Here is a 72,089-nt window from a genome sequence, read left to right on the forward strand (position 1 = left end):
GGCTGTATGAGCATTTCAACGGTAATGAATGATTTCTGTGTTCAGTACAGCAATTGGAGTACTACAAGGCTAGTTCTTCACTGTAGAGATTTCAAAAACGGTATCATCCAAGATGCAGTTTCAGGTACTAGCAATTTGATTTTTATTTTTATTTTTATTTTTATTTTTATTTTTATTTTTTCTATTGTAACACTTCTTTCTTCCTTCCAGGAGCTGATTATTCCTGATAGAATATATCTATAAATCTTTGTGAATAGAATTCTTATTTGGACAAGGTAAGATGACAACCGTTAAGTTTGATGGCGACAAAAAATGAGAAGGGTGCGGAATGTGAGATAATTGAATGACTCAAACAGAATTCCTAAATACTTACTAGTAAAAACAAATGTTAAAGAGTCCGTGGAGAAAAAGTTAAAGTTAGTAAAACTATTCCAATATTATTACAGCATAATCCAAAGTGCATATACAAGATACTAGGGATATGGTCACATAGGGTGACATTACATAATAATATTTAGCACATTTCTTAAAAGAACAAATGTCTGATGCTAATTTTTTTTTTTTTCCTCCAAAAAGAATTATATTGTTTATTATTGATACCAATATTTCAAGAAACACGACAGTGCAGCTCAACACAATCCCTACTGCAACATATTTCCCCAGTCATGTTCATACACTACTGATAGCCTGATGATGGAGAAAAGCCAAAAGAAACCTAACAAATGCCCAATAAAAAAAAATAGTTTACAAAATATTTTGGGATTCAATTGTTAGTATGATATGCCTTAGAGACCAATCATAGAGATGATTGTGTTTAATTTATGTTTATGCAACTTCTATGAATAATCTGTTATTCATGATTGTGTTTAATTTATGTTTATGCAACTTCTATGAATAATCTGTTATTCAGTCCCTTGAATAAATCACTTATTATGGATCATTAAGTATGTGACTTGAACGTGAAACTCTGTAATTAGATTATGATGTTATTCTAAATAGTCCTTGTCTTTTGTCATTGGTTGGGACACTAATGATTTTATAGGCAGTATGTGGATTGATTGATGATCATGTTTCACGGATCATGGATATGAGATATCAAGTCAATCACATGGGTATATGTTGGTGAACATGATACTGGACTGACCCGCTATGAAACACTGCATGGATTATATGTGTCATCAGTAGGTTTCATACAATGGTTATGTTCGGTCTTTTGACCTGAGATTATCACGGTTTCCTACATGAGAATTATATACTTTGATATTACCAAACGTTTTCCCTAAACGGATAATAATAAAGGTATCAATCGGGTATGCTATAAATCATGCAGAGGGATGTGAATGGTCAAGATGGAATTTGTCCCTCTCATATAAATGAGAGTATGATATCTATGGGCCCCTCAAAGAAGATAGACTAAGAAAGTGCATGGCCATGCCTAATTAGTTGAGAATCAACTATTGAGAAGTCAATCTAACTTCAGGTGCGAGAAATTAAAGGTTGAACTGTATAAGGTTGACACGCTTCCTATCTTGAGTTCAATCAAGATATCTAGTGATGAAGAGATCGACATATGTCCATTGTGGACTAGGTTTCGTCTGAGATGACATTTACATGATTTGGGTAGTCATAATGTCCTGCTAGGGTCCGCTTATGACTTGTGGGCCGAAAAAGTATTTTGGCTCACTGCCAACATCGTGTAAACCTATTGGGTCGCACACAAGAACATGTTGGAACATTATTAAGAAAAGCCCGCATAAATTTAGTCATATAGAGATATGATTAGTTGTGAGGCTATTGAGTAATTAGATAAGGATTGATTTGATTAATCACGTTTAAAAGAAATACTGACCAAGTTCAATGAACCTATCTCCTAGCAATCAAATTGATATGATCAATCACGGTTTAAAGATATGATTTGATTTGAACAAATTATATTTTGAGAAACCGTCTGATTGGAATCCCGATCTCTTTATGATTTGAGAAACTACCTCACAGCCCTATAAAAAGGGGCATGAGATGGACCTTTTTTTTTATCATCCAACCGTGCTTCTGAAATAGTGAGGGAGAGAGAAAAACTCCAATGGTCGTTGTCTTCAAAGTGTTAGTATACTGACGCGCGGAGTTCCAACAAGTTTGTGTGGATACTAGTAGAGGCGTCGCTTCAATTGCCGCGCAACATCTCAACGAGTACGCAAGTTTTTGTTGTTTATCTGCACGCTTCAGGTAATTTTTTATCTTGGATCTTCTTCTACGTATGGATCTTAGGATGTAGGTGGTTAAAAAAAAATTTGTTTTTTCTGCATATTAGTCTGCCTACTTTCCAACATCAATAATTACTTGATCGTTGCTTGTCTGATGGTTAAACTTTTAATAAAGTTGGTTCAGTTTTCATTTATAAACGTTTAATGCTATGTAAAAATTCAAAATATATTCTAGAATTTATAATCTCACACGTACTCCTCAGAATTGCCTCCTGATCTTTAATGTATGATACAATCTCCAATAAAAGACTGGTAAAGTATCGGCTCAGTGTTTGATCCAATTTCATCACACTGTATTTTGAATATTATATATGCCTGCATTACTTATCAGAGTGTAGCCACTAAAGGTAATGGAGAATGACTGAAAAGGGCACAATTCTGATATTATCAATAACTGTCGAGGGTCGTTATAAGCTTAAATGCAATTAAAAGTTACTATAACTTTGCTAAAGCTGCAAAGGTGATCTTGTATTGTCAACCAAGAAGTTAATATTTAGATCAGAAAATCAAGATGAATCCTAAATGCGGTTTGCGGCTGCCAACTTGGTAGAATATGAACGAGTAAAAGACAGTGGGATTCAATAAACCAGCACAGGTGATATTTCTACCCTCTGTTCTCGCTAAGAAATCTCAGCTCCCCATCTATGAAGGCGGCAAGTATGATCAGAATGTTGTACCATACCCTGGCGAACAGTCGAGGACTTTGTTGCTTGTGCCTGCCATCACGCTGGATATTGAGTCGATGTTTATGAGGCTGCGGGGGATGAATTTTCCTTATGGAATCTGTTGTGCGCCGCGGAAGCCCCAATTAGCCAAATCAAAAGCACACACAAGAACAATAGTAGACCACAAGTGAACACAAGCTAACCAATCACAGCAAGTACACAAGATATACGTGGTTCGGCAATGTGCCTACGTCCACGGGGCAAGGAGGGGGAAGCTTTACTAATGAAATCAAAGGGGAATACAAATTAGGGTTACAAATCTTACCCAAAACCCTCAAACAAGACCACTTGATCTCTCCAATAGACTCCAACAATAGAAGCCCTCAAAATCCCCTTTCAGCAGCTCAAAATCGCCCAAGCTTAACCCTAAAAACGAGTTTAGGGTTTAAATACAACTCACAAACGAAACGGGTCTGGAAACAGAACCCAACTGAAACCCGCAGCTGCGGTCGACCGGCCCGGTCGACCGTCCTCCATCCAGAACTCAGATCCAAAGTCCAGAGAGTTCGACGGTCGACCGACCCGGTCAACCGACCACCGAGCAACTTCTGCGGTCGACCGCCACCAAAACTGACGCCCAGTAAGCCTCGTGCACGAACGCGGTCGACCGCCCCGGTCGACCGCCACCCAGTCTGCCTGAATCTGTCAACCTGCTGCCAATTCTACAAATCTCCACCTCGGCGAACGTTTGTCAAAACTGAGCCAACACCAAAACCGGCTGCATCTGCAAAACTGCCTACGTATCCTTTTGCCCAAGGAATCAAGCCGAACGTAGTTCATCCAAATGGCCGCCAACGGCCTCAACAATGAAGAATATTCAACAATTTCAAACAATGACCAAACTTCACACCTGATACAACTTTGGTCAACATATCAGCAGGGTTATCCTTAGTGTGGACCTTCACCAATGTGACATCACCATCATCCAATACGTCACGTACAAAGTGAAATCTGACATCAATGTGCTTCATGCGTGCATGGTAGACTTGGTTCTTCGCCAAATAGATAGCTGACATACTATCACAATGTACCTGAATGGTTTCCTATGCAATCCCCAAATCATCCAACAAGCCATGTAGCCACAAAGCCTCCTTCACTGCTTCAGTCACCGCCATATATTCCGCCTCCGTAGTAGAAAGCGTCACTATAGACTGAAGAGTACATCTCCAACACACCGGTGCACTAGCCAATGTAAAAACATAACCTGTAGTGGACTGACGCTTGTTAAGATCTCCGGCGTAGTCTGAATCCACGTAGCCAATACAATCCTGCCATGTCTCATCATTCTTCGCAAATATCAACCCAACATCCACAGTACCCTTAATATACCGTAGAATCCACTTCACGGCCTCCCAATGCCCCTTCCCGTGGTTGTGCATGTACCTAGATACCATGCTCATGGCCTGTGACAAATCTGACCTAGTACACACCATAGCATACATCAAGCTACCCACTGCGCTGGCATATGGAACCTTGGACATGTAGTCCCTATCCTCCACTGAAACTGGTGACATCAAAGCTGAAAGCTTAAAGTGGGGAGCTAATGGAGTACTCACCACCTTGGTATTACCCTCAAAACTGAATTTCTTCAGCATCTTCTGCAAGTAACTCTTCTGTGTAAGCTTCAATCTCCCCTTCACCCTGTCTCGCTCAATCTCCATACCCAATATCTTCTTAGCCTCTCCCAGATCCTTCATCTCAAATTCAGATGACAGCACCTTTTTCAATTTCCCAATAGCTGAATTATTCCTGGAAGCTATGAGCATATCATCAACATACAATAACAAATAAATGTGCTCACCATCCTGTAGCTGAAGCTATGAGCATATCATCAACATACAATAACAAATAAATGTGCTCACCATCCTGTAGCTTGCGCATAGAAACACACGGGTCATAAGGGCTCCTCGTGTACCCTCGGCCAATCATAAAGTTATCAAATCTCTTGTACCACTGTCGCGGTGATTGCTTCAGTCCATAAAGGGATTTCTTCAATTTGCACACCAAATCTTCTCTTCCTGCAGCTTTAAACCCCATAGGTTGTGTCATATAGATCTCCTCATCTAAGTCTCCATGTAGAAAGGTCGTCTTCACGTCCATTTGGACCAAATCTAAGTCCAGCTGTGCCACCAATGCCAATAGTATCCAAATCGACGAATGCTTCACAACGGGTGAAAACACCTCATTGTAGTCAACGCCCTCAAGCTGTGTGTAGGCTGTCTAAAAATCACAATAGATAGCTGAGTCTCCATCGAACACTGATGATGGAAGTTACAATCTGACGACTTCCAGAAGGCTACAATTCGAAGATTTTCACATGTCAAAGAGTTAAAGCAAAGATTACAAAATGACAGTCTTTAGCAATACTCTGACAGAAAGGGATTAAAATCGACGATCTCTTCAAACCAAGACGTGGAAGTCCTCCCCGCGTACCATCATCAAGACACTACACCGATTCAATCACCTACGCCGCTTCAACAGCTATAAACACGAATGCAGCTTCTTATGTGAGATGATTGATCTTGATGGCTGCGACAACAACATGACTAATATTATATTAGCAACCATTAGAGGTGCTGATGAGCAGTGTAATGATATTCGACACACTCAGTGGAGATCATGACCTGCAGTTGATAGAGCGTTATTGAGATGCCTCAATTGTCACAAATGGCCTGAATAAGACCTTCTTTACTGGTCTTTGGTGTCATCCATATATAAAGACAGAGAAATCTAAATACTACAACAATCAACAGCTCGAACGCAGCTCCAATCGCTGCCAAGCACAGCTCGAACGCAGCTCCATCGCTGCCCAACGCAGCTCCATCGCTGCCCAACGCAGCTTATCAATCGCTGCCCAACGCAACTCATCCATCATTGCCCAACGCAGCCCGTCAGTCGCTGCCAAACGCAGCTCAATCACCGCCAGAACGCAGGTCAAGGTTCTGACTCATTCAAACGCGATCGTAACAACTTCGAAGCTGTTCTTCACCCACGATTTGAGGAGTGGCTTTAGTGGGTTGTTACACCCGACTAATGGGGTAACTAAACCCCCATTTAGGCGCGGATTATGGGGGCAGTTACACCCCTAATCCCCCTATAAATAGCAACAAACTCAACAGAGTAAAAGATCTCTTTTTGGATTGGGGGAGATCGGATTTTTGATAATCAGATCAAGAGAGATTTCTTTTCATTAATCGGAGGGGGATCTTTCGATCAAATCTTCCAGAATCAGAAAAAGGAGGATTGACTCCTTACACAGTCTGGGAAATCAACAAACGGAGGATCTCTAAACCATCGATATTTGGCTTATCAACCGAATTATTTTCGGTTCCAACAACTCTATCATTAGAGTTTGTTACTTGTTCTGAATCACAAAACTCGACAAGAGTTATCAACCGGCCAAGACAGTTGTTCCAGTGAGTATAGATATTCGGATCGTCAACGAGAAGCAAACTCGACGCAAGCATTCGAGGGAGGCATCTCATCGCTACCGTGAAGAACCCAGAATTAAACAAAGGGGAGAATCCAGATCATTCTCTTCTCTTTTGTAACCAGGAATCCAAATTGTAATCGAGAGTTGAGAGAGTTGTAATCATTCTTTTTCTAAGCAGTTAGAGAGAATAAAATCAAACGCAATTCTTTCCTTATATTCTTTTTATTACAAAATTTCCCACAAACAAAAGATGGCGACTCTGCTGGGGACGAGCTTCTCTGACGAAGAAGTGGTGGCGCAATCCGACGTTCACCTCACTGGAACAACCGTAGAAACCTTGGTTGTGGAGTTTGACCAAGCCAAATACGAGGAGGCCCTCTCTTCCGGATCGCTTAGCCCTAAAGCTAGGCGAGGTGCTTGCAAGAGCTCTATAGAGGTCTTAACTATTGTTGAGACGTCAAAGAAAGCCCTCTCCTTTGGCCAAAGCCTCAAGCTAGCTCTGCAAGCCGAAGATCCCACGCCTATGTCGACACAGCGTGTACTTGGTTGTAAAAGGCCTATGACAGAGAAAAGCACAATCAACGCCGATGACGTTGCTGCTAAGGCTTTGAAACAAGCCAAGAAAAACGCCGCTCGACGACGAAGAAGGTCCATCCGACGAGCACACCTCCGAGAAAATCAATCCCAAGTCCAACGCAAGGATTGCGTTTCCAAAGATCTGCACGAGCATTGCGTTTGTAAAAGGCCTATGACAGAGAAAAGCACAATCAACGCCGATGACGCTGCTGCTAAGGCTTTGAAACAAGCCAAGAAAAACGCTGCTCGACGACGAAGAAGGTCCATCCGACGAGCACACCTCCGAGAAAATCAATCCCAAGTCCAACGCAAGGATTGCGTTTCCGAAGATCTGCACAAGCATTGCGTTCATACTCCAGAACGCACACTTCGAGGTAATGAATCCAATTACAAACCTCGGGTGATTCAACTTAAACGCGACCCTCAGTGGTGCGTTGTCCAATCAAAGCACAGCCCTGTTAAGGGAAAACAAGCACCTCACGAGTGCGTCCAAACAAAACAAGACCCTAAGGGGTCTGTTCCGTCAACTAAACGCAGGCCAAGGCCTAGTGTTTATAAATCAAAACGCGACCCTCACGCTTCGACGCCCGAATGCAATAGGGTCCGTCAAGTTCAACAAGAACCAATTTTGCCCATCCAAGGACAGGGGGTTTCATCCTCGATGAAGAATTGTCCTCGGGTCTCTGATTTGCGAGAGTTACTCTCCAGAGAAAAACCAATGCAATGAGCAGCTCATTCATGTCATTGTGAGCGGCTCATTTCAACAGTCCTCTCCGAATGTCATTGTTGTATGCCTGAGCCTCGCAGGTCTGTATTCGATAGACTGTCTGACATCGCAAGACCTACTAAACGACGACGTCAAAAGAAGAAAGTTTCTGAAGCTGAATACCCTCAGGTTACCATCAACATGACCAGCAGAGGAAAAGCCCCGTGTCCCAGTTCAGATGAATCAGAAAGAAGCCATTCCCCGACCGTTCGAGAAATTTGCGATGAGTTCGAAGGGGTATATCGACATACTCGGTCACGGACTGGAGCTATCCGCCCAGTTAATTACCAAAAGTTAGCCCAAGGGATTACGACAAGTGATGAACATTCGGCAATTGCTGAATCTCAATCCTCAAGCTCTGTCGGAGCACAGAAGGTTTCGGCTTACATGACGGGAAACCCCGAGGACATAGCCAAAAGAGTGGACGAACATCATGTCATGCTCCAGGCGCAACAGGAGACACTTCTCCAATTGAAAGACATGTTGGCCCAATTGCTGGCAGAAAAAGGCCAAAAACCTGAGAATGGGATACGGCTCCCTACCCGCCAAAGTTTAAGGCTCCGGCGCTACAACCTTTCGACGGTACAGGGTCACCAAATCAACATATCTACTACTTCAAGTCTCAAACAGGAGATGTGGTAGCCAATGATGCCATCCTGACGCGCTTGTTCATCGGTACTCTCAAAGGAGTGGCCTTTGAATGGTTTATGAAACTGCCTGCTGGATCTATCCAGAAATGGGTAGATCTGGAAAGGCTTTTCTTGGCCAGATTCTTCGAAGATGACACAGAAGTCTCGGTCCCTACCCTTCTTGCCACAAAGCAAAAGAAGGGAGAATCTATTAAAGCCTATGTGGAAAGGTTCCGTAGCATGGCATTGCGATGCCCATCAGGTATGACCCAATCAACTCTAGTTGAAACTTGCAGGCACAACCTGCAGACTCAGCTCCTCGCCCAGATGGGAGTAGCAGAATGTCGCTCTTGGAGACAACTAGTTTCACAAGGGGAGCAAGCTGAAGAGATTGTCGCTCGGATAAAAGCTGAAGAAGAGCCACAACCCAAACCGCAGCAACAACGCAATCAGAACAATGCCCAGCGGTCTAAGGGAAAAGAGACTCTAGCAGCTGACTACACGCAAGTACCACCGCCTACTAAGCAAGGCAAGACACCCAATCAGCAAAGAGCGCCCAAGCAGTATTCGTTCAAAGAAGAGCATGTGGACACTCTGTTCCAACTACTTCGGAAGAACAATAAATTGCAGCTCCCTGAAATCAGAAAACCAGATGAAGCAGGGAAGGTAGATGACCCCAATTACTGTCGCTATCATAGGTTCTTGGGACATCCTACCAAAAAATGCTATGTGTTCAAGGACATCTTGCAAAATTTGGTGAATGCTAATATACTTACTCTGAAGCCGGAGCAGAAGACTGTATCCACTAACCTGATTGCGGTCCAGTTCGGTGACTTTCCCCCTGTAGCTGATGCAGATGGGGTCATTCCCGTCCATAAAGGGGAGATGTACCTGAAAACACCGATTTACACAATCAGAAGGATAGGGGGTTGGTACCCCTCACAACCTCCAAAGGGGAAATCATGTGGGTCCACCCTGATCTAGTGGAGGACCAACAGTGGACGAATACCTCGTCCAAGAAGAAAGGAGGCAAGGCTAAGTCTCCCAACATGATTAGTCCCTCTATTATTGAGAACGATGATCACCTCAAGACCCTCACAGATTCAGAAGAAGAGAGGATTGCCCTGGCAGCATACCCGGGGGACAACCCTGGCACTCGGTCTGGAAAGACTTACTTGAAAGACTACGGCCAGAATGTTCAAGAAATTAAGGAACAACCCCAAGACGCTGGGGGTTCTGTCCCGAAGAAACCAGCTGATAAGGGGAAGCAAAAAGAACTCCGTTTCAACAGAAATCTCCACCCAGAATATGGGGAGTCCAGCACTCCCTTCCAATTCAATGTTATGGCACAGTTGGCCAACATACCGGCCAGAATCACTCTATACGAGCTCCTGAGGTTGTCCAAAACTACCAAAGAAGCCCTGATCGAAGCCTTAAAGAACACCGAGAGCTTCATCACCCAAGTCACTCCAATTCCTGAAACTTCTGAAGATCAGACTTGTCGGCAATGTCTACAAACTGCAAGAAGTTTACCCTGTATATCGTTTACTCAAGAAGACATGCAGGTTAAACATGAACACGACAGGCCTTTGTACTATACGGGGTATATCGGATCTTCCGAAATCAGTCGTGTCCAGGTTGACCCGGGCTCCGCACTCAGCATCATGCCCTATAGAGTCATGCAAGTCTTAGGAATTCCTATGCACAGATTGCACACTACCCAGACCACCATCTTCGGGTTCAATGCAAACAGCACTCGACCCCTAGGGAAGATCAAACTCAGATGCCAAATTGGAGACCTCAAGTCCGAGGTGACATGCTACATCATAGACGCGGACACTTCCTACAATCTATTGCTAGGACGACCATGGATACATGCAAACCGCATTGTCCCGTCTACCCTACATCAGGTCATGAAATATGCCAATGATGAGGGAGAAGTTCGAACCACCTTTATTTAAAGGAAAACAAGGTGACCTAAGATAAGTGTTGTTCCTACCAAAAGAACGATACGAAAACAGGCTCATCAATTCATCAGATCAAATGAAGTTAGCTGAGACTTAATGTCAGAAAGTTTTTCTTCATGGTCGGCCCGAACCAGCATCTCGGCCCGTTTCCGAAGCTCGTCCTCACTAGACAGCATGGCAGATACCTCCTTCTTAGCCTCTTCCAGAGCACCAGCCTTGGCACGGTAATTCACCAGGGAAGCAGCACTTTTGACGTTGAGCTCAGTGACAATAGATTCTTCTCGTTTGAATTGAGCCTTCATCCTAGTCAACTCCACTTCAGCGGCAGCGATCTTCTCTCGCAAATTCTCCAGAGAAGTATTCGAAAGTGTCAGCTCAACTTGTTTTTGAGCATGTAGCTGTTGCAGTTGTTCAACCTCAACCTCTTCCTCAGCTATATGACGTTGAGCGGCTTCATACTTATTGAGTTCTTCGGCTCGAATATCCTCAAAAGTAGATGCAATCTGCGCTTGGATATCAGCGCGACCTAAAGCTTCCAAGAATCTGAGTTGTCCTTCTAGACGTGAGATAGCTTCAGAGCAGCGCTGAACGACGTCGACGTCACCTACAAGCTTGAGGTTGTTCAAACTATTCGTGAGCATGGGTTTGAAGGTATCAAAAGTATCTCGTCCGGCTAGCACAACCTCAATTATTTTCTTGGTAAGCCCTCTCAAGTAGTCAAGGGAAATCTTGACAAAATCTGGTACGTCTGCGGGGCTCGAAACAGCAATAGGAGATGGTACAGAAACTTCCGAAGATGCAAAGCCAAGTAAAAGGCCGGCAGGTGATTTCGGTGTAGTAGCTTGAGAAGGAGTGCCAATATCCAGCTGAGAGGGGCTCGATTGCATAGCCATCAGTTCCCCCATTTGAGATGACCTTGGCACGTCTACAACTTCTGTAGAAGCTAAAGAAATTGTCAACAAAGTTGTCGGCGGGAGAATCGTCATTGAGGTCTCCAAGCGAGGTGGCTCTGACACCTGAGCCGGTAATAGCATAAGCTGTTGCGACGAGGGAGGAGTGACAGTACTCGCTTCATGTACCATGGGATCTGTATGGAAAAATTATGTAAATACAGATTGAAGATCAGTCGAGTCGAAACAAACGACACTTACCAGCAAGAGGTAGAGGAATGTAAGGTGACGCCTTGTCAGAAAAGGAGGGTGGTGGAACACCCCAGTCATAAAGTTCATCAATGTCATCACCCAGGTTGTCATTATCCCCTTCATTCCCGCTTTGGTCACCATCATCATTTGCGGCGTCCGCATCATCACCATGATCCATGAGTTCCTCTCCGCCCACGGGAGGTAGTGCTGGCGCATCTTCGACGACAATAGGCTTTGCTACGATTCCAGTAGTAGGGCTAGACTGTGAATCTCCTATAATTGGCAATAACACAGAAGTTGAAGGAGACTTGCCCGTTGCTGAGCTTTGTTGGGCAGCCTCTAGAGGTTCTTGGACAGGAGCTACGTCTTCGGCAACATGAGGGGTAGTGGAGGCAGTATCATGAAGTGTATCTTCGGGGACAAACTCTGCACCCCCTGCAAAAGATTCATCTCCACGCTCTTCTTCATGCAATGAATGAGCAGAAGGATCATGGCTTCCTAAAGCAGGACCAACAGTAGGGAGACTAGGCCGAGGCGAGAGTTCCATAGCAGTCGATTCTTGGTCTTCTTCGGCACGCCAGGCTTTCTGAGCATCCGACATAAGTTTGGAAGCCGGGGGTCCGAGCGTTAACTTCCGACGGGCTCTCTTGTCATACTCTGCTTCATCGACTGACCCCAGCTTTCTTTTTCCACTGGCACTCTGACTTCGAGTCAAGACTCTTGAAGGTTCCACTTCGCGAGTATCCGGCATCCTGATCTCTTCCGGAACTCGCTCCGGTGATTGCTGCCGTTCATCCTCTGGAATTAACTTCTCATAGGACAAGTATTCATTAGCTCCTCGGGCGCGAAACTTTTTAGCGCTCCTCTTCGAAGCATACCATTTGCGGATGTCCTTCAAACAAGAAGTATTCATGTTATAGGCTGAAAGCTGAGAAGCGGCTTGGTACCAGGTACAGAAGCTCAGAGAGGTGCGAGCATTGGGCATCTTGTGAGGAAGTCGGAATTTCGCTCCAGTGCAACCAGCCACTGAGTAAAACCAAGCTCTCGCTCCTTCATACACATTACCTATGAATGCAAGAGTAGGGTTTGGGTTCCCAACATAGAGCTGATCATAGCCAAATTGCCGAGAAAAGCGATAAGGCTGATATGGTTCAATAAAGCATTTCCGCCCTTGTCGAAAAATAAGATAGCCCGGACGAATGTTTATGAGCCACCAAAAAGCGCCCTTGCTAAGCATGGTGAAAGAATTCGGCCCCGGAGAGTCTTGATGAAGTTCTCCATACGCGCCACCCTCGAAGGCGGGAAACTTGACAGCAATCTTGTAATTATAATCCCGTCTCAAAATTTCACGGAATTTAACTTGGTACCAACCAGCCCAGTCAGAAGTTTCTAATTGCTGAACAAGAGGGGTTGAGGTGTCATTTGATTCAGGAGTCGTCATTATTGGAGGGCAGTGCAGCACAAACCAAGATACCAAGTAAATATACGGCATCGGCACCCGAGGGGTTGGGGTTTGAATGACGGTCGTCCCGTCAGAATCCACTTTCTTGACGGCAATGAACTCAGAAGATAGTTCCCGCAAGCCACTTTGTAAACAGCACACCATGGCTGAAAGAAGGTTCAAAGGTCGTCCATAAGCCAGTAGAACAGCAGGGTATAAAACTTCTACTGTAATAGCATCCACTGGCCTTGTGGGGACCACACAACGCTTCAACCAAAGAGTTAGAAAACCAGCAAACAAAGCCATGTCGGAGATTGGAACTTCTGCCTGATAGTGGAAACTTTCAAACGTGGTAAACGCCGGGAAGACATCCTCCTCAACCTCGCAAGTATAATGAGAAGTTGCGTCATTGATACGTTCGGTGATTTCCTCAAGGGTACTGGCCGCTAAGCGAGTCACCTCAGCTTCTTTGTCCCACAGATTGTGGAAAAGATATTCCGCCCATTGTCCTTGTTTCACGCCGCTTGCTCTTTTCCCAGTAATTTGCGCACATATCTGGAAATGGCACATCAATTCCCAGTAAGTGTCGTAGATTTCGGGAGCACCATTTTTCAGGATCTCTAATTCCCTGCTTCCGGGAACAAACTCCTCATAAGGCAATTCCCCAAAAGACAGTCCAGAAATCTCAAACATTTCGTGGAGAGCGAAGCCCAGCTCACCAACTGGAGTGAAAAAGGTGCCGGTGTGAGGGTTGTAGAATTCCAGCATAGCGAAGAGTCCGCTGTAATTCGGAGGAATACCGTATCGAGTGGCTGGTATAGGAACTCTCAAATCCGAAATTCTCAAAGGTTCTTCTAGTTCCTCCAAGACGAAATTTATCATCCGGGCCCACCAGTCCGCATCACTGGAGTGAACCCAAGTAGGGGCCCTGAAATCCCGAGCAGGGAACTCTCCTTTGACAGAAATAAATGTTCTGATAAACACCTCCGCTAACTTAGCAGACTCTCCGACAGGGTGCTCTTTTTGGAATAAACCTGGCTTCAAAGCCATGAAATTATTGAAACCAGCGGGATGAGTACCCCGATGAGTGATGTGCCCCGTAGCAACACCGCCTTGGTCTTGAACAAGTTCCCAATTCATCGACCGCGGGATAGAAGCGCACTGATAATAAGAAATCGGCCACATCCGCTCCAAATTGGGAAGGAAAAGACGACGGTTGTTGACTACCTTCAGCCATTTGTAATTCCCCTCGGACATCCGCTTGGGGTCCATTTTTACAGAATCCCCGAATAGGAAGGACGGCTTCTTTAAAATCTCACGCTCTGCGGTTTCGAATTTGGCATTTGTAACCAAAGACCTGAGAGTCTCAGGAAAGGCTTGAGTGATGAGCTTCGACCGTTCTTTGTGGGTGTTCTGAAACACTGGATATTCAAAGGCGAAGCTGAAGATTGTATTCTTCTCCGCACCTCCCGCATGACCGAAGTAGTGGTTGAAAGAAAGAGGCTCTTTGGAGTAGCATACTGCAAATAGAAAAGTTAGTCAGAAGAAGTCCAACTCAAGAATATAAAGCTCAGACTGGCGTCCAGGTCATTAAACGCAGGGTCTCAACCCGTATCTAAAGTTTCGAACGCAAGCTTTAGACCTGCGTTCGGATTATTGAACGCAAGGTCTCTAAAATTTTGAACGCAAGGTTCGGACATGCGTTCGGAAACCCGAACGCAGGGTCTCAACCTGCATCCAAAATTCTAAACACAAGGAACGATGGAGCTAGCCATACGTTTAATTGGTAAACACTGAGAATTATCTCTCGAGTTTAAAGATGGAATACGGATCGCCAATCAAGGGTCGAAAATGGGAGATCTGCTGAACCCACCCCCAATGGCTCAATCTAGGAACGATGGAACTAGCCATACGTTTAATTGGAATACGGATCGCCAATCAAGGGTCGAAAATGAGAGATCTGTCAAATCGACTTCCAATGGGTCAATCTTACCATTGGTTGAAGGAACTAGCGACGAAGGCGTGAGAACTTGATCATCCCCGGAGGCTCTAGCCAAAGGAACATCCGGAGCTTGGGCGGTCTTCGATTTGGAGGCCATTTTCTTCTTGGGTCCCATGGCAACCGTGGAGTGGAAGACGAAGATGGGCGGAATATTCAGGAACGGACCCTTTCTTCCGTTGAAGCGCTGGAGAAGATGAACAGTAGCCCTGTTTAGAAATCAAGTAAGAAAGGGAAAAGTCGAATGACTTTTTGATTTGACCTCAGTGGTCCATTTATAAACAGCTGTAGCTGTCAAATCGAAACAAGATTTTAGGTAAAATCTCACCTGAAACGTGATTCTCGCGTTTTCAAATGAAGGGGGAGGGGGTTTCAACTCCCAAACGCACCCTCATGATCAAACAGTCGAACGCATGATGTAGACGTGCGTTCTGATGATCGAACTCAGCCTACCACATAAATAACTCCTTCAAAGGGGTAAATATCCCAAGTAATAATCAGACGGCCGAGATCATTTTACCTCAGACGAGCTGATCAAGAAGATTCTTCCGAAGCTGTCTCCCTGACTAAGCTGGGGATGAAAGTCTGTTCATACAAGCTGAAGTCTAAGCCACTGTTGACGAATCAAACAAGAAGGAGGATGTCGACAAAATTTGCCTAAAACCCTGAGATGCTCTACTCAGTCTACGATGGAATACATTTAATCAGCAAAGTTTTGGGATCCAAAGTATTCCGAAAATTCGTCCCAGTCAACCGCGAACTTTCGAAAACTTTGGAGGGGGTTCTGTAGGCTGTCTAAAAATCACAATGGATAGCTGAGTCTCCATCGAACACTGATGATGGAAGTTACAATCTGACGACTTCCAGAAGACTACAATTTGAAGACTTTCACATAGATCGCTGAAGGTTATAATCTGACGACCTTCACGACAACTGATGAAAGCCCCAATTCAACAGCCTTCACAATCAACATCGGGAGTTACAATCTGACGACTCTTGCATATCAAAGAGCTAAAGTAAAGATTACAAAATGACGATCTTTGCAAAACTTCGATAGAAAGAGACTACAAATCGACGGTCTCTTCAAATCAAGACGTGGAAGCCAACGCAGCTTATCAACCGCTGCCAACGCAGCTTATCAACCGCTGCCAACGCAGCTCGTCCATCACTGCCCAACGCAGCTTATCAACCGCTCAAACGTAGCTCCATCGCTGCCCAACGCAGCTTATCAATCGCTGCCCAACGCAGCTTATCAACCGCTGCCGATGCAACTCATCCATCACTGCCCAACGCAGCCCGTCAGTCGCTGCCAAACGCAGCTCAATCACCGCCAGAACGCAGGTCAAGGTTCTGACTCATTCAAACGTGATCGTAACAACTTCGAAGCTGTTCTTCACCCACGATTTGAGGAGTGGCTTTAGTGGGTTGTTACACCCGACTAATGGGGTAACTAAACCCCCATTTAGGCGCGGATTATGGGGCAGTTACACCCCTAATCCCCCTATAAATAGCAACAAACTCAACAGAGTTAAGGATCAGATTTTTGATAATCAGATCAAGGGTGGATTTTTGTTGAGAGGATCTTTCAGGCGAGGTTGGATTTTGGAGAAGATCTTTCGATCAGATCTTCCAGAATTAGAAAAGGAGGATTGACTCCTTATACAGTCTGGGAAATCAACAGACGGAGGAACTCTAAACCGTCGATATTTGGCTTATTAACCGAATTATTTTCGGTTCAAACAACTCTATCATTAGGGTTTGTTACTTGTTCTGAATCACTAAACTCGTCAAGAGTTATCAACCAGACAAGACAGTTGTTCCAGTGAGTATAGATATTCGGATCGTCAACGAGAAGCAAACTCGGCGCAAGCATTCGAGGGAGGCATCTCATCGCTACCAAGAAGAACCCAGAATTAAACAAAGGAGAGAATCCCGATCATTCTCTTCTCTTTTGTAATCGGAAATCCAATTGTAATTGAGAGTTGAGAGAGTTGTAAACATTCTTTTTCTAAACAAGTTAGAAAGAATAAAAATCAAATACAGTTCTTTCATTATTTTCTTATTTGCAAATTTCCCACAAACACTGTGCATATCCCTTGACAATCAATCTGGCCTTGAATCGAATGTCCCTAATAGAAGATCCCTCCTTCTTAGCATACACCCACTTACAATCAATAGCTTTCTTACCCTTCGGTAGCTTTGCAAGTTCCCAAGTGTCGTTCTTCTGAAGAGATTGCATCTTCTCCTCCATAGCATTCCTCCTCCTAATGGAATCAGGGCTGGACTCTGCCTCCCTGAATGTGGCAGGAACAAGATCATCAACGACCTCCACCGATAAAGCATATACCACCATGACATCATCATATCTAGCTGGCCGACGAATCTCTCTCCTCAGTCTATCTGCTGCAATGGACCCCTAAGCATGACCCTGCTCCTGAGCCTCACCCTGCTCCTGAGCCTCACCATCCACTGTATCCCTCAAATGCCCGACTGTCATCTCAACTCCTTCCCGTGTCACCTCTGTAGGAGTCTCTATGGGAACAGTGCCAACTGGAGTGGGTGGAGTCACATCATCCTCCACCTGCTGTGATATCCCTCCTGTCTAATCTTCCTCCACCTGCTGAGAAACTCGAGGCTTCATCATGTATGCCTCATCGAATGTGACATCTCTGCTAATGATCATCTTCTTGTCTTGTGGATCCTATAATTTGAAGTCTTTTACACCTTCTCTAAATCCCACAAAGATAGCCTTCCTCGCTCTCGGATTCAACTTCTCATCGCTAACATGGAAATAAGCTGGACACCCAAATATCCGAAGAGTATCATAATCACTAGCCACAGAACTAGACCAGCGCTCCATAGGAGTCTTCCTCTCTATCGCAGTACACGGCAACCTGTTAATGAGATGGCTCGCATAAACTAACGCCTCGGCCCAAAAAGATCTAGCCAATCCACTCTGCGTCATCATACATCGCACCTTCTCCAGCAAGGTACGGTTTAGCCTCTTTGCCACCCCATTTTGTTACGGTGTCTCTCTAACTGTGAAGTGTCTTCTAATGCCGTGATCCCGGCAAAACTGCAGAAATGGATCACTCTTATACTCTCCACCATTGTCTGAACGAAGAGTCTTCACCTTTCTACCTGCCTGTAGCTCCACTTTCTTCTTCCACTCCACAAATATATCCAGGACCTCATGTTTATGCTTCATGGTATATACCCAATTCCTCCTGGAATAATCATCAATGAAAGTGACAAAATAATTTGCCCCACCAAGCGATGTGTGCTTGGAAGGGCCCCAAACATCTGTGTGAATGTAGTCTAATATACCTTGGGTGTTATGAATTGCGGTGCCAAACTTCACCTTAGTCTTCTTCCCAAGAATGCAATGCTCATACAGCTCCATCTTGCAGGTCTTTGCACCTTTCAGTAGCCCCTGTTTTGCTAATGACTGTAGGGACTTTTCACCTGTGTGTCCAAGCCTCATGTGTCATAGTGTGGTAGTGTCCTCCTCTGTAGTAATAGAAGCTGCCAGACCCCCTGTAACTATCTTGCCCTTCAAGTAGTATAGGTTGTTTTCCCTGACACCTCGCATCACCACCATCGAACCCTTCATGACCTTCAAACTAGCATCTTCTAAGATCACTCTATAACCGGATGCCTCCAAAGTCCCAAGAGAAATGAGGTTCTTCGTCAACTGCGGCACGAACCTTACATCTTTCAATTCCCTAGTCACCCCGTCATGCATTCTGATTCTGACTGAGCCAATCCAACTAATAGGACAAACGTGATCGTTCCCCATGAGCACCACGTCTCCTCTCTTCAACTCCTCAAAGTTGGTAAACCAATCCCTCTTAGGGAAAATGTGAAATGTAGCTCCCGAATCAAGCATCCACTCCGTAGAGTCGGCATAACAAACTGACGGCAGTGCGGGACAAGAATAACCGGAAGAATCTGAATCTGAAATGTCGCCAACAACCTTGGCAGCATTCACCTCTGAAGCTTGTACAGCTTTCCCCCTTTGCTTCCCGACTCTATCCTTCAACTTTGGGCACTCATTCTTCCAATGTCCATCTTCTTTGCAAAAGGCACATTGATTTCTACCAACACTTTTATGGCCACCTCTATTCTTTGATTTTGAGCGGTTGAACTTTTGGCGGTTTGGACTACGGCCACGAACTGCAAGTGCATCACCCGATGCCTTCTCGGAGGGCTCACAATCATTCTTCCTCAGCTCATAATTCACCAATGCCGAGGTCACCTCCTTGTAGCTAACTGTAGTTCGTCCATTTATCATAGAGAGAACAAAAGTACTAAATTCATCATCTGGCAACGAACACAATAATAACATCGCCTTGTCTTCATCCTCCACCATGATATCAACATTGGTCATATCCGAAATCAGCTTTGTGAAGTTGTTAACATGCTCTCAAATGGAAACTCCTCTCTTCATCTTGAATCGGTAGAACCTTTTCTTCAAATGAAGCCTATTCTCAATGCTCTTTGTCAAATATTTTTCATTGAGTGTTTCCCACAATCTCTTTGCCGATGTCTCATTCATCACATCATAAATGAGATCCGACGTCAAGCATGACCGAATCACCCCACAAGCCCTACTATGCATTTTCTTCCAAACCCTATCATCAATCTCCTCGGGTTTCTCTTGAAACTCAAGAGTCTCCTCTAAATTTTGTGCATCTAAGGCGTCCATTACTTGACACCTCCATAAACCGAAGTTAATCTTGCCCTCGAACTTTGGGACATCAATTTTAGTGTTATTGATGCTCAAATTTTGGATCGCCTTTGTCAAAGCCGACCCCGATGTACTAGTAGCACTTGAACTAGCCCTACTTGTATCACCCATATTGTAGATCTACTCTTCAAACGAGAACCCAACAGTGAATCCTTCGAAAAAAACTCTCAAATCCAACCTGGATCTCTGATACCACTTGTTGTGCGCCGCGGAAGCCCCAATTAGCCAAATCAAAAGCACACACAAGAATAATAGTAGACCACAAGTGAACACAAGCCAACCAATCACAGCAAGTACACAATATATACGTGGTTCGGCAATATGCCTACGTCCACGGGGCAAGGAGGGGGAAGCTTTACTAATGAAATCAAAGGGGAATACAAATTAGGGTTACAAATCTTACCCAAAACCCTCAAACAAGACCACTTGATCTCTCCAATAGACTCCAACAATAGAAGCCCTCAAAATCCCCTTTCAGCAGCTCAAAATCGCCCAAGCTTAACCCTAGAAACGAGTTTAGGGTTTAAATACAACTCACAAACGAAACGGGTCTGGAAACAGAACCTAACTGAAACCCGCAGCGGCGGTCGACCGGCGCCGGCGGCCTCGACCGCCACCAATGCTGAAGCTCAGTGAACAATGTGCACGAATGCGGTCGACCGGGCCGGTCGACCGCCACCCAGTTTGCCTGAATCTCAACCTGTCAACCTCTGCTGCTAGTTCCACAGAATCTCTCCTGAGTACATTCCACATGAGAATTTACAAGGACAACTGGCCATGATGTACAATGATCTCCCTTACCAGGTCTAACTTCAGGTGAACAGTAATTACATGAAAGATGGTTTTTCTGCTTTATTTGTCACAACTGCAAGTTTCATAATATGACCACCAACGGTCAATTAAATTCATTTCTAAACTATCGACCTTTATCGACAATTACAACGCAACTATTCTTGCCTAAATTCGTAAAATAAATCTGGTGTATTTGTTTTCTATTTTTCACCATCTGAATCCACAATTATTTGATTTTATCAACAAAAAAAATCAACAGTTTTTATGCTAAACTCTATGTGCTTTTTAAAGTTTGATTTTAAAAAACTTAAACAAACATGACCGTTTTGTGAACTCTTATGCGTGTGTGTGTGTATCTTTATTTATTTTTTTAATTTTTTAATTTTTTTTAATTTTTTTTGCTGATAACTGCTAACAGACTTGATGATTTGGATTAGCTTTATATGTTGTGGCCATGACCTAGACCCTAAATTAACAGACATGAGTTTTTAAGGATATAAAGGCTCTAAGATTTTTATAGACTTTGCTGATAAATTTAGATTTTAGCGGTAAATAAATTTGATATCCTTATCATCTTCATCTGCCTTTCCAAATGACTTGTGTTGGAACAATCTGAATCATTTATCTTTTTTGAAGCCAATCATTTACCTCTGAAATGGCTTTAGTTGCAACAATTAGCTCAAGAAGCATGTTACCTAAAGTTAAGAGAACATAAGTGTACCATCAGCAGATTGCGAGTCTCAGTTGCTTAATTCGGTTGGCAAACATTATATACTATTGTGTTTAAGAACAGAATTTTGATGCTGTAATGAGAGATGCGACAATCCTAGCCAATGTATGTTACCCGGATACTTCTATTACCCGGATACTTCTATTAGGAAGCGGTATCCATATATGTGTCTGCACCCAAACCTTCTGGACGCTTCTTGAATATATGCATTTGTTTATTCAGGTGTATACTCAATTATATATAATTTAAAACACTTATCGTACAGTTGATAGATGTATATTATACACTTCACATCTACTTCTTATATATTGATCTTATGTAAATAAAAAAACAATATTGTTTGATAAATAATAAATAATCAATATTGATCTTATGTAAATTATTAATTTTAGTACATATAAATTTATACAATATGCATATATATAGTTGTGTCACAATATCCTACTTTTTACAAATTTGTCATGTCTAGTGCATGTACCTGTGCAACCTAGTAACCAACGAGTACAGTAATGGATGGATTCTGGAAGCCGTTGACTACTGATATACTGCTCGCTAACGTTGTTACATCCTGAGTGAATTTTTAAATTATTGAACTTGTGTAGTATAGACTAACAATTTAATAATTCCTGTAATCCAACCTTCCTTCTATCTCAAACAGATTTGTCTGGATAGACCCCTTGTATTATTGCTCCCTTGTATTATTGCTCAGGTGTGTGGATAGAACGCCTGAGTGAATTCTTCTTGACTCTTGAAAGTAATAAAATAAATAAAAAATAAAAAAATACTCACTCAGATCATCTATCAGCACAAATAAAATTACTTGTAGACTATCCACAATTGAGCTATAGCACAACTACTTGGCGTCTATCCGCAATTGGCCTATAATACAAAGGGTCCATTTGCAATTAACCCCTGAAAAAACAATGAATAGATCTAGGCGAAAAGAATCCAGCAAAAGCATAATGAAAAGCATAATTTTCAGATAGTCTACTGTGCGGTTTTGTATTTTCAGATAATTTTCTGTACGGTTTCGTATTAATTCAAGCCTGTTGCACACTTTTCTTCATTTATGAGCGCAGAAACTTCGATGACTAGGCCACATACTTTTAACTTCTAACAAAGCTGAGACAACGCACAAGATGCTAGAGCCATCACCAATTGAGTCCCATCAATAAACCAACAAGTGTAACAAATCTTTGAACAATTGGTACAGAGAGAAGGAGAAAAAAAAACGTGAGCAACCATTTGAGCAATTTGAAAAGAACTAGCTAATCTTACATGAAAAAAAAAAAAAAGAACGTCGCACAACAGATGACACCAATATCAGATGAGGAAAGGAGAATTTGTTCCAAATAGACTAAACAACCACATATTAATACAATAACTATTTGGAAAAGAATGAAGCTCCATAGAAAACCAGCTGCATAATATATACAATAAATTTTCACCATCCATATAAAATATACAGGAGCATGACCTCAGCCCTCTTAATCAACTTACGTCTAAAAAGAATAATTAAACTTCATAAACTTACTTTTTGCTAGCAAAATACAGTAACATCAAGTGACACAGTAGTTGTGTCTAATTCAGTAGGAGCTCACACGAACCATGAACTTCCTTGCTTAAATATGTAATTCAATCTGATGATGAGTTCACGCAAGAATTACTCTCCGCTTATCATGAGAGATTGATGAGGTACCCTCTTTATATCAATGATAGTTGAGTACTCATTAATTGCCTGTTTCCATGGCTCGCCATCCATTTGCATATAAGCCTTTTTCCACCGCCCACCTCTGATCTCCAACCTAATTGCAGCCGCCTGAGAAAGAGACATCAGAAGCCAAAATATGGAACATGAGTAAAGTTAGATCATGTCAAGGGCTAATGTTAGGCGAAACTTAATAGCCCAAAACAACTTCCAACCGATAAAAACTACTACCATCATAGAACTTATGCCAACATGTACATACTAAACATATTCACATGCATATTAATGTTGTTTATTTGTTAGAAAAGGAAGCTATTAGATTTTTACAACTGACAACTAAAAAGGATTAGTGTTTTTATGTTATAGGACAGTAAATATTAGAACTCTAGTAATCCAGGCTGTTTCCATATCAGGTCTGAGCTCAAATTAAACCCAACTATTTCTTAAATCATAATTTGAATTGACATAGACAAGCTCAGTTATCTCTTGAAAACCTCACCCGCCTAACCAAAATCTTTGTACAATTCATTAGATCCTAAAGTCAATCACACATGCAGCATCCATAATTCAATCTACTTGAGATCACAAACTACTAGGAAGAGTAATATTTTATAAAACAAAAGGGTCATGCACATCATAATTACAGCAAAAAAAATCAACAGAGTATTGAAAAGGATATGGCAGACACTGAGAAACATATCCTGTTAGATAAGACGGTATAAAATAAAACATTTTATTATTGTTAGGGACTGTTCAAACTATCAATAGGAATATGCTGATCCCATCAAACTCCTGAATCCCTGACAACACAGTCTAAAATCCATGAAGGTATTAGGATCCAGACCGACACTAAGATAATTGATGTACCTACATAAAGATAATTGTCTTACCTGAGCAATGTGCTTGGCATCAATGAGTTCAACCATAACAAATGAGGCATGCCACCCATGCTTCAGACCAAAAATTTCAAGCAGACCATCATCGGCATGGGCCTCAACAAAGCCTCTCTGAGAAAAAAGAAAGAAGAAGTGACTATACACAACCCAAAAGAGGTAAAAAGAAAATAATTATATCAAAAACTAAAGCAGATATTGATGAAACTGGTCACACATTAAGATATAATGCGCATTGATGGCCGAAACTCTGCCATCACTAAACGTCATTAATATAAAAAAGAAGGGACAAAGAAAAGAAAACAATACTTCTAATATTAGTCATAGTTTGGCTAGATTTCTTTTTTGTTTATTATCTTCCACCATAAATTCAAATAAACTTTGAAGGTACGTGGGTAAGAAACATTAAGGAAATAATCATATAAACAGGTATCAGTTAAAAAGAGAAGGAACAAAAAGATATGTACACACCTTTTCAAGATATTCAGGCTTGGGATGACCCCATGGATTCCTCCCACTACCATAGTTGTGAAGATTTAATGCTACTATTGACCTAACACTGCAAAGAAAAATAATGAAGAAACATTTTAACAATCATGTTATGAGAGAGAGAGAATAGCTCTAGGAATGATGCATTACTCAGAAGTTAGAACACCTGATATCCCAAAACAAAAAAAACAAAAAAACAAAAAAAAAATGAAGGAGAAGAAGTTAGTAACACCTTACATAGCTAGCAATTTTAAAATGTTAGAATACAAAATTATATCCTTCAAAACCCTCACCACAACTTCGGATTTTTGGTGCAGGGGCAAGGTCTTTAACATGGTAACATAGCAACCTGAGTCCCATTGACAAAGGAATTAATACTGATTTTTAAAAAAAGAAGGTTTATTTACATATATATATATTTACCCATTAAATCATGGGTATTTGCAAAAACACCCTCCAAATCTCATTATTTGCAAAACTACCCTTAATCATCAATTTTGAAAAAAAAATTACCCTCAAAACAATTAATCAACTTTGATAAGCTAATTTGTAATCGCAATGTAAAAATTATCAACAAAATAGTCAATTTTTTAGCACCAATTTGATGCTTTGTTAATTTTAGGAGTATTTTTTCATACAGCTGATGATTTGAGGGTTAGTTTTTGCAAATACTAAGATTTGGAGGGTATTTTTGCAAATACCCATGATTTAAGGGGTATATATACAAATAACTCAATAAATGATGTTACTGCATGAGTCTTTTTTTTTACCATGAAAGAGCCTTCAACACGTAGGGTATTTTAGAATACAAAATTATACCCCTCAACCATCAGCACAACTTTGGAGTTTTGGTGCAGCCGATGGGGTCTTTAAGAATGATGGCGGAAAGATGTAAAATACTAACCCAATTAAAAACATAACTTGTGATCTTCACAAGACCGATCATCAAACCACCATAATCATCAAACTCAATCCCATAACTCCAAATTTGGAGGGTTTTGCAGAAGGATGATTGGCAACTCTTAACCTTGTGTCAACCCTCAGAATGGTGGTGAAGTACCACAGAATGGCTGTTAGTAGGTACTAATACTAAATCCTTTTTGCTCATCATGCAATCAAGGAAGAATTCTTACAAATTCTTCTACCTATTAGTTTGTAGATGAAAGAAAAGGTGATAAGTTTTAGTAGTGTCATCTCTAAGGCATGGCAAAAAGCAAATAAAATTGAAAAATATTCCACCATAAAAAAATTTAAGGAATTTTTGTACATACTCTGAAGGGATTGGGATTTGCTCCCATTCTGAACAATTGACCTTTTTGATATGAAGTCGCAGAATATTTTTGAGTCCCCTGCATCAAAGTTCTAGAAATCAAATTTGAACAAACTAATGCACCGGCTAGCAGTCAGAAGTACAATTTCTTTTCACAAGCAATAGGACTGGCATGGAAAGGAAACAGAAGATATGATAAAATAAAAAGGATAATGATGTTCTAGTACAGATAAAAACAAGTACAAAATACCAGAAAACAAATACATTTTAGAAGATGTAACAGAGTATCTCCTGTAATTACCAGAATTGTAAAAGAAAACAGCAAATCATTGGACATTTCACGTTCCACAGAATGTCCTGAGTTGGCTGACATACATGGATCTAGTTGTATAAGAGTGAAACCTTTAGCCATTCCCAACTTTCTCCCAATCTTAATGACAGATAGGACATTAAGTCTATCATTGACAAGAAAGAGAAACTTTCTGGAGGAAAAATTTGGGAACCAACATCCTTATATTTGGAGATTTTTCCATTGCTCTACCAGCTACCGCCGCTGCTGCTTGTACTTCTACCGCTCTCTTCTTCTTTTATTGCATACCAGAGTAATTATAGCAGATATTCATTAGTTTAACTTTTTCCCTGATTTTCAATTATTTCCATAATTCTCTCCTTTTGATTGTTGGCCCTTTTCTCCACTTATTAGTTGTTTTCAAAAGGAATAATGCTTAAGTGGATAGGTCCTAAGCAGCAGGTCCCATAGTAGGTCCACCTAACATCTTTTAACACCGTTGAAGACATTGTTTTAGCAATCATGTATAAACAGAACGCAAGAAATTGCAAATACAGTGCCTAATGACAACCATCAAAAACCTGCCCTTATTATGGAATAAGGAGAGAAAACTTTGAACTTCTAGCAAGCCAATAAACAGCTTATCCGGGAGGGGGCGACTAACTCAAACCTGGGACTACCCTCGGGCAAGGTGTACAGAACCATCCTTGAGTGCAGCTATAAGAAGAATAAATCAACTGGCACAAGAAAAACTCGAATCAAGTCTCCATATGCTAAACAACAATAATAATGTTCCAAAAGCATTTGAAATCTAATAAAATCTGAGAAACATAAGCTAGAGAAGATAAAATTTGCGGATACAATCTCTTAAATATATTAAAATAAGGGAAAAATGTGTCCAGGCCCCAAAAGTAGAAAGTTCATGTGACCCGCCCCCTTGTATTCTGACACATGTGTATAAGCCCCAAATACACACTATATTTGTGTTAAGGCCCCCAAAATATCGGACCCTGAGAAAAGCCCAACAAAAGTTATAAATTTACCCTTTGATTTGATTGAGCTTGGTAACTGCGCCCATCCCTTTAACCTCATCCCATCTCTCTCTCTCTCTCTTCTCTCTCTCTCTCTCTCTCTCTCTCTCAACTTCTCCTTCTCTCTCACTTCCGTCATGGCCACTGAAAATAATCAGACCCTGGGGAGGTCGTGGAAGGCGAAGGCGAGGACGGTGGTCATGGAGTCGGAGGTCGGGAAGTCATCTTGGAAACAGCTCGTGAACGCGGGTTCAACGACAAACACGGAACATGGTCCAGTGGGACCGCGAGCTGACGGAGCCCAGAACTTTGGTCTGATGCATCGTTGTTCTCCCCTTTCTAAGTTACGGAATATCTTTACCCAAATCAATGTCTTAATCAAGATAGTGCTCTTGTTTTCTTGTAATTTATGAAGGGAATCGATATTGGGTTTTTGTAGTTTTTCTCTTTCATTTAATTGAAATGGGATCTCCTTGGATTCTTGAACAGCGGTTTGGGTTTTCCTTTAATGTTTTTTTCTTGTGTGATTTGGTAATTGACAGTTCTATATAAGAGATTAACAGCAGAAATTTTCAAAAGCTCACATTGAATCTTCAGGCATATCGACATTTAGCTAAAAATTAAAGACAATGTGATTAAAAGTCGACTAAAGAATCTAAGAACCTATGAATTTGAAAGGGAGGACAAGGAAAATTAGAACTATGAATGTTAGTTCTAAGGGCTGTCATGTTAGTTCTAAAGGCTAAAATGTTAGTTCTAATGGCTGAACTGTTAGTTCTAAAGGCTGGACTGTTAGTTCTGAGGACTGGACTGTTAGTTCTACCAGCTTTCATGTTAGTTCTGTCATCTCTTACGTTAGTTCTACCCGTTTTCATGGTAGTTTTGTTATCTCCTACGTTAGTTCTGTTCGCTGCCATGTTAGTTCTGTTCGTTCTACATTCTTTATGAGAACATTATAAACAACAATATCAGGATGAACACCATTGTTAAGCATCATTTTATAAAGTTTAAACCCAACAATTAGATTGCCATGCTTGCACAAGCAATCGATCAAACTACAGTATGCTACGGCATCTGGCATAAATCCCCTCTTTAGTATTTGAAAGAAAATTATTGCTGCTTCCTTCAACATTCCTTGCACAGCCATTCCCTTGAGAAGGATGGTGAAAGTAACTACATCAGGTATGAGCTTGTGTACTCCCAATTGTCTATAGATTTTATGTTGGTGAAAATAAGTACATGAATTAGAACTCGAACTAACATGAAGTGAGTTACAATCAACATAAAATGAGTTAGAACTAACAAAGAGCACAAGAGCCTAAAACTAACATGAATTAGAATTAGAACAAACATGTAGTGGGTTAGAACTAGCATGAATTAGAACTAGAACTAATATGCAGTGGGTTAGACAAAGAACGAGTTAGAACTAACATGAATTAGAACTAGAACTAACATGAAGTAAGTTAGAACTAACAAAGAGCAAGTTAGAACTAACAAAGAGCAAGTTAGAACTAACATTAAGTGAGTTAGAACTAACAAAGAACAAGTTAGAACTAACAAAGAGCAAATTAGAACTAACATGAAGTGAGTTAGAACTAACAAAGAATAAGTTAGAACTAACTTTAAGTGAGTTAGAACTAACAAAGAGCAAGTTAGAACCAACATAAAATTAGTTAGAACTAACAAGAGCCCAAGAGCCCCAAGGCCCAAGGCCCAATCAAAGACTTTTAAATATATATTGTAGGTGTAGGGGTTTGAACTCTTGACCTCCTCTCCAAATTACCAAGCTTTACCACTAGACCAAGTAGTCAAAGTATTAATGTTAGTTCCACTTAAAGTTAGCTCTTACTTGTCATTAGAACCAACATAAAATTAGTTAGAACTAATAAAGAGCCCCAAGGTCCAAGGCCCAATCAAAGACTTTTAAATATATATTGTATGTGTAGGGGTTTGAACTCTTGACCTCCTCTCCAAATTACCAAGCTTTACCACTAGACCAAGTAGCCAAAGTATTAATGTTAGTTCCACTTTTAAAGTTAGCTCTTACTTGCCATTAGAACTAAAATGAAATAAGTTAGAACTAACTTAAAATAAGTTAGAACTAACATGAGTTAGCTCATGATAGAATTTAAAAAATGACATAAATAACTAGAGTTAGCTCATGTTTGTTCTATCGCAACTCGTTCTAATTTTTACCAGCTCATGTTAGTTCTAATTTTTACCAGCTCGTGTTAGTTCTAATTTATTTAATGTGTTAGTTCTAGCGTAAATGTTGGGTCTAAACGTCATGTTAGTTCCAATTTATGCCATGTTAGTTCTAGCTTCTCCAGTGCTAGTTCTAACAGATATCGTGTTAGTTCTATAAATAGAACTATAACGTGGTATAAATAGAACTAACTTGGTATAAATTAGAACTAACTTGTTATAAAATAGAACTAACTTTGTATAAATTAGAACTAATGTGGTTAGTTCTAATTTATTTGGTATCGTGTTAGTTCTAATTTATTTAATGCGTTAGTTCTAGCGTAAGTATTGGGTCTAAACGCGATGTTAGTTCTAATTTATGCCGTGTTAGTTCTACCTTCTCTAGTGTTAGTTCTAACAGATATCGTGTTAGTTGTAATTTATTTAAGTTGTTAGTTCTACATAATTGGTTGGTCTAAACGTCATGTTAGTTCTATTTAATGATGTGTTAGTTCTAGCTTCTCCAGTGTTAGTTCTAACTGGTATCGTGTTAGTTCTAATTTATTTAAGTCGTTAGTTCTAGCGTAATTGTTAGGTCTAAACGCCATGTTAGTTCTACTTGATGATGTGTTAGTTCTAGCTTCTCTAGTATCAATTCTAACAGGTATCGTGTCAGTTCTAACAGGAGCTCAACTAGAACTAATATAGACATTAGAACTAACGCTTATATTAGAACCAACACTAGCTGGAAGTAGAACTAACATGAAATCAGCTAGAACTAACACGAGAATCACCAGAATTAACATGAGCTCAACTAGAACTAACATAACCACTATAACATGGTATAAACATATTAGTTCTACTTAAAGTTAGCTCTAACATGAATTAAAACTAAGTTAGAACTAATATAAAATAAGGTTTACCACTAGACCAAATAGCCTAAAGTATTTATATTAGTTCTACTTAACATTAGCTCTAACATGAAATAGAACTAAGTTAGAACTAACATAAAATAAGTTAGAATTAACATTATATAACTTAGAACTAACATTAAATAACTTAGAACTAACATGAGTTATTGCTCATGATAGAGTTCAAAAAAGGGCGGGAAATTTTCCTCTATTTTTTTTCATCAGATCGCATTAATGGGCGTGATTTTCCATGTATTTTGTGGACCAGACGTTTGGGGAAGATAAGTGGAGGGGTAATTTCGAGTTTTTTTCAAAATACAATCTCTTTTTTTATACTGCTGACGTGGAGGGGCCTTGAAATATTAAATGGTACTTTTTAGGACTGAATTACATGGGCCAAAATACAAGGAAGCGGGTCACATGAACTTTCTCATTTTGGGGCATGGACACATTTTTCCCTTAAAATAATTCAAGCTAAGTAAAAGGTCCTTGAATAACTAGAAAAAAATGCAAACAACCTAAAGACAAAAATCAAAGATTAAATTGTAAGTGATAATAAAGGAATCTGCATGAAAAAGGCATGATCAATAGTTTGATGCTATGTAGCACGGACACGGATCCGACACGGCCATCCGACACGCCGACACGAGGCAAATCCTAAAAAATACATAGGATACGTGTGTTCGACACGTGTGTCCGACACGGACACGACACGGCTTCATGTTATGTGTGTCCGTGCTTCATAGGTTTGATGTAGTAAATTACCATAACATTATAGCCCACCCTGCACTAGATCTCTAAGTCATAGATACCAAAAAATCAGAGAATAACAAATGAAACAAGGCAATAACTTGGAAGAAGCCTAGCATAACCAACATAAAGAAAAGAGAAGCTCTAGCACAAAGGAGTATGAAGAAGAGATCAACAAACTAATCAACATCCGCTATGTTCTTTGATGAGATCAACAAACTAATCAACATCCACTATGTTCTTCCTCACAGCGTCACTAGACTGTTTATTTATCCAAAATGTTGTATGGAAAGTATAGGCCAATGAAACATAGACGAAAGGCACTGGTTCTAGAAAATTATCAAAAATAACTTTTATAGAGAAGCAAAAGTCCGTACAAGAAACTAAAACCATTTGAAGATTATAAAGAGTGTGTGTGTGTATGATGAATTGATAATACATATTTATATATTTTTGATAAAAGATAATACATATTTATATTTGTAGTAAGGAAACTGGAAAAAAGAAATTTTTATATGGACAACATATCAGAATCAATCAGATCCAAACCTTATTAGAAACTGGTCCTTGAGCGAGGTAAGGCTTTGTGTTACGCAGATGGTGGAAGCCATAAGCAACTTGAGCATCCATTCCTACAACATACTGCATTATTTATGTGTACCAACTAAAAGAAGACTCACAAGCAAAGAACTTTAGTTATGAAATAATATATATAAAAAAGTCCAATGGCTACAACAAACTAAGTTAAATTTTAATCAGGCAGTAGCTTCTTTAAAAAAATAGACAAAAGTTAATATATAAATATAATAAACACTTGCGTAATAGTTCAAAAAATAAGTTAAGCTTCATTTGTTATAATCCCAAATCCCTTGTCAACATAAACTAGTAACTTTTAACACTTTGCAACAACAAAGACACGGGGAAGTGCAACTTCAAACCAAGATAGACAACAATCAACCACTTTGCATTTAAAAGAGAAGACAACATGACTATTTCCTCCAGATGAGACTGGTTAAAAATGACTATTTGTTCATTAATGCCTCCCAAGGTTGTAAGTCAATGTACGCTAGAACTATATTAACTGGAATTACAGCTCAACTTAATGTTTTAGAAAGTACTAGACGTTTCAGGGCACCGAACATAGTGGCTAAAGCCCAGTGGTAGGTATGCACTTTTTAGTACCGAGAGAAGGACTTTGTTGAAAGATTCAAAACCTTATTCTAGCCATGTTATCTGAATAAACCTGGACCAATTTCTGATCCGTTTCATTCTAACCTAACTTGTTCTCTTCACCTGTTGTTATGCTCAAGAGGGCAATAAACCCTTTTTGAAGTGGTGAGTCCACGTAAGCGGCCTATATTCGCCAAGGCGCTGTCAAGAACTAAGCAGGCAGCCTAAATATGACTTCTCCATTTCACTAGCCTTTTTTAAGAAAAATGAATGATCTTAGTGCAATTAAACTCATAAGGTATCATTAGTCTCAACTAGCGCTAGAGGGCATGTATGAGTCATAGACTGCATCGACAGAGCATGTATCAAAGTAATTTGCAGTTTACTACAGCACCAACTCCTTACCATGACTCAGGAGAAACAGATGCATATAAAGAAATACATGAAACGGGAGACTTCGACAAAACCATTAAAATTAAAAATTATGCACAAGAACAATGTCAGAGCCTGCACATACCTATGCTAAAGTAATTGTAGAAGACCCCTTCAAAGCATAAAACCTTTTCAGGAACAGTACCTTCTGTCACCACGTCCTGCAAGAATATTGATACTTTTTTAAACAATAAAAAAATAGTTGTTACACATGTGATGCAAAGCAGTTAGTATTGCAATGTTATAGCATACACATTGTGATAATATTATGATTTGCCAAATACCTATTCAAAAAGAACACCCACCAATATTATTATCTCATTGTGAGCTAAGAACTAAAAGAAAAGTCCTATCTTACCTGGGTACTTCTATGAAGCCATATCCGTACCACACACATAACCGTACCACACACATAACCGTACCCTCACCCAAACTTCTTGGACACTCTTTGAATATATACATACATAAATTCGAGTGTGTATTCAATTATATAATACATGTTATAACTGAAAACACTCGTCATACACTTATTTGACGTATATCCTACACTACACATCTAGGTCTTGAAAACCATTGGGCATGGTTCAAATTCACTTCAACCCATACCCAATTAAGAACTATGATTTTAAAGTGTAGTTTGGTATATAGTTCAAAATCAAGTTGTTGTCCAATTTATAATCTATATAGATAGAAACGTAAAAAAATTTGAGCAATTTTAATTCCCATAACATTTGATGAATATTGATTTCCTGTGAAGTATTAATTTTAATGCATATAAATAAACATATACATACATATATACAGTTGTGTCCCCAGGCCCTAACTTTCACAAATTTGTCATGTACCGTACCAGTATCCGCACCCGTTTCTATGCAGATTAGAGAGAAAAAGATACACATATGACATATGTAACAATTTCCAAGATAAACCATCTAAACAGCAAATCAGTTAAAATAGATAATAGCATGAAAGCTAAAAAAAGATGAAAAGCAGTTGCTTTCAAGGGGGAGAGTTTAAATGACTGACATATATAGTGTTGACATATTAGGATAGTTGAGGGGATTATTTGTAAGATGTGTTCGTAGGGGGCTTATATAAGCCCATGTTATCTCATTAATAAGATTAGGGTTTCTATTCACAATTTGGTATCAGAGCAAAACCCTAGCTGCCAAAACCCCACCCCCCCCCTTCGCCTTCCCCCCCCCCCTTCGCGGATCCCCCACTGCAATCCTCCTTCCGCCTTCCCCCCACCACCACCTGCAGACCCCCCCTCCCCAACGAACCCCCTGCAGACCCCCCCACACCTGCCTCACAACCAGCCCCCCACGACCCCCTGCTCACAACACCACGCCCCCACCTACAGACCCCCTTCCGCCTCCCCCCCAACACCTGCAGACCCCCCAAATCGTACCCCCTGCAGCCCCTGTTCACAACCGTACCCCTGCCAGCCCCCCCCACCCCTGCAACCCCCCCCGACCTCCTGCCGATCACCAACCCCCTCCCAAGATCAGCCCACCCCCCCACGATCAGCCCCCCTCAGACCCCGACCCCCCCCTTTTTTTGCTACGCCATGTCGGACCTAGAGTTTGGCATGGATTCCCTCGACTCAGTCCTCGAACTGATGACAAGAAGAGTATATATCTCACATCGATGAGATATATAACTGTTTTTTGTTCTTGTTTTCTCTGAGAAACGAGAATTTGTTTGCGATCCTACTCTTGTTGTGCAGCAGAGGTGCTGCCGAAATTTTTACTGCACACAACAAGGGTCGGAAGAGTAGGTGACCAGGTGTTGGGTCTGCAGCCTGTTCGATGGAGGAGATTATCAAGAAGTCGAACCCTGCGAAGGTGTCAACTTTGATGAAGCTAATGAAGTTGTCAGCTGGTGAGAGCGCGACAAAACCATCGAAGAAGTTGGAGCTTCCGACAATCGATCTAAAGCTGGATGGACCTAGTACGTACCTGAGCTGGTCACGACGGGTGAGATACACCCTTGTAGGGGGGAACCTGGAGGGTTATCTGACAGGAGAGGCGACAGAGCCGGATGAGGACTCGGAAGGACGAGATGAGTGGAAGTCCACTCACATGTTGGTGTATATCTGGCTCCTCAACTCATTGGTCCAGTCGATCGCCGCCACAGTTGATGGCATTGAGAAGATGAAGGACGTCTGAGAGAAGTTGAGGAGGACCTATGATGGAGTAGGGAATAACCTGCGGGTGTTCCAGATTAAGGGAGAAATCGACGCCACAGTCCAGGGAGATCGGACTGTACAGGAGTATGCCACAGAGCTGGAGCGTCTGTGGCTAGATTATGATCACTTCTCACCTCGGGCGAACTGTAAGGACCCGGAATGTAAAGAGCGGGAGGCCTTCCTACAGGAGAGGACTATGGTCTTCCTCAAGGGATTGACATCAGAGTTCGCTCAGCGAATTGCATTGCTGCTCGCTCATCCGAAGATTCCCACGCTTGAGGAGGCTGTCTCTGTTATGATCCAGGAGGAGACTCGTATTAGGCTGCAGGCGGGGACAGGTGGACTTCCTGTGGTGAAGTCAGCACTGGCAGCCTCTAGCAACACTGGATCTAGGGGAGAGACTCGACAGTGCTACAACTGCAATGCGGTGGGTCATCTAAGGTATGCTTGCACCAAGCCACCCAAGGACGGAGATTCGGGTGGACGTGGACAGTTCGGAGGTCGTGGTCGTGGTCGTGACCGTGGGGGTCGACGAGGTGGAAGAGCAGGGAACCGGGCAAATCTGATGGTAGCAGAGGAAGAAGAAACTCAGATGGTCTTTACTGAGGAGGATCATGCTCTCCTGGCGATACTCAGGAGGAAGCAGCAAGTAGCAGGGGATGGAGACTTGAGGAGTGGGACTGAGGAGGCATCCACTTCGTTTTTCGCCAGAGGCAACACTGCTACCTATGCTCATCCGACCAAAGGTACTGATGACATACATGCTCTTGCTTCTATGTCTCTCGACAGATCATCAGAATGGATAGTCGACTCCGGTGCATCTCGACATGTGATAGGTAATGCTAGTGAGTTCTCATCATATACTCACTTAGCATCGCCTGATAGTATTCAAACAGCTGATGGTACATTTCAGCCGGTGGTTGGTAAGGGTACAGTCGATTGTACTGGTTCTGTAACTTTGTCCAATGTTTTACATGCTCCTTCCTTTCTAGTCAATCTTTTGTCCATTAGTTCTATCATCCTCCAACTAAAATGTATTGTTTCTTTTGATATTCCTAATGTGATTTTTCAGGAGAAGGGGACAGGGCGGAGACTTGGGACTGGCACATAACGTAATGGACTGTGGTATCTGGATCGTGAAGGACTGGATTCAGCATTGGTGTCAGTCGTAGAGGAAGCAGGAGTAGGATCTAAAATGAGTGTTGAGAGTGAGTTAATGCTTCATCACCAGCGTTTGGGACACTCATCCTTTAGTGTTTTAAGTAGATTGTATCCTTCTTTATTTGAGAAAGCAAATAAACAGGAACTTGTGTGTGATGCATGTGAGTTTGGAAAGCTTACTAGAAGCTCTTATGTTAGTTCTGGTCATAGAAGTTCTTCATGCATTTGACTTGGTACATTCAGATGTTTGGGGGCCTTGTTCCACAAGTTCTATGAATGGATACAAGTATTTTGTTACATTTATTGATTGTTTCTCTCGTGTTACTTGGTTATACCTGATGAAGAATAAGAGTGAAGTGTTTGGGTGCTTCCAAAACTTTCATAAGAATGTTCAGACTCAATACAGAGCAGTGGTGAAGGTATTGAGGTCGGATAATGGGACAGAATATACCAACAGAGCGTTTGAAGAATATTTGTCAGCTCAGGGAATACATCACCAGACAACCTGTCCATACACACCAGCTCAGAATGGGGTAGCGGAAAGGAAAAACAGACATCTTTTAGAGGTTGCTAGAAGCATGATGATCTCTATGAATATCCCAGAAACATTATGGGGGCAAGCAGTATTAACTGTAGCAGCGCTAATCAACAGAATGCCCTCGAGAGTGCTGGATTGGAAGTCTCCGTGTGAGACATTGAAGAGAGAGAATGGTGGGATTCTTCCACTTAAAGTGTTTGATTGTGTGTGCTTTGTGAAGGATAACAGGCCATCTGTCGGGAAACTTACCCCTAAAGCTGTGAAGTGCATCTTTGTGGGATATTCTGCTACTCAGAAGGGATATGTTTGCTGAAGCCCAGTGGAGAAAAGGTTGTTTGTGAGCATGGATGTGCACTTTCGAGAACTCGAGCCATATTACACCCGGAAGGTAACTTCATCCGTTGGTAACTCGCCCAATACTAGAAGTATGAGGCGAGAAGAGGAGAATGGTGAGAGATCGATGAACAATGTGAAGAAATCTATTTCTGTATCGAGTCCTTGGGAGGGGGAATTGGTTGAGGAGGAGCAGGAGAATGAAGAAGAAAAGAAAAATGAGACAAGAGGTGTTAGGCCCACGGTTCAGGAGGAGCTATTAACCTATAGTAGGAAGGGAAAGCAAATTGCAGGAACAGTACCTATAGTGCCACTAGTGCTGTCAAGTCTCTTGCCAACGCCTGCCCCGACTCCTGAGACACCTACACCACCATCAGTTTTATCCCAAGGTGATAACATTCCTCTCCCTACTGATAACATTCCTCTCCCTACTTCTCCCACACCAATATCAGTACGGAGGACTACTCGTAGTAATGCGGAAAATCCTCCCGATAGATATGGTTAGGATCTTACCCAATTTGTATCATATTCTAACATCCACCCTGCACATGGGCCATTCATTGCATCATTGGACTTTGTTACTGTACCTAACAATTGACAGGTTGCTAAGAAGAACCCAAAGTGGAAAACGGCTATGCACGAGGAGCTAGGGGCTCTTGAGAAGAACCGCACTTGGGAGCTAGTAAAACTACCAGAAGGAAAGAGAGTAGTTGGATGTAAGTAGATCTTTACTGTGAAGCAGAATCCAGATGGACAAGTTGAACGCTACAAGGCTCGTCTGGTGGCAAAAGAGTATAGTCAGACATATGGCATCGATTATGATGAGACTTATGCACCGGTGGTAAAGATGAGCACTGTTCGGACCTTAATCTCTCTGGCAGTAAATGGTGGATGAAAGCTACACCAACTAGATATGAAGAATGCATTTCTTCATGAAGATCTAGTGGAGGAGGTATACATGGAGATACCACCAGGATTCGGTACAGATCAGACAGTGGAAAATGTTTGCAGATTGAAGAAGTCTCTCTATGGACTGAAGCAGTCTCCTCGTGCTTGGTTTGACAGATTCAGGAGGGCTATGATTGGTATGGGATACCAACAGATCAACGATGATCATACCGTGTTCTTTCGACGAAGTGGAGGCCACATTACCGTGCTGACGGTATATGTGGATGATATGATTATTACAGGAGATGATGAGAAGGAGATTGCCCAACTCAAAGTGAGACTGGGTAAGGAATTCGAGGTAAAAGATATTGGTTTGCTTCGATATTTTCTTGGGATAGAGATAACTCGAGGAGCTGAGGGGATTGTTCTCTCCCAAAGAAAGTATGCACTGGATCTTCTCAAAGAGACAGGGATGTTAGGGTGTAAACCTGTAACTACACCGATCGATCAGAAGTTCAAGCTGGGTGTTGAGGCTGGAGAGCCAGTTGATCGCGACAGATACCAGAGACTGGTGAGCAGGTTAATCTATTTGAGTCACACACGTCCCGATATCTCTTTTACAGTAAGCGTGGTAAGTCGCTACATGCATGATCCGAGGAATGATCATATGGACGCAGTGTACCAGATTCTTAGGTATTTAAAGAGTGCCCCCGGAAAAGGGCTGATATTCAGGAAGAATGAACATATAAGCATTGAGGGTTATTGTGACTCGGATTGGGCTAGCTGTACTGATGACAGGAGGTTCACCTCAGGATACTGTATCTTTATAGGAGGCAACTTGGTCTCGTGGAAGAGCAAGAAGCAGTCAGTGGTGGCGAGATCAACAGCTGAAGCAGAGTATAGAGCTATGGTCTTGAGAATCGCGGAATTGTTGTGGTTAAAGAGTATGCTGATGGAGCTGAAATTGGATCAAGGAGCAAAGATGAAGCTGTGGTGTGATAACAAGTCAGCCATCAGTATCGATAATAACCCAGTGCAGCATGATAGAACCAAACACATCGAGATCGATAGGTTCTTCATCAAAGAGAAGTTGGACAGTGGATTACTGGAGTTAAATCATGTTTTAACTAAAGACCAGGCAGCAGATTGTCTGACTAAGGGACTTAACTCAGTAGATATGATTAGAGGATGTGACAAGATGAGCTTAGTGGATATCTTTCGCCCATCTTGAGGAGGAGTGTTGACATATTAGGATAGTTGAGGGGGTTATTTGTAAGATGTGTTAGTAGGGGGCCTATATAAGCCCATGTTATCTCATTAATAAGATTAGGGTTTCTATTCACAATTTATAGTGTTCCTGAAACCAAAGGCAATTGTTTTAATGAAATAGTATAGATTGTGCAGGTAATAAAGTATTAAATTACCAAGATGAAACAATTCATTAGACCACATGCTAATTCAATGCATGGACATGAATCATGACAATCAAGCTACTTCCTATGTAATTCGTGAAAACACAACCATACTGGAGTTCTGGCAAGTATCAAAAGGGATAAACAACTAAGACCTTATTGTAGACAAGAACTAAGAGATAGTGTGATGTGAATACTTCATATTTGGTGCCCGGATAATTTAAATTATGAACATTAAACCAATGTATATTACTTTTTGGGTTTTATCCTAGAAACCACCTTTAAAATAGGGTCATTCTCCTTTGGTTGTTCATTTATACATAAACCACTTTTAAACGGTATTTTGTTTCAATCAACCACCTGGACTCACTTTTAAACCAAGTTTTTCAGTTTTGGTATAATAATTAGTGTCAAGTACCAAGTATATTAGAGAGATGATCCTTATCTGTAAAAAAAAAATTAACTGAAAAGTGGGTCCAAGTCATTGATTAAAACAAAAGTTCCTTTAAAGGTGATTTATGTATAAATTTGAAGATCAAATGTGGTTTCTATAGAATGACCCTATTCTTATAGGTGGTTTCTATAAGATTACAAGGTGGAATTCACCTATTTTGAAATGATGCTCTCATAATATCCAACATTGTCTTTCAAACTCTCCCATGCAGAAGTCCTTCGAGAGTGGAAAAGGCAAGAATCCTATTATGAGGAAAGAATACAAGACTACAAGGGCTCGAATTTCAGGTTGCATAGGTCGGTAAATGAGGCAATAATCCTACAAACAACAGCTCATCTAATGTATTACCACTCGGGGAAGTAGACTTGAAGCAATAGTTTCAACAGAAGGTCAATAAGACTTTAGAATTGTTGATCACGAACCAGGAATGAAGCAAAGACCTAGCATGAATTCAGAGCTAGAGACAAAGCAAGGAGATATATTATGACATAGTTTATGTGGATATATTGAGCACGAGGTAAAGGGTTGTTTTGCTTCCTAAATTAAAGGATTCAAGGCTTCAAGCACTGATCTAAAACTACTAAACTTGTTGAAACCTCTAGATACCGACTCCAATAAAGGTGAACTGACATTAAGACAAATACTAAGATTTCAAAACTTTATATCAATTTTTTGCAGCCTTTGACAAGTGACTATGACCCTTGTCGATGAACACTAAATTAACTTCACAGGCTGTCACAGAGAATCTCGGAATCTTCCTCTCAGCTCCTACAATCAAATATCTAAAGGGCCTAACTAGTCTTACTCCCCAGCTGCAATAACAGATTAATAGCCCTCCACCCGTAAGCATGGACTTTTTAGATCTTGGGCCATAAGTTATCCCAATTTAACATATCCAGACATGTGCAACCATTAACCAGTTAAATAATACCTGCATTAATTTGAACGTCTGCAGCTAATAAGCTTACCGAGAAATGTGGTGACATACATTACATGATTAAAAGATACTATACATTTTAGCTGAAAGAGAGTTTGCAACAACACGTGTCAGCATCTTCTAATGAAGCCATAATGTAAATTAACAAGGTAATGGGAATAATTATGAAAATATAGTGCAGAAGAATGAGTAGAAGGCTCAGTAGCAACCTCATTTAAAGTGCATTCTCCCATGTGCCTAAGAGAGTATGGTAGATCGACTTTTTCTCCTGCTGGCATCGAGACCAAGACATGCCAACTGCATGACGAAAATAAAATTTTCATAAGCACTGGATCTATGTTTGATATGCTTGAACAGAGGCTCAAAAGAAATCAGCACAAAATAGTAGTCCAACGCAGTTAAAAATGAACTGCTTAATCTGCAGATTGAGGAAAGAGACATATCACATTGCTTATAAAATGTTCGTCATCACCAAGGATAGTGATCCTTGGATTACAATTTAATATACTATTAGAGCGATTACAAGAAACTAAGAAAGCATAAAGTATGAGGTTGTCAAAGAAGTTAGAAAGGAGGTTATAGAAGATATATAGGATCAAGTTGTTAGAATCATTTGTTTCTAAGTATCTAGGAGATCTTGTTACTTGTGAGAAAAAGTAGTCTAGATACATTGAATCTGGAATGCATTGTGCTTATAAATAGCCTATTTGGTCTTCTCTTATTCATATTAATAAATCCTCCTCTTTGATTTCCACATGGTATTAGCGACTCCTATCAAATTCTTCTTCTCTATAACCTAACCCATCACTACGACCACCACCACCTTTTACTCCAGCTACTCCCACCTCCACCACCACCTCTTTGCCTTGCCACTGCCACCACACCATCTTCTCTCCTTTGCCAAAGACCCACGTAAAACCCCACAAACCCCTGTCACCCTTGCCATCACCACTGCCACAGCTCCCAGATGCTCCAAACAGTCCTCAAAAACTTCTCACCAGCAGCCCTGCAGTCCCTTCAGCCCTCAGCCCGCCTCTGACCTGCAGTCCCATCAGCCAGCCCCTAGCAGCCCTCAACTCCGCCCCACAGCCCTTCCTCTGCCATGCAGCCCCACGTATGACCTGAATCCAGCCCTCTCCAGCACTCTAGCAGCTCAAACCACATCAAACAGATCCCAACAAATCTCAAGAAACCTAAAACAGATCTCAAACTGACCTTAAATGGCCATAATACAATCTCAACACACTTCAAACACATCCAAAATACAACTCAACCCACTACATCCATCTTTGCTTCCAGATTTTCATTCATATCGACATGAGCACTACATTTGCCTTCGATCCCATTGACGACACAGATTGTCTCTCATGGGCATCATAATGATTTGCTAGATGTGGTAATTCTATCTCAACATCACGGATCTTATTTAGGTCTGCTCTTAAGTATTTTTATCGCTGGAGATCATCGCCTTTTTTTGTTCTTGTTTCCATGGAGACTTCTTCCTCTACTTCCACAACTTCTTACTCCTCTTCTACATCGACTGTGGCACCATCAAGTGCGACTTCCTCCTCTCGGGTTATGTTATTGATGAATAATATCAAGCCTACCAACAGCTACTATCTAAACCCTGTAGTAACTCAATTCAATTAGGTAATGCTTGTCATGTTTCACCTCATCAGTGATTAGTGGGTCATTGATTCAGGTGCTTCTGAACATATGTCTCATTTATCTCTTTCATCATTTTCTCCACTTGATAACTTTCATGTGCGTGTTGCTGATGGTTCACCTGTCCCTATTGAAGGGATAGGAAATATTACTCTCACGCCTGATCTTTCTCTCAAATCTGTAATACGGGTTAAACTACTTTTCCTAATAGTCTATTATCTATTCATGAAGTTTGTAAAGACTTAAATTATTCAGTGACATTCTTCCCTTCTCATTGTGTTTTTCAGGATACTGCGACAAGGAAAGTGATTGGAGCCGGCCGTGAACAACATGGCTTATATCTTTTGGATAGTCCATACTCGGCTTCTGCCCTTAGTTCTCGTACAGATCTTATATTGTGGCATTGACACATGGGACATCCTTGCGTGTGAGTCTACTTTTAAGTTCTCGTGTGAGTCGTGAGTTAAGTAAACATCATAGAACTTCCTTCCCCGAACGTGTCAATAAACGTAGTGAAGCTTTCTTCAATTTAATCCACTATTATGTCCGGGGGGCAGTAAGCTTTCCTTCTTTTAACAAATATTGCCACTTTGTTATATTTATTGATGATTTTATTGGATGACATGGATTTTTCTATTAAAAGATCATTCTGAATTGTTCAAAGTATGCACTGTGTTTTTTAATGAAATAAAAACTCAATTTGGTATTACTCTTAAACAATTGACAATGCTAAAGAATATATTTGTGAGTTTTAAAACTTTTTCTCCACATGGGATTATTTACCAGACTTCATGTGCTTACACTCCACAACAAAATAGAGTGGCAGAGTGCAAAAATCAACACCGGCTAAACACAGACAAATCTTTAATGTTTGAAATGAAAGTTCTAAAATTTTATTCGAGTTTTGATGTGCTCGCTGCTTGTTTTTTGATCAATCATATGCCAAGTCCTATACTTGACCATGCCTCCCCCTTTAGCCTTGTCTTTCCGCATCAAGAGGCATTTCCTATTCCACTACGTGTCTTTGGTTGTACATGCTTTGTTCAGGCTCTCGGATCCGGCAATGATAAATTAGATCCTAAGGACATCAAGTGTGTGTTTCTCGATTATTCAAGATTATCAAAAGGATACTTTTGCTATTCTCCCAATAGTACGAAAATGTTTACTTCAGTTGACGTGTCATTTGTTTGAAAATGAACCTTTTTTGAGTCAAAATTTCCTTATGATCAGACTTCCTTAGATTTATCGAGGGTCATTGCTGAGAGCTTAGATTTTCCACCAAAGAAACCACTGCAGGTTTATGTACGAAAACGAAAAGGTAACATCGACAGGACAATCAACGATATTTGTTCTACAGTTCTTTCAGACACATCACTTCCCTTGATTGGTAATATCTCTAACACAACTGATATTCTAATTGCTCTTCGTAAACCAAAACGCACTTGCACTCATCATCCTATTACAAAGTTTGTTTCCTCTCATAAACTGAAGGGATCCTTTCGCACTTTTACCTCCTCTTTGGATTCTATTTCTATACCTCAACATGTTCAATAAGCTTTCAAGCATCTTGGTTGGAAAGCAGCTGTGGAAGATGACATGCAAGCTCTAAAGCAAAATCATACCTGATAGTTAGTTAGTCTCCCACCGGGTAGTAAAATGGTTAGTTGTCATTGGGTATTCACTGTGAAGTACAATCCAGATCATACGATCAAGCATCTCAAAGCTCGCTTGGTAGTCAGCAGTATGGAGTTGATTATACCGAGATTTTTCACATGTCGCTAAGCTCACCTCAGTACGAGTACTCATCTCTATTGCACCCAGTCGATCATAGCCACTTCATTGACTGGATGTCAAGAATGCATTTCTTAACGGAAATCTGAGCAAATAGTATATATGCAGCAACTACCTGGTTTTGAGCAACAGGGGGAGAATCTGGCGTGTTCGCTCAAAAAGTCACTTTACGGGCTTAAGCAATCTCCTCGAGCCTGGTCTGAAAAGTTTGGAAAAGCTATCTGCTCTTATGACTTTTCTAAAAATAAGGCAAATCATTATATTTTCACCAAAAAGAGGAGCAGGGGCATTATGATTCTATTAGTATATATAGATGACATTATTATTACTGGCAATGACTCATAGGGTATTGCAGACATCAAGCGACAGCTATCACATGTTTTTCCTACAAAGAATCTTGGTCCACTTCGTTACTTTCTCAGTATTGAGTTGCCCGCACTAAGGATGATATCTTCCTTTCACACAGGAAATATGTCCTTGATATTCTTACTGAGACGAGAATGCTAAGATGTCGACCCAGTGACACGCCTACAGACCCTAATGTTAGGCTATCTACTTTCACAATTGATCCTCCATTTTTTTGATCCAGAGCAGTATCGGAGACTTGTTGGGAAACTAATATACTTGCCAATAACCAGATCGGACATTGCATATGCAGTCAACAAGGTCAGCCAATTCATGCATGCTCCTACCATCATTCATTAGGAAGCAGTTATCCGCATTCTACAATATCTCAAGAAAGCACTAGATCAAGGCCTTCTCTTCAAACCTGGCAATTTTTGAGCCTACAAGGATATTCAGATGCTAATTGGACAGGATCTGCTGATGATAGGAGATCCACTAGTGGATATTTTGTATTCTGTAGAGGAAATTTGATATCTTGGAAGAGCAAGAAACAATCAGTTGTTGCTCGTTCCAGTGCAGAGGTCAAGTACAGAGCTATTAGACACCTTGTTTCTGAGATCATATGGTTGTGGTCTCTTCTAAGAGATTTAGGCAATCATTTACCAACTCTCATTCCTCTCCATTGTGATAATCAGGTTGCCATATACATTACTGAGAATCCAATGTTCCACAAACGTACCAAACATATTGAAGTTGACTGTCATTTTGTCTGTGATGAATGGATGAAGAAGGTAATTTCTTTCTCTTATGTTCGGTTCGAAGCAATGAGTAACTTGCTGATATCCTCACAAGAGCATTGCCTCCAAAACTTTTTCACACATTTATGGGCAAGCTCGGCTTCTATAACATCTACGCTCCAGCTTGAAGAGGAGTGTCAAAGAAGTTAGAAAGGAGGTTATAGAAGATCTATAAGATCAAGTTGTTAGAATCATTTGTTTCCAAGTATCTAGGAGATCTTGTTAGTTGTGAGAAAAAGTAGTCTAGATACATTGAATCCGGAATGCATTGTACTTATAAATAGCCTCTTTGGGCTTCTCCTATCCATATCAATAAATCATCTTCTCTGATTTCCACAGAGATATTGAAACAGTTGCAACTACATCTATCGCTTAGTGGATGATGATGATAGTATGAACAAAAGCAGGTGTTAAGCAACAAGTATCTAAATATATTACGATAAATATCAGTCCTCAAACTAGTAAATACCACGTATCAACTACTTAGATAGTAGTATCATAAAAGACAAAGACAGGAGTTAGGGTGGTGACATAAAACAATGTACAAAGTAATAGTTGCTTCACACTTCATACTCCCAAATCTGACTGCCAATTAGTCAGAATGCTAAATTTATGGAATTGTAACGGTTATAAAGATAAGAATGAACTTGATAGGGATGGGTCAAACTTCAAACTAGAAGCAAGAAAATTAAGGAAAATGTCCACTATATGCAAGAAAATTAAGTCAAAAACTAACCAAGAGAGAACCATTTTAGACTTTAGTACTTAGATCCCAATGCAGATTTCAAACAAGCATTAGCAATCACAACTTACAATTTGTAACTAATAGACACCAACAAGTCCATACAATACCATTTTCAAACTGGATTTGGTTTATAACTCAGTCACAAATCAAACATCTAGAAATAGAAAATTCTCAAACCATGATTATCAAAAAGGACCATTTAGAGAAAAGTTTGGCATGGTGCGGGTTATTTTCCACAAATGATAAAGTCGCGATTGCCAATTTTAATTTAAAACTTTGTGATGAGATCTGAAATAATAACTAAGGTAGTTTCCCCTTCAGTTAACTTTGTCATCATTTGCTGATTTCTTTGGATACAAAGGTCTATGACCCACCACTAACAAAGGAGAAAAACCTTTTCCCTGCATCTAAATTTTGACAATTTTCTATGTCTTACACCAAATGTATATCACTAAGTGCCAGTGGTATCCTTTTCATTTATCAACCAAATCACGGGTAGTAGAACTTGTTACCCTGCATATGGAAACAGTTCTTCCTTAGTAGTACCACAATAAGACAGCCAAAGGTGGACAGTATGTCTAGACCAAAAAAAGGGACTTGTCAGCATTCCGCAACAATGCCAAAGTGAAATAAAATGCATAATCATGTCAGGGATCCAAAATGTAACTTGTATTGTCAGCGTCACTGGAGGTGGATTCCACAAAAGAAAAGTGGTTGAATGGAAAGTTGCTGCAAGGTACAGACAGAGATTTGCTTCTTGTTTATTGAAAAAAGAAGCATAGCTAAAACTGGGAATTCAATCGAAGTTGAATGTATTCAAGCTCTTCCTGTTTTTCACTTTTTGATAAAATGAGTAATTGTATGCATTGTTGATAGCCAGTAGCAAATTTTTAAGACGCAGTTGGCGTAAAGAATAATAATCTGCTCTAGCACAAAAGGAATTCACTGTGCACTTTGATAAGTCTTACCTGTCAAGACGGCAAATAGGACCACTACTTGCCTTTTGGAGAATTCGTTTCACAGCAGATCGCCATGCAAAAGGAAATGAACCACCCTACACAAGAGGAAATTGCTAGCCACTATCAACTTTGCAACTGCAGCAATCAAACCGAGGCAACTGCAAAGCTCCTTACCCAACCAAAACTCCTCGAAAGATCGTTGCCCGTGCCAAGTGGAATAATAGCAACTGGAGGAACTGGCTCTCTGCGCTCAAAAAGTTCTCCAAGACTCCCTAATACCCAACCTACAGTCCCATCACCACCGGCAACCTGCAAGGTAGAACCAAAAAGTTCTTTGAAAGTTAATTACAGCACACGCCAACAATTAAGGGCACAAGCATACTCAGAATTTCATAATATGAAAACGTCCACATAGATGATGAAAATGCATCATCTCTTAGCAACAGATAAAGAGAACACGATAAATTAGACTTCTATGCTGACATACCACAACCCTCAGCTTCTGACGAACGCTCTTTGCACAATCATCGCCAAGATCGGCCAACTGCTCCAAAACACCTAAGCCAAACTGAACAAACTGAGGAGGCTTCACACGTGAGAGATCAAAAACCTGCACCATTTATAAAATTTTTGTAGCTTCAGTACCAAACCACAAAAAATATACATTTTTCTGCATTGCTTCATTTGCTTGGACTCAGCTTGACTATTCTTGGTGCATAAAAAGAAGGCTCAAACTATTTAAATACACTGTTGATGATCCTAGTCCTTGAATGCCCTAGCTTCAAAAGAGCAAACCGAAGCTCACAGAGCTAAACACTTACAAACTTATAAGAGAGATCTAGCAATCTAGAGACAGAGAGAATCAAAATTACTAATCTTTATATACAAAATTTGCCACTTTCCTAATTCTTATATTCTCAAACACATCCAGACTCCAAAATCTACTGAAACCAAGTCCAAGAATCTCACAAAATAGAGTAACCACGAAATTCAATACCTGCTCCTCTCCCATGAGTTCCTGTAGCCTCTCCAGCAGAGCTTTCCCGTGCCTCCCTCCACTCTTCGAGTTCACGAACACTACGATCGGAGCCTCCGGCGACTCCTGGCCGAGCTCCTCCACGACCCCAGCCTTGCTCGCCGTCGCCGACGTCGTCTGCTCCATCACCGCCTCCTTCATCGCCCTCCTTAAGTACTCCGGTATCGTGATCCGCCGCCTCAGCTCCTCCTTGTCGATCTTAGCTCCGGCGATCACTCCGCACGCTCGCACCGAGTCCAAGATCGATGATCTCGCCGCCACCGTCCTCGCCGTCGATCCTTCCGTCGCCGGAGATGACTCCATCGATTTCAACGCTGTCGGTTTCTCGAAATGAATGGGAGTTTTAAGTCCAGCGAGGGGATTGGGGGGTTATTCTATTCTTTGCCTTTTCTTGTAGCTCGTGTACTGGTGATGCTTTTATTTATTGGGGGGATTTTTTTTAATTATTTATTTTGAAATTTGAAGTTTGGGAGGCAGGCGGCTGGCTGATTGAATATTGACTAGGAATTTGGATACAAAATACACAAAGCAGGGAAATAACGAGAGTGACACGGAACACGCAAAGTAGGCTGAGATCTAGAGTTGGAGGGATGTTCTTTTCCATTTTCACTGGCAGTGAGGCGAAAACAGCAAACAGCTTATGCGTAGGTGAAATAGGGGATGTGAAATTATTTATCCTTATCCATTACAATTTAAAGTAATGCTTTTAATATAAGGATTAACTAATTTTATTTTAGCGGTGGCGAAGGATTACGAATTTATTAGGAAATTGTGGTAATATGTTTACATATCTTATTAATATATATTAATTTTAACCCGCCCAAGAGACAAATTTACTAACCTCCTTTTAATTTTAAAAAATATTTCATGATCAATATTACCCTTCACCTTTTTGTCTATTACATTGTTATTCTAATCTATTTAACTTTCAAAATCTAAATTATTTATTAGTTATATGCTTGTCTTGGATAATATTCTAATCTATCTAACATGAACCTCATATTCTTCTCTAAAATTCCTAATTATTTTGATTTTATTGAATTTTCATTGGCTGAGAACTAGATAGAGACAAGATTATCAATCTATTCGTTAAGGACTCACAAATGTCCATACCATATTGTGATCCTTGTTTTGAACGAAATCACAGAACTGTGACATTTTTAGGCTATACTAAATCCAACCGAGAATCAAAGAAAGAATCGGGTAATTAGAATGTAATATTTAATTAGAATTTGAATTGCATTTTTTATCTAAATTGTTATGACAAATTCCTAAGGATAAACTAATATCAATCACACGAGAGCACGAAAAATATCAAGAACACACGAACACAAAGATATATGTGGTTCGGCTTGTAACCTATGTCCATGGACGAAGGAGGAGAAAAGATTTACTAATTGTGAGGAATACAAAGTGGAATCTCTCAATCTCAAATAACACCCCAAAAGCCTAATATAACTCTCAACTAAAGAAACAAAAGATAAGAATATCAAATAGACTTCACAAAAGAACTCTCTCTTCTTGATTGGTGTTCTGAAGATTGTTGAATCTAATTGACTTGAAAGACTGTTCTTATATAGCCTTGAAGATCTCAGCTCATTACTGTCTAAGGAATAAGAGTTGTAATAGGAATAGAAGTCCACGTGTCCTAAAACCCAACAAGAGTCCAAATAGGAATAAACTTCTAATATGATTGGTTGTGCAAAGTCTAATGTAATCAGGATTCTTGATCAAAACAAACCAAGCTAAAAAGGAACTCTCAAAGCAATATGGATTTGAGTATTTGAGGCAACCTATAACAAATCCCCACATTGACTCAAATACGTAGAAGATTCCTCACTCCAAAATAAGCTAACTTACTCCACCTTCTCCAATAGCCCCACAGGGCATCTAAGTGTGGCACGTATCAATCAAGTCCAAGACCGGCTTGAACTTGCTAACTAAAAGAGGCCTCCTCAACAAATCGACTAAATTGTCCGCACAATGACCGTAAATATTAGCGAAGTCATAACCTGAAGTAACTCCTGAATAGTTGAAGGGCACAAAATTGTCAACAGCCATTGCATAATGTAAAACCCTAAAATTTTGAATATTATGTGAAAACAAATATGCTATATAGTAAAAAAAATAACATATTTTGATGTTTGAGTATGATAGAAATTGATTTGAGATCAATTCAATATATATTTGTGAATATATGAGTGCAAATGCACAAAACATGCATGAAGAGAAATCTGAAAAAATGATCAGTTAAGAGTTTATATGTTTTACACACCGATTCAGTTTAAATCTAGAAAAATTCAGTTTGAATCATGAAAACCGAGTCAGACTAGGTTTCCTGATTTGGGTCAAACGGGGTTGCATATATATATACATGTGTTTTCATGAAAATTATTATCTTTACATCAGAGTTTCAAACCCTAGTAGCCCATCTTCCTCTTTCTCAAACCCTAGCCCTAAAGTGAATTTTTGGGAGAGTTTGTGAGGAGAACGTCGAGGAAAAGTCGGGATTTTTGATGTTTGGCGACGGGGTAAATCACTTGTTGTTCTTTCTAGAGGCTTGTACACGTGTAAAGGCAAGATCATCTATGTCCAAACCTTTTCCTTGAATAAATCTAATGTTTTTAAGAGAATTATATGTTTAACTTTATGTTTAGGGTTTAAATCTAATGTTAAACATGTTACATGTGATATTTATGATTAAATCTTATGTCAAGAACAGTAGAACGAATCTAAAACTGAGGTATTGACATGATCATGATATTTATGATTAAATCTTATGTCAAGAACAGTAGAACGAATCTAAAACTGAGGTATTGACATGATCATGATCATTAGGGTTTATTTTAATGAGTTAATTAGTAGAACGAATCTAAAACTGAGGTATTGACATGATCATGATCATTAGGGTTTATTTTAATGAGTTAATTGCAGTTTAATATGATTTATAAGATTTAGAGTGTCAAAATAACTAAGAATTAGGTTGTTTTGCATGTTAAACCCAAGATCTATGTGTTCATGTGATTCATCTTGTTTAAACAAACTTCTGGTTAAGTATACATGATAATGGAATCAAGTTTTATTTCTATAATCTGATAAAAACCTGAGTTTTTGAAGAAAATACGAGAGAAGAACAAACTGTGCATTTTCGACCTGTTCAGTCGACTGAAGTTGCCATCAGTCGACTGACGGGCTTGTGTTTGCCCTGTTGTTTTGTGAACGACCCTATCAGTTGACCGATGAGGTTGTCGGTTGACTGATCAGGTCAGCTTTTATGAGATTAAACATTTTGCTTGTGTGTTCGTTTGGTGAGCATTTTTGTGCAAGACGTGAGCTGATATTCACACATAGTTTGAAAAGTATACGTACGGGGATTGAGTACGCATGATTATATTGTTTGGGATATCCAAATAGGTTACAATCGTTAAGAGTAATGGCTATTATTATATATATTATAATTATGATGGGTTGGGTGAGGTTAGTCAGGTCCCGTAATGAGACCGCGGATGGACTATACTCCGAGTGCTTTAGTCGGGTCTTGCAATGAGACCGTAGATAGACTATACTTCTTTATCGGTCCGCATGGAGATACACAGAGGTTAAAATACCTATCTATCGGTCCACATGAAGATGCGTAGAGGTTTAAATACCTATCTACCGGTCCGCACAGATGTTAAAATATCTATTTATCGGTTCATACAAAGATGCACAGAGGTTGAAATACTTATCTATCGGTCCGCACGAAGATGCGCAGAGGTTGATATACCTAACTATCGGTCTGCATGGTTATGTGATTAGTTATTATACTTACTTACCGGTCCGTACGGGAGTGTGATGAATTGACATAACTAGCTATTGGTCCGCACGGGAGTGCAATGAACTAACATATTTATTTACCGGTCCGCATGGGGTGCGATGAGTTAAAGTATTCCAGAGAATGACTATTCGATAAATAACCTAAGTGTAGGTGAATATTGACATCATCGATATGATCCATTGTGAAAGTATTTCACAACTTAGATACACGAGTGTGTCAATATCTGTTTTACCCACTAATGATAGTATGAGGAGTTGATATGATATTTTTGGAGATGTATGTTGTGGTATTTCATATATTATCTTTCTTGTATTCATTTATTCTTAGTTTTGGAGTTAATATTTAGCGATTCACAATTTAAGACATATGGTATATACATGAGGGTTTCCTTGTTTTGATTATTTCGCTCAACGTAGCTGTCTCGTGTTGTGAGTTTCTAAGTATTAACCCCAGTTTAGTATAGGGTAAATGAACTAGGTAGACTATGTACTTATAAGTAGAGCCTCCATCATACCTAGTAGCTCTTCCCCTGGAGGTGGATGGAGATGATCTTGCTAGCACTCTGACGTTGTGGTTTTCACTTCTTTTCAAGCTGCTAAGCAGAGTTTCAGAGAGCCGCAGGTTGACGGATTTTCAGCATAGTCACCATCATATATATTTAGTAGTTCTGCTCCAAGATATTCAGTTTATATTTCTAGTTGATGTTTAGATTTATATTATATTTTGAGAGCTGAGAGAGTTTATGTACTCTTTAGTTGACTCTTGTAGTTGGGATTTTGGATCATTTATTTTAGATTGTTGGACATATTTTCTTTTATATCTGTTGAGACCTGATTATTTGGAGATTCATTAAATATTTTTATGTTCTATTTCTTATCTTCATCTCTTTTATATCTGCTTGAACCTATACTATCTTATTTGTTTCCACTAGAGGGATATTTCTGTGATGGTAAAATATGTCATTGCACAGTATAGGTGCATGGAATGTTTAACATTCTTGGTTTTACCTTGAACTGCAGTTTTGTGTGAACCCGGGGGCATCACACATAAACTATCATATCTTCATATCTTCGTGGTGGTTGGATATCTCGTCTAGACCGATCTCAAGCAATAGTGTATTCCCGCTCTTCCTGCAGCTGCTGAGGTGCTTCATCTACTTGAATGGGATCTGGCTACTGAACTCCCGTAGTCTTATCCTGCTCAAGAGTTGAATCACTAATTTCTAACTCCACCTTATGTCCTGTAGTGTGTACCTTATCAACAACTAAAACCAATGATCATTTCTGGTGGAACACAACAGATTTATCAAAAGTAACATCATAGCTAATAATAATCTTAGGAGACTTCGGATCAGGACGCCACAACCTAAAATCCTTAACACTCATTGCATAACCTAGGAATATGCACTTCTTCGCTCGCGGCTTAATTTTCCCTTGACTAACATGCACATATGCAGGGCAACCAAATATTATAAGATTAGAATAATCCACGGGTATACCAGACCAAACCTCCTCTGGAGTTTTACAACTAATTGCAGTAGATGGCGATCGATTCACTAAGTAACAAGTCGTACTCACTGCTTTTGCCTAGTATTCCTTACCTAAACCTGCATTGAACATCATACAACGAGCTTTCTCTAATAGGGTTTTATTCATACGTTCTGCCACTCCATTCTGTTATGGTGTGCGAGGGACTATATGATGTCTAGCAATTCCCTCCTTTTTGAAGAACTCATTAAATTCCCATCCATAAAACTCAAGGCCATTATTAGTTCTAAGCCTCTTAATCAGCCTCTCAAATTGCTTCTCAATCAAAGACTTCCACTACTTAAAAGTCACAAACACCTTATCTTTATGTCTCAAAAAGTAGACCCAAACCTTTCTAGAGTAGTCATTAATGAAGACCAACAAATATCTGGATCTACCACCATTCGAGGCACCTTGAGAAGGTCCCTAAAGATCTGAATGGATATAATCTAAAGTACCTTTAGTCTGATGCATTGTCGCACTGAAGCTGACTTTTTCTGCTTTCCAAAGATGCAATGCTCACAGAATCCCAATTTTCCAGTACTCTGTAGACCCTTCTTACTCAACTCGGCCAATCCGTGCTCACTCATATGACCAAGTCTCATATGCCATATTCTGTTAGTATCAACTCTTGATATTGATGATGCAACTGTAGCCGAGCCGGTAATGGTAGAACCCTATAAAACATAAAAGTTGTCGATATTCTTTCCTCTCATAACCACAAGAGAGATTTTTGTAACCCTAAGAACTCCCCTTTCACCTGAAAAATTACACCCAATGCTATCAAGAGTGCTCAAAGAGATAAAATTCTTCCTTAAACCTGGAACATGCCTAACATCTGTCAAAATCCTGATAACTCCATCATGCATCTTAATCTGAATTGTGCCTTTCCCAACAGTCTTGCATGAGGCGTTGTTTCCCGTAAGAACAACTCCACTATCAATAGCTTCATAAGTTGTGAATCAGTCCCGATTAGGACACATATGATAGGAATAACCTGAATCCAAAATCCAATCATCCATGCTCCTATTTATATCATTTGTAGCCAACAAAATCACATCTTCAGCAATATCAACTTCAACGGAGTCCTCCTTTGATTTTTCTTCATACTCTTCTTGTTTATTTTTGTTCTTCAATCTGTAACATTCGGTCTTGATGTGTCCTTTCTTCTTGTAATATCTGCAGATCAGATTCCTGTGTTTTGACTTATACCTATTACCTCTAAAACCCCTTTCTTCCCTTCCGATCTTCCTCGAACAAACAAGCCATCAGCTTTATCATTACTTTCACTTATGGTTAACTCTTTGTCGATCTTCTCCTTATTCAATAAGTTCTTTTTGACGTCCTTGATACTAATAAAATCTTGACTATAAATCATAGTATCCCTGAAAGTGCTTGTAGGAAGGCGGCAAAGAACACAATAACAATAGGGCTTGATCTTCATCATTGATCTTAACATTAATCTTACTCAAATCTGTAATCACATAATCAAATTCACCAATATAAGATTTGATGGGTGTTCCTTCTGACATCCGAAGTGTGTACAAATGTTGCTTCAAGAGTAGGCGTTTAGTGAGCGACTTCGTCAAATACAAATCCTCAAATTTAGACCACAAATCAATAGTTGTTTTATATGTGATAACTTCTTGCAAAACTTTATTTATCAAACATAACTGGATCGCTGTAAGAGCTCTATCATCCAACTCATTCCAATCTTCCTCTGTCATAGAAGTCAGTTTCTTCGACTTCCTAAACAAACCCTTCTTCAATCCACTCTATGTCAACACGACGATCATCCTAACTTGTCAAAGGCTGAAACTGATGTTGCCGTCAAACTTCTCGATATCCTACTTCATAATAGTTGTTGTCATCTTCTCGTCCTATCAATAGCTGAGTGCTTTGATACTAATTTGTTATGACAAATTTCCTAGGATAAGCTAATATCAATCACACGAGAGCACGAAAAAATATCAAGAACATACGAACACAAAGATATAAGTGGTTCTTCTTATAGCCTACGTCCACGGGCGAAGGAGGAGAAAAGTTTTACTAATTATGAGGAATACAAAATGGAATCTCCCAATCTCTCAATCTCAAATAACACCTCAAAAGCCTAATACAACTATGAACTAAAGGAACAAAAGATAAGAAAATCAAATAGACTTCACAAAAGAACTCTCTCTTCTTAATTGGTGCTCTGAAGTTTGATAAATCTAATTGGCTTGAAAGACTGTTCTTCAGCTCCTTGATGTCTAAGGAATAAGAGTTCTAAAAGGAATAGAAGTCTACATGTCCTAAAACCAAATAAGAGTCTAAGTAGGAATAAACCTCTAATATGATTGATTGTGCAAAGTCTAATATAAGTAGGACTCTTCATCAAAACAAACCAAGCTAAAAAGGAACTCCCAAAGCAATATGGATTTGAGTATTTGAGGCAACCTATAACATAAATAAAACTCTATTTACAAGTATTATCCTTTCACATACAACAAGGGTTTATACTAATCTAATCTGATTTAATGCCAATTAAAAACTTATTAATAAGTTATCCTAGCAAATAAGATACGCAACAAATTATATGCAAGGATAAGAAATATAAGCAAAGAGTAAAATAAACAAACTACAAATGTGATAGGGTAATATACACAAAGAGTAATAGACAATGGCGATATAAGATAAACACAAAACTAAATGCGCCAATGAAAAACTCAAACATAAGCAAATGATCATGGAGTTCGGACCTTCCGTCCTACGTCTCCGCTCCCCACTCCCGGGGATAAATCCACTATCACACCGGGTTTTTAAAGCTCACCCGAAAATGTTTACACCTCACACTCGATTTTCTAGCTCACCGAAAACTTTACAATCAACACTCTTACAATCACACTCTACACCCTCTAAGTGTTAGTCTCTAGCCCGTGTCTCCCTCAAGTGCTCGGAATTACGACCTACCTCTAGGCATTACCACCGACCCCACTCCTCTTGGGATGACCCTGTCTCTCACCACACACTCCTCTCGGTGTACAAGTGTATTATAAAGTGATCTACACAATGAAGGCTTAAATACAAATTTTGTTCTCTAATACAAGGATAAAAACTAAGTGTAAGCTCACTCTCTAAGTCACACAATCTCACAATCTCAATTGTACCATGTATGCAAATACAATAAGCTCAATGGTTGTGTGTGTAAACAAAGAGTAAAAGTAAAAATAAACTAAACTCAATTATGAAAATCTAGCTTATAGAGATGATAATCAATAAACAATGTAAATACAAAGCTAGAAATTGAGTTTAGAAGAACTTCTCTAAAATGACAAGAGTAGGAGAGATGAATTGAAGCTCAAACACCAAGAATTAATCTTCACTTCCTCTTGTGAAAATATCTTCACAAACCAAGCTTTAAACAAACTAAATAAAACTTAAACACCCTTTAAAACTTGTTTAAAACTTTTCTCTTAGTTGTTCAAATGGTTATGACAATGGAGTTTTATAGGGTGGAAGAAAACAACCCAAGAAAACACCAAAAACCCATAAAAATAATAAAATAAACAAAATCAGCAAGTTACCGTTATTGTACAACGATAATATTGGCGGTTGACCGTAACCTACTGTAGCGGTCGACCGCAAGAGCCAAAAATGCTCTCTGGACATTTGGCGGTCGACCGCCGAGACCAATCCGGTCGACCGCGGTACTGTAGTAAACATGCACAAACAGTTTCTGTAGTTCTGGAAATATGTGTAGCTGGCTTTATAAAATCAATTTAAAATATCAAATAAACTCTAAAAATTATAAAATTTTGAGAGAAGTTTCTACACATGTAGATGAATATGTCAGAGAAATAATTTATAAAATATCACTTTCCATTTGTGATAAATCATTGTTTTAAAACATGCACTTCTAGATCCTAAAAAATTGCTGAAACACTTGGTTTTGTAAAATTAATTTGACCTAGTAAATCAACTCCAAAAATAATAAAATTTTAGGAAATTACTATAAGCATGTAATAGAACATGTTAGAAAAATACTTTTTTAAATTACATTTCTCATTTGTGAAAACACATCTATTTTGTAAAAACATGCACGAACATGAACTTGTTAAAACTTGATTTTGATAAAACGAGTTCAAACAAGTTTGAAACTTGTTTTAAATGGATTAAAGGACTTTATAAAAAATGTTTATCATTTATAATCAATTATTTAATCTATACACAAGTGATTTTGTAAATAAACATGATTTCATTGAATTGTTAAAACTTGGTATTGATGAAATCATTGTGTGTATAAACATAAAACAATTGCGTATATATGTAACTTTGTTTGTTTGTTTTATATTTAAACTTGAAAGCTATAAAATCAAAATGTGTATGTGTGTATATAATTGAGCTTAAAGTATCAACACACATAATATAAAACCTAAACTAATTTACCCAAACTTGATGATCTTTATTGTAGCTTGTCTTGGTAAATATGGATGAAGCTTGAACTTGGATCTTGACTAGTATGCATAAGCTTCATTCCACTATTCCACCAACCTCCAATGGATATGATCATGAATACTCGATTCCATCCAACCTCTAATGTATTGTTTGTCTACAATAAATAGAAAAACACAAACACTAGATAAACAATATTAGTTGTAAATTGTTTGTTAAATATCATCAAAACAAAAAGACCAACAAGCTGGTGAACTTGAGTGAGGTTAATAAGAATTATGGTAGTTCTTGTGCGTGTGTAGTATGATTTGCAAAAATACAGGAATTTTTTATCAGAATCCAGAATTAAGATCCGCCCCAGTTGAAATAGTACATATATTTATACCATAGTTGTAAGGGAAGATTGGTTACTTCAGCTGAGCACTGAGAGGTGGTGGCGAAGCATGAGCTGGCGGTTATGTCAGCACCTGCTTTACAGATGTCAGTTGGTGATTGGGGGAAAGACCACTTCATCATTAAATGAGAAGTGAGTAGAGGTATGACGATGCTGATATGGTCCGATGAGTCATGAAGACTACCAGGGATAGAGTCATAATGACACCCGCTATGCATTAAATGCGATACTGACATGTTTTTCAGAGGGAGAAGCTCGAGGCAAAAATGGTCCTTTAGCTTTGCCGAGAAGTAACACCCATTGACTCGTCCTCGTGAGGCGTTGAACAAGTGGTCAAGTGGACTCTTGCGAGTCATCTGCGACGAGAGGGTCGATTGGTACTGCCTCTCCAGTCATCATGAAGGAATATTTACTCGACGGGTCGACTAAGTCTGAATCCTCGTTGGGCTTAGGCCACTAAGTTGCTTGGGGCAGTGTATTTGAAAATACACATGTCCAGTGTTTAGCAATGAATTTGCACTTTGGCAAAAAATAGGAACATCATAACAGTTACAGATTATTTATTTCTAGGTCATTAGCTATAAAATGACTGGAAATATTGAATTTAGGTTTTTTTAATCTGCATGAATTTTATAATGTGCAGATCATAATAAACGGTTTGAATCATTGATATTAATGGTCAAACATGTATATGACCATTAATATCAATGAAATTAGCCTTTATTCTCATTGAAAAAAAATATCATAGTCCATATTTTCAGAAGTTTGTATTTAACATTAGAAAGACATTCAAATTCCCGTTGAAAGTTAGATGAGAAGACAAAAGATAAACAAGCTGAAAGAAATATAATAACACAAAAAATTCAGCTTCAGTCTGATGTCACAATCAACATAGACAATGAAGAAAGTGCTCTAGAATTGCCTTAGGAAAAAGATAAATTTTGAGAGATTGACCTCATCTCAATTAAAATATGAAACAAAAGGAATAAATGATAATATGTTTTGAATATTTTACAACATAGCTTAATTTTTTCAGTAAAATTGGAATTTCAGTAAAATTGGAATCTCTAGAAGGGATTTTCATGCTAAAATTTTAGTATTTTTATATGTTTATGTGAATGCTTTTATCGTATAAAATTCTATTAGAGTATTAATCTTTAGTTTCTTTTATAAAATTTTTAAGTCTATCAATAATTAAGATCTCTTGCAGTCTGGTAAAAAGTATGTGTTCTTTGTTGGGCTTATACAAACCATCTTACTATTAAGTGTTTTTCACTCTTACAACGATATGCTTACTCATTTAATCTCTCTTTGTAGAAATTTGTTTGTATTTTTTTACACATAAATAACAAATTATTGTATTTTTTTCCTTCAAACTTAACACTACATTATATGACTAGATTTAATGCCAGTTATCAAACATGGGGTTTATTTGCGGATTAAAGTAGAGTTATGGTCCTCAAACTCTTTTGAGATGACTATTTTTGTAGGTCGCTATTCTCCTTGCACATGAAGAACTCGTGAAAGGCTGGAGTTGAGTTCTCTAGTTGTTCCTCCAACGATCAAGTCAGTATATGAACTTGAGTGAGAAAATATGAAATGAAGAAAATCTTAAAGTTGTGTGGAAGACCCAGAGAGTTACCTTGAGTTGCATGGCTTTCTTTTATAGAGGATCAGAAGGGTAGATAGGTAACTTGAGCCTAGTCTAAATAGGCAGTTGACTCGTCAGATAGCTAATAGGTGTCGGCTGCCGGCGAAGATGAGCCATCCAGGTGGTTAGTGTCAAGCAACAATAGCTACTTGGTGCTAATGGAGCCTGATGTGTCATAAAGACTTTTTTGGGCTGGAACAATGATGATTTTTTTACCTTGCATTTAATGTGATGGTGACTGGCTATTAGTGGGGGGCTCGAGGAAGACCGCATTTTGACTCGGCTTGACGAGAAGGGATGAGTCAGGCTGCATATCAAGAAGGGATGACTCCTTGTGAGAAGGACGAGAAGTACCGCCTCTTCAGTCGTCTGGTGGAGGGCCGACTAACACCGCCTTTTTACGAAGCTACGCGAGTTGCCGGCTGAAACAGTAGGCCGAGTGCGAGTGCTTGTGGGCTCGATCTGATAGGTAGATCGGCAAGTACCACTTTTTGAGTCGGCCATGTAAGTTGTCAACTTATGGTGTCACCCGCAGTAGCGGTTCGAGTCGTGTGGGCTCTGATCATGTCTAATCTGACGGAGTGGGACGCGTGTCGATAAATCAAGAACTTAAGATTAACACTCAGCTATTTGCAGGCTATAACAACTAAGATAAAGAAATTGGAGATTTATGATCCAATAAACAAATATATTATATGAGGTTTGATATGTGCGAAATGAAAAAAAATGATGTTGTGCATCCAAGTATATAAAAATATATTGACCCTAGTTTAACGAACAAATCCATTTCATCATGATTTTTAAAATGTTTAAATAAAAATTATGACAAATGTAATAATCCGGGTTTACAGATGTGAACTCAAAATGAATCCGACTGATTTATAGTAAGAAAATAAACAAAAAATAAATAATTTTGATATTTAACCACATGTATAAAAGTCAAAAATAATTTTAATTTGCAATAGTTTTAACACTTTGTCATCCGTTAATGTATTAGTATCCACTGTCTATTACTCCATCGGAAGCGCGAGGTTATCTGAAATTTATTATTCTAGAACTATCAATTTCATTGAAATTCATACGCAAACGTTAGTTGTTTGCTGTTTTGCTATGCACATGGGAATCTTCAGATGAGCACCATGGCACCATTGCGGTAGGTGATGGTCCAGATGGATGCAGAGAGAAAACACAACGAGCGGGGCCACCCATGATTAGCCCCCCAGGATTTAACCGCACCGATCGAGCGCACGAAAAGAGAATCAGCGTTTCCTTGCGCGTCACTGTTCCGTCAAATCTCGCTGGTCGAATATTCATTTCGCTTGTGGGTCCCATCTTTGCTAGCCAGGTCCCGCAGAGCACCCGCGCATTCCTTCTCCGCCTTGTGCACAGACTGGTCCTCTATTGTTTTAAGCACTCCATTTTAAATTTATATTTTCTTAAATTTTAATACATTTAATTTAATTATTATTTATTTAAAATTAGAAATCATATTTATTTTTCTATACTTCAAAAAGAGCTAAGTTTTAATATATTTGATTTGATTTACTGTTTACGTTACAGTAAATCAAATATAGCATAAATAGTAACTACAAGTATGCAGCGGATTTGCTCTGCTGTTCATGCTATAGTATTTACTGTAGTATAAACAGTATTATTTGAATTCTTCTTTAAGGGGGGGTTAGTCACCTAGAACTTTTTAAGTAGAACTGGGATAATTGGTAAAGTGTGATAATATATAATAAAGCATCACTATTCATCTCAAATAATAAAATAATTTACAAATAAATAAAAATCTAAATCCCTAGAGTGACTCGACTTCCATCATCACACATGGCTTCTATCATCCCACATGGCATTTGCCATAGAATTTCTCTAAGCTCCTACAGCTGCTCGTTGAGTCTGTAACTCGTCTTCTTTATCGGAGTCATCGTCTGCATCAGCAACATTTCGTGGAGCTTCTAGTGGAGGATCATAAATGTCGAAGTTCAAATCTCATAACATCATAAAGAAAGAAAAATAAGCATTTTTCAGCCATTAACCCTTTGGACCAATCTCATCATGATCGCTGAAACCAAATCAGCAAATAAATGAAATGTACACAGGAATCATCCATGGCCGCTAAACAGATGATCGACAGATGAACTATAAATATCCCAATCAATTTACTGAGTCGATTTAATAATAATAGATAATAGATATCACCATTAACCATTCAACATCTAATCATCAATGTGATCGCAAAGTTGCTTTCTAACTTATAAAAAAAACATAAATAGCCCGCATATCTTTAGCACTAACCCACCAACACTATATTCTTAACCTAAACCACTGTTGTGGAGAGAAAACTTAGATCAAACAAATAATAATAAAGTAATTTAACGTCAAAAAGCTATCAATAAAGTAATACATCTTGAAGATAATAATAAAAGATCTAATCATCACAAAAACAAAGTAAAGACAGAAAAATGAACGGATGATTGACTTCATGGCAGAGAAATTTTCTAGGCGGAGAAACTAACCAAGAGGGAGAGAGGCGGCGTTTCACTTTTTTTTCCCAATTGTATTCTTTTTAATGTGTGGGATAATTTGAGAGAGGAGAACTTATGGTTATATATATAGGTAGTATAATTTGTGGGATAATTATGACCAATTATCCCAATTCTAATTCTAGTAGAATTCTACTTGATTAACGCACCAAAAAAATAATACAGTTCTAGTTCTACAAAAGTTCTACTTGACTAACACTATAAAAAAATATCTCGTTTCCTAGTTCTATGTGACTAACACCTTAAAAATTTATCCCATAAATTATCCCAGTTCCAGTTTTAAGTTCTAGATGACTAACCCCCCCTAAGTATAGAGGAATAGATCGCATCATCTCCCAAGCATGACGCCAAGACGGTTGACCCACTGAATGCGTGAGTTTAGGACGGATGAAAGAGAAATGATCAATGCGATCTAGTTAACTAGAATTGGATTTATACACATGACGATTCCAGTTGTCTTCATAATTTTACTGTATATTGATAAACCATCAGTCTATCTCTCATTTTTGGTAGAACTAGGTTTTATACACGTGCAATGCACGTGGTTAAATACCATGATTAAGTAATTTTAGATTATTTTCTAACTAAAATTTGTTCCTCGGTTCCACTTCAATAGTTTATGTTCACTTTTGTCTCTAAATTTTAATATTGTGATTATTTATTTTCTTTGATGTTTGTTTAAATGGACTACACCCAATTTAAAATTTTATTTTGATATTTGAATTGATAGAAACTAAATATAATTTGAAGCCAATTAAAATTTTTATATTATTTTGACTGACATGATACCAAGCTTTACTTAAGAAAGTACAGTGTTTCAAAAGTGAAAAATATTAAAATAATATTATACAAGAAAGATGAATATTTAAAATCAATAAATGATTGGTTAAAAGTATACTAAAACGATACAAAAGAGAATATGAAGTTTGTTCCTAATCATTGATAGACTTCATAAGAAATTATATATTAAAGATTAATGTTAACTCTAGTATACTTTCATGTGATAAAAGCATCTGCACAAGCATATAAAAGTACTGGAAAAAGCTCATGAAACTCCTTTCTAAAGATTCTTAAATTCACTCAAAATAATTAAATTATTCTATAAAATATTTAAAAAATATTATCTTTTATTCTTTCTGTTTTATTTTTTATTGATCTAAAATCAATCCTTCCTCACCTTTATCTTTTTCCTGAGTAATTCTAGAGTAGTGTCTTCATCATCTACTCGATTGTAACATCAGGCTAGAGTTGTATTTTTTGTAGAGTTGTATTTTTTGTGCTGTTATCTATCCTGGGCTCGTTAATCTTTTATCTTGTCATTTAACTTCATAAAGAAGTTAAATGTATTTCCGATGTTCAACACAAACTTCTTAAAATACAGACTTTGATTTTTTATTTATTTCAATGAGAATAAATATTAATCATATATATATAAAAGCTTAGATTTGATTTACATATGTTAATAATAAAAAATCTCTGAATATACAAAATTTATATTTACTAGAGAAATTAGATAAAGATTTAAAATTTTGACAATCTAGATATTTGAATTTGGTACCTAATGAGTCAAAAAAGAAAAAGAAAAAAGAACTCTTCATCTTATCGTTTGTTTTTTTATATCATATCACATCATACTCCTTTTAAAAGCACGAGTTCGGAAAAATCTTTTCTTGGTCAATATTACCCTTCACTATTTTGAATATTTCATTCATATCTTAATCTATCCTAATTATAATTATATCATATTCTAATCTTACGTGAACTCTCTATAACTCAACAATTTAAAAAAATATTAATAAATTATATAAAACAACTTTATGGTATTAGTTTGTTAAGATAAAGAAATTATATGTAGCTAATATACAATAATAATGAAGTATTGTAAAAAAACCTAAAAAGTTTTAAAATTGCACAAAATACTCTGAAAAGTTTAAAATTATAAAAAACATCTTAACGTTTTAAAACTTAAAACAACAAACATTAATCAAGAAGTTAATAGCAGTCTATGAATAATCAAAAATTTGCAGTTAACACTTGAATATCTCAAAAAATCATAGAAACACACTCAAAAGTTTAAATTACAAATAAGCACACTGAAATTATAAAAATTTAAAATTTTCAAACAACATAAGTGAATTCAAGGGATTATCATGATGCACCTGAAAATTTTTAACATTTCAAACTTAGAACAAAGTTACAAAAATTACAAAAGACTTCTTCAAAATTTTTAAAATCACAAAAACTCTAAAATTTCAAAGATTCTAACAAGTACACATTAAATCTGAAAATTATTATAGACCACTGATATTTGAGTTTTTCAAAAATTTATCTACAATTTTAATAATCGCAAAAAGAATGCTTAAAGTTTTAGAGTTGTAGGAAATATTCTGACATTAAAAAATTACTACCGACACATGAAACATAGAAGTTACAACTGCCAAACTTAAAAGTAACTTTTTTAAAAATACTCCCAAAGTTTTAAAAATTATAAATCATTTTAAAAAATACTCCCAAAGTTTTAAAAATTATAAATCACACCCTTAAAGTTCAAAACCATAAGAGTTTATTATCCCTTTTTAGCATCTAAAAGTAGTCTAAATTAATGCTGGTAAACAAAAGTAAGAAATGATTAAAAATATTCGGTCAAGAAATAAAATTTTAAAAAAATATATGATAGCTTTAAAATTATTGTCACCATATAAGTCAAAGTAATTGCATATAATTTTACTAATAAGTTGGAGCAGCAAAAATATATTAGTAACATTTAATTGATAGATGTTTATATCCATAAAAATAATAAAAGACTATAATATAATAGCTTAGCATCGATTGATTATAATTTAGAAACATTAATCTCTGATGTTAGTAATATTTATAAGGTAAAATAATACAATGAATTACATATGGAGAAACTATCAGAATGTTCAAAGATATCATTCAAAAGAATCAAGTTATTTCCATTGCAAATGATAAAGCGATAAAATGAATAAAGAAATCACTGACTGAGTTCCATCGAAGAATAATTAACAACTTTATCTCAATCAAAGAAGAATTCTTCATGGAAGATATGAGAAAAATTAGTAAGTATTCATAAATTTTATACTTTGTCCTTCAAATACTAAAGAAATTAAATATTAATATTATAATCTAAGGTAAATTATTACTGAAAAAATACATGTATTTAGTTCAGATCTTTGTGAAAAACGATAGGGATAGAGTAAAAGTAATGTTATTGACATAATAGAAACTCTTATTGGATGCATATCAGAAGAATTCATTGTAGATGAAAAAGAGGTAGCTCCTGATCTTATTTAAGCAATAAATTTGGAACACAAATAATTTTATATATATGAAATTAAAATTTATTCTCATTAAAATAGAAAAAAAAATCAAAGTTTGTATATCAAAAAGTTTGTGTTGAACATCAGAAATACACTTTACTTCTTTGTGAAGTTAAACGAGAAGATCAAAGAATAACAAGCCTAGGAAAGATAACAGTGCAAAAAATACAACAACAGCCTGATGTCACAATCGATGTAGATGATGAATACACTATTCTAGAATTGCCAAGAAAAAAGATAAAGGGGAAGAAGGAATGATCTTAGCTCAATAAAAAAATAAAATAAAAGGAATAAAAGACAATATTTCTAAATATTTTATAGAATAATTTAATTGTTTTGAATGAAACTAGGAATCTTTAGAAAGGGGGTTCATGAACTTTGTTAGTACTTTTATATGCTTATGTGGATGTTTTTATTATTTAAAAGTATACTCTAGAGCTAGCATTAATGTTTAGTTTATAATTTTTATGAAGTCTATTAATGATTAGGAATAAATTTTATATTCTATTTTGTATCGTTTTAGCATACTTTTAATCAATCACCTTGCCTTATTAGTTTTAAATATTCACTTTTCTTGTATAACACTGTTTCAATATTTTTCATTTTCGCAACGCTATACTTTCTCAAGTAAAGTTTGGTTTTATGTTAGTCCAAATAATATAAAAATTTAAATTAGCTTCAGATTATATCAGCATGAAAATTTAAGTTAGATATAGCACATTTAAACAAACATCAAAGAAAATAAATAATCGCAATGATAAATTTTAGAGACAAAAGTAAGCACAAACTATTAAAGTGGAACCGATGAACAAACTTTAGTTAGGAAAAAAACCAAAAAATAGTTAATCATGATATCAACCACGTGCATTGCACGTGTATAAAACCTAGTAATTAATAATATGTCGGACCTAATTAAGCAATAGCATTGTGAGTCTGTGACTGCCAAAACAAAACAGCGAAGACCGAAAATTGAAAGAGATTCTTAACTTGCTAAAGTTGGGAGCATTTAGTTTTCTTGAGCCAGATACTCAACTAACAACCAACATGTGCATGCAGGACTTAAATGCTCATGCCACTTTGACACGTAAGCCATACTCATGCATTTTTTTAAACTGAAAATTCATTTCCAGTCTATATATGTATATTAATTTCCATGAATTTCGTTTCCAAATGCCAACTACTCAAGGCTGATACTTGAAAGAAAAGCTGTATAGCAGGTCCTTTAACAATTCTGACGTCATTGTATTTCATTCCTCGAAGATCGATCAACGCTTAGAAGAACAAGTTGGATTTACAGAAAATTACTACAAGAATTAAATTGGTCAGCAAGCTTCGCTTATCTTTTGTAGTCTGCTTTTGATGTATTTAAAACATTATTTTGTAGTTTCAGCTCACAAAAGTTTAGAGAATTCAAATAGATCTCTAGTGAATATATCGAAAAAAAGAATACGATATGACAATTCAATTTGATAAACAAACCATTAACAAAAATAATCAAACGGTGAGACAATCATGCTAATCACATCCAATAGGCATGTCTTGCCTTTATTACTTCTTGACAATTCATTTAGCAAAATGCATCTTCAAACTATAATATTCAATAACCTCTTATATGTGTCTTGTTAGCCAGAAATAATCTTTTAAGTCTGTAAGCTCGTGAAATGCATCTAGAGAGTATTGTGACATGTTATATTGTTACCTTCCAGACGAATCTATCTTAACTTGCTTACAGTAAAAAAAAGTCAAATATAATATCCTCATTCGTTATCCAGTATGTATAATACGATCAATTCGTAAAGTACTTTCAGCATAAAACAAAGGATAATGATAATTACCGTCATCCTAATGGAAGTATCTTCCCTTAATCTCAATTTTGTGTCAACTTAATATAATGTACAGCCAAGCTGACAGGACTACAGAAAAATATATATAAAACTAGCATATCGGAACTCAACACAGTCATCCTTATGACACTTTGAACTGTAAAACGGCTTGAGTTTCTGAAATCAAACCCATCATTTTCTTACATACTAAATTTGTGCAACAAGACATTTATTAGCGACGGTTGGGCTGCCTCCTACAACTTGAATCAACTGTTGGACATTATGATTCTGTATAAATCAATTAATGAATAAATCTAACAACTACAACAAGGACAGAAATTAGCATGCAGTTCCTGGTTCATCTACCATCAACTACACGCATATATCTGTCAGCATTCTAAATGCATCAACCAAACAATGTCAGCATTTAAGGCACTAGATACTTTAGTGCGATCGAAATGATGCACAATTCATTCGAGTACCATATTAATCTTTCTACGTTCACTTTTCATGTTGCTGATATTACAAGTATTCCCCTTCATTCATCTTAGTTATCCTTGATAATGTGATAAGGTATTTAATTTAGACCTCCATACGTGTCCCCTAACTAAATGGGAAATCAAATTGAATGCGTGTCGAATGCCAAAGGGACAACAAAAACATTTCATATAACTCCTTACCAATTCCCAACCCCCCAAAAAAAAAAGTAAAAACAATGTGCTAATTTTCTCTTAGGGGCTGTTTGGTTGTTTTCTTTTGCCCTGATTCCCTGTCAAAACTGACAGATTGCTGTCAGTTTTGGCAGCTTTCTTGCCAAAACATCCTTTTTATCCTCTTTTTAGAGGCGTTTTGGCAAGAAAGCTGCCAAAACTGACAGCAATCTGTCAGTTTTGGTAGGGAATCAGGGGCAAAAGAAAACAACCAAACAGCCCCTTACCTATGGGTGGAGCTATTGGATATATAACTTCCAAATTAAGATTGTTATGAAAGAAGTTAGGAAGGGGCTGTAGTGTTCCGCCCAATTAGACTGCTGGGCCTGAGGTGCTTACAAAAGAAAAAAGAAAAGGAAAAAACTTGTTGGCTACTAGCAAGAGGTCAAGTAGAAAATTAAGCAAGTCATGGACTATGACCATTGTTAACTGTGTGTGTATATATATACACGAATTAAAAATCACCATGCTGATATAATGATATTCATTGTAACGCCCCGCCCCGGAATCCCAGAGTCGGTACGCTACTAGATTTGATGGACTGGCCTCACAAACCACCACATATCTTTTCAGCACGTTTTTGTCCTCACTCACGCGCTCCCTGGAAAACTTCCCAGGGGGTCACTCATCCTAGAATTTCTCCAGGCCAAACACGCTTAACTTTGGAGTTTCTAAGAATTGGGTTTCCGAAAAGAAGATGCATCTTGGTGGTATGAGTATTCCAATCAAATCTATCAATACTAATCACATCACCCTCTCAAGGGTTGGGGTATTACATACTCCCCCACTTAAACTCACAACGTCCTCGTTGTGCCAAATCATATCATCCAAGACCGTACCATCCGTGTGAGACTCTAGAGGTGGCTCCTACGGCCTCAAGAGGTGGCTCCCGCCCTCTCGACGTAGTACTTTGCGCCATATAGCACTTAGCTCTCACAATTCCGGTTGGCTTTGCTCTGATACCATTTGTAACGCCCCGCCCCGGAATCCCAGAGTCGGTACGCTACTAGATTTGATGGACTGACCTCACAAACCACCACATATCTTTTCAACACGTTTTTGTCCTCACTCACGCGCTCCCTGGAAAACTTCCCAGGGGGTCACCCATCCTAGAATTTCTCCAGGCCAAGCACGCTTAACTTTGGAGTTTCTAAGAATTGGGTTTCCGAAAAGAAGATGCATCTTGGTGGTATGAGTATTCCAATCAAATCTATCAATACTAATCACATTACTCTCTCAAGGGTTGGGGTATTACATTCATAACAAGTGAAATTATTTTATGTCGTATTCTATAAATCGCCAAGTTTAATGAGCCTTAAGAGTTAGTCACGTGTCACATTAACGGGTCTAGTCATACAATCTAAAAGCCTGACCAGATGTGAGCACTGCCAATCTCTCTAACGATATGCGTCCAAGATAAAAGACATCTTCGAGATTTATTAAAAAAATATGAGTCTGAGATGAAATGCATATTCTGATCAGACTCCACTAGAGAATGTTTCAATAGACGGAATGACCTATCAGCCTCACTAATGCCATTCACATTTAATGCATGGCTAGTTGGCGTCCATACTTCACCGCTCAGTCGCAATCATATTAAATGCACGACTAGAGTTATAATGACTTCTCGAGCCAAAGTCATAATGACTCGTCGAGCATCGCCCATGCTTCTGTCATTCTGTCAAACCGTTTCATTAAATACAAAGCTGACTGACTCAACTGGCTACATACGTGTGTAAAGTGGAGTCTGATAGTTGACTCCATCGGCCGAGTCGAACTACAAAGGTGCCCCCATGAATTCTTTATAAATAGTGAATAACCACCACTACATCAAGGTATGTTGGACAAATTCCTGAACTAGATTCTGCATTCTAATGGTTTTGCTTTATTTATCACTAACATGAACGTCAGAGGACACGCCGGAGGAAGTATCCTTCAATCCTCTAACGAGTATTACTTGTGCAATGATTTGTTTCCATCAGATTAATCAATCATCGGAGAAAATTAAGAGACCCTAAACTCCTCTAAATATCCTCCCACTCATACAATTGACTTACATAAACGCTTTCCTTCATTTTTCTTGGGAAATACTTCTCCCTTTAAAATTCAAGATATAGCTATGTGTTGAAGATATGTATACTTAGAAAATCTCGCAAGAAATTCTACTATTGCTTCCATTGAACAAAAAATATGTTGTCCCTGATGATGCGAAATGATAAATACCAAGATAATAATAACAATGATGATAATAATGATGACGACGACAATGATGAAGAAGATGACGATGATAATAATAAATTCATTTACTCAAATGAAAATCACGTTCATGATTATTTATAGATATTTGTTGTAATTATAAAGATTACGTCCATAGTCCATGATAATTCAAGATACAACTCTTTCTTTAGAGAACAAAAGATTCCCTTCACATATAGGGATTTGTATTACTTTAGAAATTTGTTTTCCTATTTATTCCCTTAAATTTGAAATTATTGCTAACTCCCTCAATTTTATAAGTTGTCCCACAATTAGTTCCTCTAATCCTTGAAATATCCACTTCGTCCTCCAACTTTTTACGGTCGATTTTTACACAAAGGAGGGAAGGGAAGGGAAGGGGAGTGATTGACTTAAATTCAAATGGAGAGAGCGGAAAGAAAAAGGATGAAATTTATTCATTTGTGCTTGGATGGAAAACATGGAGATGGGAGGGTACACCATAATATGTGTTTGTTTAGAGTAAGTGATGAGAATGGAAGATGAGCTACTTAACAAGCATGCCCTTTTAATAAATAAACACATTTTGGTTTTCTCACATAGGGCAATATTGAAAATCTATTTATACACCCTTTAAAAGAGGGAGTTCATAAAAAACTTTACCTTCCCCAAAATAGCCCTCCACCAAATTTAGTTACCAAACGTATCCTGAATTCATAAACCACTTTACCCTTTCATCGGTTACGCCTATATTCTCCTCCTTTCAGGCTCCATTCATTTCAGACTTTCTCTCTAAAAAAACAAAATGTTTCCGCCTTGAATGTCTCAATCCGAGAAAAGGAAGATGAAGAAGTGAAAGAACAGGCCAAATCCAGAAGAAGAGGAAGATGAAGAAGTCGCAGCGGTAAACGATGAAGAAATTGGGGGCCAAAGTGAAAACTTTGAGGAAAGAGAAGAAGAAGAGGCTCCAAAAGCTAAGAAGAAGAAGAAGAAGGTAAAGAAGACTACGGATGAGATTGATGAAGAAGCCGGGGATGAAAGTGCAAAAGAAGTGGTGGAAAAAGAAGCTCCGAAATCTAACAATGGGTCGAGCATAATGACACCGAAGCCCTTTTCCAAACTACCCATCTCGAAGGAGACGATGATGGCTATCAAGGAGATGGGATTTGAGAATATGACGCGGGTGAAATAACTTTTCTTTCTTTTTCGGTAGATTTAGGGCTTAATTATGGTTTAGGGTTTGTGGGTTTTGTAATTATTGATTGAAGTCTGAATCTTTACTGGTATTTTATTTGAGAAGTTTTTTTAGTTTGGTCAAGTTAGCTGAATGTACCCAAGTTAATGCATTTTACGATTACAACATGAAGGTTTAGCCCTTTTTGTAAACAATTAGGGTTGGAAGTAATGCACTTTTGTGATTATTGCATAAAAAACCAACTCTTTGTTAAACAATTGGTTAGTGTTGAGTGGGCTCTAGGATTTTGAGATTATCTCTTTGTTACTGCATTTGAAGTTTTAACTGTAATGGTCGTGAGGGCTGTACTTTAAATGAAAGTTGGCATTATATACATTTCGGATAGTCTTTGTTATGATTTCCTTTTGGCTTCTCTTTAGTCTAGGTTGTTGGTTGATTTTAAGTTCATCACTAAGAAGTTTGTTTAAGCTCAGACAATTAGTTTCGTGCTTTATGTTTGCAGATTCAAGCTAGAGCTATTCCGCATTTACTGCAAGGCAAGGATGTTATGGGAGCTGCACAAACGGGTTCCGGAAAGACTCTTGCTTTCTTGATACCGGCAGTGGAATTATTGCACCACCTCAAGTTTACTCATTGGAATGGAACTGGAGTCATCATCATTTGCCCAACTAGAGAACTTGCTATTCAAGTAAGTATCTTATGAACTCAAATTTGAAATATATCCTCTAATTATTATTATGCATTGCTCTTAATCTTCTAAAGATGAAAGTAGTTCCCTTTGCCAATTTCCATCATCTACACAGACACAGTTGTGACTGTGTAGTTGTAAAGTCTTGGGTTGAATTCTA

At 38.6% G+C, this 72,089-nt stretch overlaps 1 protein-coding gene and 2 long non-coding RNA genes across 4 annotated transcripts in view; 2 read left to right on the forward strand and 1 right to left on the reverse strand.

Moving 5' to 3' along the window:
- On the reverse strand, positions 22,539-48,069 carry LOC109840488 (diacylglycerol kinase 3-like). The gene is given in 12 exon segments (XM_020409161.1): positions 22,539-23,030; positions 23,810-23,926; positions 24,284-24,371; positions 25,573-25,663; positions 26,531-26,597; positions 31,286-31,368; positions 32,424-32,499; positions 40,462-40,549; positions 46,564-46,649; positions 46,729-46,863; positions 47,042-47,164; positions 47,552-48,069. Coding segments are annotated over 12 exon segments (1,452 nt in total). The 5' UTR covers positions 47,894-48,069; the 3' UTR covers positions 22,539-22,874.
- On the forward strand, positions 40,710-42,539 carry LOC109840489. Its single transcript, XR_002246929.1, has 2 exons — positions 40,710-41,648; positions 42,205-42,539. It is a non-coding gene; the product is annotated as an uncharacterized LOC109840489 (long non-coding RNA).
- The window catches only part of LOC109840491, a 4,113-nt gene continuing 2,775 nt past the window's right edge, over positions 70,752-72,089 (forward strand). The window contains exons 1-2 of one of the 2 annotated variants that reach the window (XR_002246930.1): positions 70,752-71,229; positions 71,744-71,929. This is a non-coding gene — a long non-coding RNA (uncharacterized LOC109840491). The remainder of the gene's footprint in view (positions 71,230-71,743; positions 71,930-72,089) is intronic. The other variant, XR_002246931.1, reaches the window with a different exon arrangement.

Source organism: Asparagus officinalis, chromosome 5 (genome assembly GCF_001876935.1).
Source record: "Asparagus officinalis chromosome 5, Aspof.V1, whole genome shotgun sequence".
NCBI lineage: Eukaryota > Viridiplantae > Streptophyta > Magnoliopsida > Asparagales > Asparagaceae > Asparagus > Asparagus officinalis.